The following is a 72,089-nucleotide window of genomic DNA, read 5'->3' on the forward strand; positions in this document are numbered from 1 at the left end:
ACTATGAATGTGAAAAGAGTGTTTCTATATACACAAAAGGGCTTATTATTTTTATTTTACTTTTATATGAAAAGTGAAATAGCAATCTAGACATGACTTTTTCCCCTTACTCTCTATATATGAATTCTGTAATTCTATATCTTTTATTTAAGCATGACAAAGTGACTCATCTTGACTGCCCAGATCTATATCTTTTCTTTGGTATTTCTCAAAGGTAGTGTTTAAATATATAAAGCTTACTATTTATACTTCAGTTATTAACATATTGTTTTCTCTGTTTGCTATCAGGAGCTCTTGTGTTCTTACTTAACTTTTTCTGTCTCTATACTTTATAGAATTAAGAGATATTCAGAAAATCAATTTTAGGAACCAAAGACGTTAAATAATCAAGTCATGAGATTTTAAGGGTGCAGGGAATGAAATGTCATTTACTCAAACTCTCTTCTTTCTGAAAAGATCAAGGCTCAAGTTTTAAGATCATCCATCAGATGATTACCTGACATCATTTGTGTTATTGCCTTAAAATGATGTTAGAAGTTATAGAACAATGTAATTTCCGTTCCACTAGAGGATAAATTTGCATTATTAGCCTGGCTTTTATCTTACTATAAATAAGATGATCTAAACACCAGGGAGAAATGCAGAAATAATGGGGGAAAAACAGTAGAAGCCTTTACGATTGTGGAAGCAACTTAGATAACTTGTCTGATGAAAGAAAACGTTCTTTCATGTAGAAAGAGGAACGAGGTAGCAGGTGTGTGTCAAAAAGAAAAATCACAAGCCCATGATGAACTTACATATAAGAACTTGATTTTGAAAATGCTAACATAGCACTATGAATTGCACTGAATTGATTATGAAATGCAAATGAATTGTTAAAACCTTTATTAAAAATTTCCTAACACTGTTCCCTAGGTGTTCTTTCTACTTTATCATCCAGAGACACTGTTCACTACTCACAGAAAATGTCTGCAATACACCAATATTTTTTAGTCATAGAGATGCTTTTCAGTTATGTAGACTGTTATTTAGGACACATGGATGCAAGTTAATGCTTCTAAAACTGAAGGCATGGAAAGAAGAAAGTGATTGCTTCTGAGTTTGGGAAGGTGGTTGCAAAATAATGAAAGAATCAAACTTAAGTATTTTCTTTTGAGCAAAGCGTGTATGTGTGTTTTGTATTATTTTGTAGAAATTTGCTAATAAAAATATCACTAAAGATGAGAGACATCATCATCTAGAGGAAATGCTGATAATATGGCTCCATGTGTGTGTTCAAAAATCTCTACAGCAGATGCACTTGTGTTAGGGGTAAGTAAGACTTCACTTTGACTAAATTCAGGATCATGCACTACTTCAATTTAATAAGGAATATTCTTGGATCTGGAAAGGGGCAGATTTCATTAAGTCAAAAGGGTAAAATTTGTTTTTTTTTATATTGATTGCATACTATAAATTTTAACTCATCTCATGCCCATCCCCTAGCCAATAGGAATACCTTGTGCAAGCAAGTCTACTTGGGTATTCTTCGTATCTCTGTGTTGGACTGTACCTCACCACAGCATGCTTGTGACAAAGATGCACACCAAGTATGCCTTGAAGAAAAAGTAAATCCAGCCTTTATAAGTTTCAAAAAGTGATTCATCCTTAATAAATTACTAACATACAAGAAAATACTGGATATGTGGCTACCTATATCCAAATATGAGCAGATTAGTAACCACATTTTCTCTCAAGTACCCTCAGTATTCTCCTCTCATGCCATTACTTGATAGGTTGGGAGAATAGCCAGTAGTAGCATCAGATTTTCAACTTTCTTATGGAGAATTGGCCAGAATTATTATTGAGCAGTCTGATGCTCCAAGTATAGTTGACTCCTATTTGGTAAACCTCAGTATTTCCTGGTTAGGGCTTTCTTTTGGGGTAACCCAATCCAGGAAATATATGAGTAAATGTGTTGCTGTTTTACTTTTAGCTTTTATAAAAGTATTAAATGTTTCTTATAGTTAACACTTATTGGAATTATGTTATAAATTACATCGTTTCAGTACTAATAGCATTCTCTTCTTACAGGCTATCCAGATTTTGATTGGCATCTTTCATGTTCTCATGTGGTATTTACTATTGATTTTGTACATCGGACAGAGTAAAGGAAAATTTGGGACATATGAACCCCTAACTTACAAAACAGGATGTGTTTTATGGGGAATTATTGTGAGTAGAATGCATTTGTATGATTTAATTATTCAATAAATAATATGCATGCCCCTAATGGAAGATAGGGAGTAGTTTCTAAACAAAGTTTTCAGGAGAATTATGTAACAAAACCCATGTTGGTAATTCATTCAAAATCAAATTCCTTTTTCAACAAATTATTTTTAGCACTTTTAATTTGCTAGTGCTATTACAAGAGATGTGGATACAGGAGTGAATACACAATGACAACCATAGGTTGGATTGCCCTTAGACATGTGAAAAATTAAGAATCTTAACCATAATGTCTATTAGCATGATTAATTTTCATATCTTAGCTTCCTCACACAATGAGTCTACACTCACACATTTTCTAAATTTGTCATTACCTGCACTTTTCTGTGGTTTCTACATAGCCATAAGATAGTAGGAAAATCTGAAGAGTATAACATCCCAAGTGAACAATAGGGAAAGATTCACTATGTTAAATTATGTTATTTCGTCAAATAAGACAAGGGCTGATTATTGGGTTTAGCAATATGGAGGCCAGTAGTAAACCTGACAAGTAGTTTCAATGGAACGGTGGGGCAAAAGCCTGCCTAGCATTGGTTTAAAAAATAATGGGAGAAGAGGAATTACTGACAGCAAATACAGACAGCTCCTTTAAGGACTTTGGTGTAAGGTGGTATAGAGAAATATGGTGGCAGCTGGAGGGAATTCGGGTCAAGAGAGAGTTTGTTTGTTTCAGTAAGTTGGAAGTATCACATCTTTTGTTGAGGGGACTGAATCAGAAGAGAGAATTGATATGAGCTAAATGGTGGGAGGGAGGGATTAGTAGAATCGTGTACTTGTGTAGATAAGAGATGATAAATTTTAAAACACAGTTCATCTTTACCAATGGGTCTTAACTAGAGGTGATTTTGCAACTCAGAGGACATTTGGTAATGTCTGGAGACAATTTTGGTTTTCACCGCTGGGGGTGGGCATCTAGTGGACAGAGACCACAGATGCTCCTAAACATCCTACAATGCTTAGGGCAACCTCCATAACAAAGAATTATCCACCTTTAATGTAAACCGTGCCAAGGTAGATAACAGGAGGGAAAGGCAGAGGACCAGAGAAGGAGGACAAAGTTTGACCGGTGGGTAGATGGGATGTTGGGAGCTTGTGGAACTTTTCTTCCAATGGCTTCAAATATTTCAGTGAATTAGAAAGCAATGCATAAGCTGAGAGTGTGAATGGGAGAATGAATTGATTGTTTGAGGAGGAGAGAATGTGAAATAATCATCTAGGAAAAGTGGGACAGTGCATGTATTGTGGAAAAGCAGTTTGACTTTCATGCAGCATTAAGTGCTCACTTAAGCTTATAGTGAGATGGGTCAAGATCGTTGTGTATCTTCCTCAGGCCATGATTGGCTGCATGGGCTCAGACATGCAGTAAGAAGAACTGCATTTAATCAGGATTTCGGTTTAACCATGCAACTTTCATCAAACAAGAAAGGTGCAAAGGAGTTGAGAGTGTGTGTAAATGAGTGTTTGTAGTGGTTAACCATGGAATTTAAGCTAGTGAAGGAGAGAATATAACAGAGGTGAGGGGCTCAGATTATAGATCCAGATGGGGTCAAAGGATTGTTAGAGTTGTAATAGTATAGGGCATGAGCCAGAAAGATAGAATGTGGTGGTCAGATGGGATACTTGAAATTGAGATTTGAAAGGTGTTACACTTATTGGCAGAAACAAGGACAAGAGAATGCTTATGAGAGTGAGTGACTGAAATAGGATGGAGTCACAGGGTTGGAGGAGATAAATTCAAAGAACTACAAGCCCAGGGTATTAGGAGGATTATATATAGACATATTGACATTAGGAAGGATTAAGAGATGAGGTGAGGTGAGGTGAGGTGAGGTGAGGTGAGGTGAGGTGAGGTGAGGTGAGGTGAGGTGAGATGAGATGAGATGAGATGAGATGAGATGAGATGAGATGAGATGATGAGACAGAGATGGATGGATGGATGGATGGATGGATGGATGGATGGATGGATGGATGGATAGATAGATAGATAGATAGATAGATAGATAGATAGATAGATAGAATTGAAACCACCTAGGAGGAAAAAAAACACACCTAGAACAAGAACAGCAACCAAGGGGTCCACAGATGATGTCAACCAAGAGGGATAGTGGGTGATAGAATCTGACGACGTTTGATTCAAAGCTGGAGGAGAGAGAAAGGTTGGAAATAACAATAAGGAGAAAGGAAACCACTTACCCCAAGCTGACAACCAATGGTATAAGGGCTAGAGGAGATAAGCTGCTCACCACTGGAGAGGGCTATAGTGAGCGCAGGAGCCCCCAGGAGATACCTGCCTTTATACATTCTCACAAGTGTCAAAGCATTGTGTTGGAAAACTATAGGAGAAAAATAGTGAATTTGTGGACAAAATCCAGATATGTGATTTACATCCTTCAGTGTTTAATTGTTCATATTATAAAAATAGCACATTTAGCTCCAGGAATAAATTATCTAAATTTTCTATTAAGTTTGATCCAATGCAAACCTTCTCATTTAGGTCATAAACTTTGAAAGGTATTTTTTAAAGCCCATGGTTTGGTGAGTTGGTTAGAGAGCATTCTAGTTTAAAATTCACAAGGTATTTTCACTTTATATTCTGAACTAGCTCTTACCTTCACTATGTACCTCTTTGGAAATCTCAGCTTGTTACAGAGTGAAGTGCTAGTATGTAAATTTGAGTTATCCTTGAGGAGTTAGTAAGCTTCAGGTTTGGCTTTTCTATATATTGTGTATAGCATGAATACCATTTTCCCACAAATTAGCCTTTTACTTGCATCTTCCTCAAAGTCACTAAAACAGATAAGACAAAAGGAATATCGCAAGAGACTTGTGCAGCCCACCTTCAAAAAATACGGCATCCCTTTATACTTCTGGGAAATAGACAGAGTAGCCTGGTATTAAATAATGGAACCTCTTTTTAAAAACAAACACATGAACAGCAGCTGGTACCTTAACAGTGCTACAGTCCCAGGTAAGAGGTATATTTTATGCAAACACAACTTGGAATAGATTCATGGACTACTTGTTTTCACATCTGGATACGTATACAGTAGTAATTATAATTAGTGGCATCATTTCATCGGGAAGGACAGCGTTAGAAGTAATAATTGAATGAGTTCAGAAAGCATGCTCAGAGAGAAGCAAACTTGGCCTCCGATTCAGGACAGCTTAAGTCATATACCACAACCTGGGTCCTGCCCACTGTCCCCCATACATTTCTGTTATCAGTGACCCAACTATTACCTTTCAATTCATTACTGTGTGATGGAAACTTGTCCTGACTCCTTCGACTAAAACATTTTTATTTTTTGTTACTCTCAGTATTATAAAAATAATTGACTTAGAAGAGGGAGTTAAAAATACATTCTAATGAATATTTATAAATATATATTTTTATATCCAGTTTATCATTTCAGGAGTCGTCTTAATAAGAGTAACAAAGTTTCCAACTCAACGCCTGGTAAGTTGAAATGTTTAGGGTACCCTAGAAATAACTTGTCACTAAGCTAAATAGTTTTTAATGAAAAAACAGCGAGTATCTAAACAATGAAGAAATCTACCCTACTTGTAAAATAAATGAAGGAATTAAGTGAAAGTCCAGAAGCACATAATTTAATGTAGGCAAACATGCTATATTAGTTAGATTCATGATTATGTAAAGGTTTCTAAATTTAAATACAGGTTTTTGTTTTGTTTAGTTTTTTGGTTTAGTGGTCTACCTTCTTTTAACAGCGTATAAACTTTACTATTAGAAAAAAATGTAATAAAACCTAATGCCTTTATATATAGACATAATACTGCTGTAAAACTTCATTTTCCTAACTATCCACTTTGAGAACAAGATTGTGTCTTGTAACAAAATAGAGGATGTGTCCAGAATAAAGATCCATCTATGGTATAAGAGGAAAGATATTGGGAAGAAAAAAAATCTTAGAATCTTAGAGCTAAATGATATCTCAGAAATTAATTCATCTCATAATTATACAAATAAAAAATTGATATCCAAAGGTATTTATGGATTTTCCCTAGAGAATGAAAACCCAGGATTAAAAACCATTGATTCTTATTTGGCTTATTTCTACGAGAAGTCATTTTCCATCTTTTTTTTCTTTTTGCAGTGGAAATCCTTTTGTTCAAATGATATCTTACACGTATAAGGCTTCCTTCCAACTGACTCAGAAGATTGTAAAATACAATATTTTTGAGCCAAATGGAAGATTTATGCTTAGTGGTGTGATGATGTTTTAGTGTTTTCTCCTGATTGACTGGATTGCACGTAAACCAGAACAATAATGGCAAGCATACCAACACTTCTAAAGCTTCAGAAACTAGATCCAGGTTTTAACTAGATGATTTTTTTCAGCAAGACAAACTGTCTAACTAAAGTGTTCATTCTGAATATAGTAAATGTCCCCTGTATCTTCTTTTCAGGTTATATGTGCTTTGGTCATCAACATTATCTGCATAATTACTACAATTATTGCAACAGTTTTCATAGCAATTGAGTTGTCTAGTTTTCATTCTGTGTCATATAGGAATTATGGACAAGCGGTAAGTGACCAATTCTATAGAGGCATGTTAACTTCAAAATGATTCTTTTCAGAGGTTTCAAAGCCTTGGGAGGTAAAATGGCTTGCATTGGTCCTCACAAAATTCTTTGATTTAAGAGTAAGCTCTTGATTGAAAGTTCTAATTCAACAATAATTCTAACATGATTTTTTGTAAATATTAATAGAATGTTTGAATTCTTGACATGCCCAGTTAAAATAAACAAGTAAATAATTTGAAGGCTTCAGTGGTAAGTTTATCTACATTAGGCATGGGATCACTAATGATTCTCTTAATGAAAGTATAATCTTAGACCTTAAAACCATTCCCAAAATCAACAAAAGGATTCAGCTATTGATGCATATGGTTGAAATTATAAACACCTAGTAATTTCTGGTTTAACGTAGAGCTTTTTATGCACAGCCTATTTTTGTGCCTCACAGGAATTTTTCTTTAAGTCCTCGCATAGTAAATTAATGTGAATATCTTTACTGATATCCCAAGAGATTTATTTCAAGTGTGTTGGCCTTAAATTTAGAGTCACACATTATTAGTGCTGCAAAAGACTCTATCATTACTTACAAAAATCTTCCACTTAAAATGAGAACAGCTTGGAGTGGAACTCCTCTTTGCTACTGAACAACAGAACAAAACAGATAACAATTTGAAAGTTTTAATTCAAATATAATTCTAATGAGTAGAAGAGTCCCTGTAGATGAGGGATAAACTTCCTGCTCCCCCCATATACCCCCGCTCCACACCTGCAAGTATATTGTATATTATAAAGGGGACCATCAGCGGGCTGAATCCAAGCATGTAACACAAAAGCCTAGGGGACAATGAGCTGAGGAAAGAAGATGCACCAACACCCCAAATCCATTGTGCGTAATGAAGTATGTATTGCTTTACATAAGCATGCATCAGATTTTCCCTATAGATCATAAGAAAATTCTCCACTTGCCCTGAAAATTCCATCTAGAAATCTTCAATTCTAATTTTGGGGGCCAAAGATAGGGAGGGAGGAATTAAGTTATTAGAGTTACTTCAAGTTATTTTAGCTTACCACTCTTATTCATAAACTTATAATCATCCATTTAAGATAATATGGCATAACTGCCAAGACCTACATTTTACAAACACTATTACAGACCATTCTAGACTGTATTTATCTGACCTGAACTCAGTATTAACAATCAGTTTCACAATCTCCCAAACACACAGTTTCAGCTTTGTTTGCTGTGATTAATTACACAAAATGAACTTGTATATTACACCTACATCCTTGACCTACTGTCTTTCCTAGAGGCATTATAGAATTATACACCTACATTTACTAAGGCAGCCATGATTCTCCACATGCCAACAGGATTCTCCACATGCCAACCTTTCTATCATAAGCAAGTGGCTTGGCTAAATCCACAAACTCATCAAGTTATCGGTGTTCACAGGTAGATTCAGTTAGCATCCAAAGTGCATGCCTTTGAAATACACTCCTCATACAGCAAAATGGTAAGCAGTATAAATCCAGAACCAGACGCCTTTATTCCAACACTGTCTTCCGCACTCACTGTATGTGAGCCCTGGGAGGAGTTTCTTAATTTCCTTGTTCCTTAGTTTCTTTATGTGTCCATCGAGAAAACGCTAGCACAACCTGTTAGTAGTTAACTGCTTTGCCTGTCTCCCAAACTCCAGGCCTGTTTTTCTAATGGCCAGCTTGACTTTTCTACTTGGATAAGCTTCGGTTGCCATCATCTCAAACTCAACAGATATAAAATGGAAAATATTTACTTTCTCCAAAATACTCGACTGCAAAACTCCCTTATTTCAATCTCATAGGCTCAAAACTGTGATGTATGTAACCCTTCCCCCTTCTCTTTTCACTTCTTCCCAATTACCACATATTGTTTATTATTTACTTAAATTTGTATTAAATAGGACTCTCTTGGTTGTAAGTGACAGGAAATACAACCCTAATTGCCTTAAGCAAAAAAGGGACATTTGCTGATTTGAGCTGGATACAGAGGCTTAACTTATGTGTGGAGAACTCAGTCATACTCTGTTGCTTTCCTATTTGAACTTCTCTGGCAGATGTCTTGCCACTTTCAGAGGGAGAGATTGTCTGAGAATAACACTAACTTATAAATTAAGGAATATGGGCAAAATGATTTTTTACAATCGTGCCAGCTAAGAGGTCACAAGTACTTCCCAGCTAAAATGTTCAAATTGTGTTTCGACCAACAAAATTAAATCAGAATTCTTTGCCTTGCCATTTCAAACCCTCTACAATCTTTTCTTTACCTTGCTGTTATTATAATATCACACATGAATGAACACTATATCTGAGTTAAACTTGTTTTATCATTTTCTCAAACATGTTATGTTCATTCTTGTATTCAGTTTTTTGCTCACATTATCAAACCACAGATCATATGATTTGTATTTTAGCTTTATTGTTGGTTCTATATTGTCTTCATTTCTTAATTATTTTGTCACACTTCTAATTTATGCTAAATTATTTCTGAAACAAGAAAGTGTACAAAGAAACACGTAAATTAAAGCTGCCTAACATGTTGCTTTCCCACTTCACTTTTCTCAGTCCTAGTCTTATTTCAAAGGCTCCACTTCTTTATGAAGCCCTCCTAGATATGAATGGCTTCGGGTAAACCTCCCGTCCCCTATAATTACTGAGCAAGTTTTTATCCATTATGACATATTTAACCTTATCATCTGTTACCTCCTACTATCTTTCTGTCTTTTCTACTTCAACATAAACCTTGTAAAAACAGGATTTATTGTTGTCATTTCATTCTTACCATCTGATTCCTACAACCTCATAGTTTATTTCATATAAAAGATATTAAATAAAGCCAACCAAAAAAAAAGGAAGAGAAGGAATGGAAGGAGAAAGAATTATGATGTTATTCTTTCTAGGTATGAATATCATTCTCTTCCCACACTCAGCACAAAAACTACATTTATCTTCAGGATTAGTACCAATATCATTCACCCTGATATGCAGTTAAAAATATCTTTTAGGTAGCAACAGAAGGGGTCTGCATTATTTACCTCAGAAATCACAGTCACCTTGTACTTCCCAGTGAAATGTTGCCCTTTGAACTCTTTTTTTAATTTACTTATTCTTCCAAGCGATATTACAGCAATTTCTACGTGAGATTTTTATCACCACACATGTATATTTAAGTGAGTTCGTAATTAATCATAGCTGTTTTAATACCTGAGAACTGCTTGATAAAATCTCTTGGTAGCCATTTTATCATTGGAGACAGAAAAGTCAAACCTACTGACTGAAGCATTTGGCTAGAGCTGTGCCAGGGACTCCATAGTAAAGAGAAGGATGGAAGTGAGGAAGTGTAGGAAGTGCAAAAAGAAGGATGAGTGATGAAGAGCCAGGATGGAAGCTGCAGACAATGAACTGAGGGAATGAAGGCTAGGAACAGTGGAGCAGACGGCAAAGGGGTAGAAATGCTTAGGGAAATCAAATGGTGAAAGAAGACTTATTTATTCTTCCTGTTTTCCTTTTCCTTGACTCCCATACTAGGTGCTCCTTCCTTGAACATATTTGCACTTACTAAAGATAATAATGCAAGATTTCTCCCTATTTTCTGTTTCAGAAACTTGGGAGGGAGGTGTCACGTATTTTACTCTTCTCCTACCCCTTGGAATTAGGTATTGCATGTACGTACTCCATCTTCAGCTTTATTGATTTGGTAAGTGTTTCTCTCTCTCTGGCATATCATGAGATTCTGATTTCTAGTAAGCACACTCTATGAGGACATGCAGTGCACTAATACCATGTGCTTAGAATAAAAATGGAATATGTCAACAATATTCCCTTTACTTTTAATTTTTTCTTTATTGTTTATAAAATTACAAAAGTAATACATGCAACTGTAAATAAAAAAGTAAAAAAATATAGAGTAAAAAGGTATTGTCTTCTTAATGTAGTCCTCATCATACCTACACGTGTAAATCTACACAAAAAGACACACATACTCACACAGTTTTCACTTTTACTAATGGTATGATCATACTCGTATTGTTCGGTCACATGCATTTTTCTCAACTATCATACAAATCTCTCCATTATAAAACACATCTAAACAATGCCTTTTATGGCATCATATTTTGTCTTGGAATTTAACATTCCTCTAGCATGGCATAGTTAGCTTTTTTCCAACTTTTTAAAATTATAGACAGCGATGCAGTGAACACCCGGTACATATATATCTTTATATATAAGGCTAGTATTTCTGTAGGTGGAGGATTCTAGAAGTGTACAGTTGGCGCTTGAACAATGCAGGGCTTAGGGTACTGACCCCTCCCCACACACAGTCAAAAATCTGCCTGTAGGTTTTGACTCCCTCAAAACTTTACTTCTGTTCAGCAGAGGCCTTCTTGACAACATACAGTCGATTAACACATATTTTGTATGTCATATGCATTATATACTGTATTCTTACAATAAAGAAAGCCAGAGAAAAGAGAATAGTATTAAGAAAACCAAAGGGAGAGAAAATACATTTACAGTGCTGTACTGTACCGTATCGATACCATAAGTTTGTCATCGATTTACACGATGAATTGCCTGTCTATGAGCACCTGCATCGATCTTGTCTTATATACGTACTAATACATAGATGTTATACATATTACTAACACTAGACATCAAAAATGAAAAGACAATGTGAAAAAGAAAGTCATATTTATTTACAGGTACGAAGACTCATGCACTGATAACAGAGAAGCAGCAATGTGATTGCATTTTGGTGTAATTGATACGATTGCTTCACAGTAGTCTAGCCTATATACTAAGGAATGAATCCTTATAAAATTTTATGGCAGACAGTATTATAGTCATATTCATATTACAGTATTGGAAACACTGTTACATTTTTTAAAAAACCATTTCCCTGTGATGATAGGCTGATATGTAGTTTCTCCAATTATGAGAAAGACAGGCATACTGTACAGTAATGTCATTCTTTGAAAGCAAAGTTGTAAAACAGTAAGAAAACTAACACAGTATTAATGTTATATTAAATATCACTCACCTATGCCTGTGTTAGGATAGGTTATCCACTTCCATCTAAGTCTTGTACACAATGTTCTACATGACAATATTTAGGTGACGATGATGACGACGACACAAAAACGTCACATACAGGTCTTGTCATACAGTTCACAACACACACACTCACACACACACTCACACACACACACAAGTTTACTCAGTGTGTGGCATGATGGGTATTTACTACTCATGAAGCGGAGGTGGGTCGTCAGAAGGGTCTGTTCTTCTCATCTTCACAGTGAGTGGGTTGAGGATGAAGGTGGGGGAGGCTGCTCTCACTGTCTCAGAGGAGGCAGAGGCCCGAGAGGCAGGCACAGACCATGTAAATTTGTGGAAATACACTGCAATTTCTGCCTGACTAGTTTGCTTTTTTATTGTTCTAAAAATGTTTCTATAAGGAGCCAATCCTTCTCCCACCATTTTCTTTAGTTGCAGCGCCCGTGCCATAGAAGGGCCACGTCATAAAGGAAGTCAAAAGCAGCCTTAATTGTCTAAGCCTGCTTCTGCCACATTGTCTAACGTCAGTTTGTTTTCTGGGCTGCTTCTTCTAGATCTTCTTCCTCATCGTCTGGTGCTGGTTTGGAAGCATTTAGCTCTGTCAAGTTATCTTCTGTTCATTCCTCTGGTGTCGTGTCTATTAGCTCATGAATTTCTCCAAGGTCCCCATCTCGAAGCCCTTCACCCCCCACCTGCCATATCACGGTCTATTTCATGATTTCCTTGATTGGCTCTGCTCCTGTAACGTCATGCACAACACCTGCCCACAGTCTTCTCCAGCAGAAGACTTGATGTTTCCGCTTGGTGTCTTTCATGGCTTTTCTCATAACGACGATGGTACCTTCAAAGTGTAATCCTTCCAGACTTTCCTGATGTTTTCTCCATCGGGGTTCTCTTCATAACATTGACAACCCTTTCTGTAGAGTACCGTGTGTAATGATCCTTAACGGTCCCTATGACCCCTGATCTAGAGGCCGAATTAGAGACGTCGTGTTTGGGGGCAAGTAGACTACTTCCACACCTTCAGGGTTGAACTCATGGGGTTCTGGGTGGCCAGGGGCGTTGTGCAAAATTAAAAGAACTTTAAAAGGCCATCGCTTACTGGCAAGGTACTTCCTGACTGCAGGGGAAAGCATTGATGGAATCAATCCAGAGAAAGCATTCTTGTCCAGCGTTCTTGTTGTACAACCAGAAGACTGGCAACTGGGGTGTATCTTTCCCCTTCGAGGCTCCAGCGTTAGATAAGGGGAGGCCTGATCATAAACCTGACTGCGTTTGCACAAAACAGTCGAGTCAGTCTATCCCTTCCTACTTTAAATCCTGGTGCTTGCTTGTCTTCCCTCTTAATAAATGTCCTTTGTGGCTTTCTTGTTTGTTTGTTTTTTAATAGAATAGGGCACTTTTATCTGCATTAAAAACCTGTTCAGGCAGACATCCTTTCTCCTTAATGGCATCTGGGAATTCATCTGCCTCTTGGTCAAAGAAGCTACTTCTTCTGTTATCTTGACATTATTTAAAGCCAAACCACTTTTTAAAATTATCAAACCATCCTTTGTGGGCATTAAATTCTCCAGCTTTAGATTTCTCACCTTCCTTTTGCTTTCATTTGTTATATAACGACTTTGCTTTTTCTTGAATCATATCAGAGTATGCCTTTCTAACAGCAATCCTGCACCCACATAAAAACTACACTTTTAATACAAGATAAAAAGATATTTCACAAAATGTGCAAGTGTTTGCACCTGCCAGCATAGCTGCAGCTATGGCTTCATGAATTTCCTTTCTTTTTCTTACAATGGTCCTTACGCTGAATTCATTTATTTTGAAATGGTGGGCAACTGCAGCTGCAGACCTCAATCTACAGTACACATCAAACAATTCAACTTTTTCTTGTAATGTCGTGACTTTACTCTGCTTCTTGGGAGTACTTCCAGCATCACTGGTGGCTCGTCGTATGGGTCCCATGATGTTATTCAAGATTCATGGTGTTGCATTAAACATGATGAAAAACAGTATGTACTACAGTTAATTTTATGCAGTTAGGATTTAATACTGCATCTTTATGTTTGTTCACACTTTTCTCGACTGTGAATGGTGCCACGTACAATCTATAAGTGTTGGTATGCATAGGTTTTGATACATTTTAATTTTTTATAATATATTTGTGCATATTTTAGGGTAGTAAATGATAAAATAGACTAGTATCTGTATATTTTATGCACTGTGACATGCAGAACTTTTTCTTAATTTTTTTACTATATCTAGTCTATGCAGTTCATCTGTGATTTTTTTTTCAAATTATCACAAATCTCAAAAAAACCTTTCCAATATATTTATTGAAAGCAAATACTTATACAAGTAGGCCATGCAGTACAAACTTGTGTTGGTCAAGGGTCAACTATAATTGCGACTTTCATAACATCCCGAAATGCTGTAATAATTCAAAGTACAAGTTTATGAGAGTGATTATTTTCTCAGAAGCTTAAAATTACCATTCATTCATTCTTTCACAAATATGTATAGAGGGCCTACTATTTACTAGGCATTGCAATAGGCACTAAGGATGCAATGCTTATCAAGACAACATCCCTACCATCAGGGAGCTTGCATTTCAGTGGAGGAGAAAGACAATAAACACACACACACACACACACACACACACACACACACACTAATTTTAGAATATGGAAAAGTATTATGGCATAAACTAAAACAGAGTAAGGAAATAAGCAAACATTATTTCACAGAGGATGGTAAGGGAAAACTAAGAAGGGACTAACTGAAGTGCAAAAGTAACTATGAAACTGCGTGGAAAAAGTTTTCCAAGAATAGGCAATGTGTGGGGCTTCCAGAATGGCTGAGTGAGGGTACGGCAAATCTCTCTAAAAAGAAACGATGAAACTGGACAAAATTGTCAATGAGAAATCTTTTAAATATTCTGGACATTTACAAAAACATACAGAAAATTGAGGACTATTTATTTAAGAAAATTTACTGAACCTCAATAAGAACAGTGGATATCTGTGATATTTTAGCTTGGTTTTGCTCCAATTTTTCCTAGCCTCCCCACCCCACATTGCATCTTGCAGAAGTTTACCTGGGTGGGTCAGACCATGAAGACCAGCAGGCTCACTACACTAGAGAAGGCTGATTTTACTTGGAGCAGAGCACAGAAAGTTCCATGACTGGGGTATTTTTTTTATAACAACAGTGATCTCAGCAGCAAACAATCTGGAAAAGCCAATATAACACCTAGCCTAACTGAGATTGCAATACTTATTGGGGCAAGAAATTGGCAAACACCCAAAAACCTGACAGGGAGATTCTGAGAACAGGAAAGCTTAAGTGGTCCTTGATGATAACCTACTTATTCCTTGTGGTCTGGAAGATTATAAATGTGCACTAAGGAGACCGGAGAGGATCCTAGTGAGCTGCTCACATCTGGCTGAATAAGAGGCCCTGCAAACACAAAGTAAAAGCTGAGGCAGATTTACAAATGGCCTAAACCTTGATTGTATTCCTTATGCTATACCGATTCATTGGCAAAGGTGGAAATCAGAGGCCACACACTGCAAGGCACACAAACTATGCAAAATTAGTACAGGGGAGTCACAAAAGACAGCAATAACAACTATTCCTGGGGGAAGATGAGGCAATGAGAATCCAAAGTTGCTACAATACATTATCTAAAAATATCTATTTTTCAACAACAAAAATATGACATGCAAAAACAGGAAATAGTGACCCATACACTTGAAAAAAATAGTCAATAAATATAGTGCTTTGTGGGGAGGGGAAGACAAATGGTGGACTTCACAAAGAAAGGCTTCAAGGAATTAAAAGAAAGCATGTTTAAAGAATTAACAGATGATAATAATGACACATCAAATAAGAATATCAGTGTCTATACTTTGATTGTGATGATGGTACCACATGTATGTCTAAATTCATCAAATTGTACACATTAAATATGTGCAGTTTTTTGTATACCAATTATGCCTCAATAGAGCTGTTAAATTTTTAAATAAATAAGAATATCGAGGGGCCAGCCCGGTGGCTCAGGCGGTTAGAGCTCCGCGCTCCTAACTCCGAAGGCTGCCGGTTCGATTCCTACATGGGCCAGTGGGCTCTCAACCACAAGGTTGCCAGTTCAATTCCTCGACTCCCGCAAGGGATGGTGGTCAGCGCCCCCTGCAACTAAAAATGAACACGGCACCTTGAGCTGAGCTGCCGCTGAGCTCCCGGATGGCTCAGTTGGTTGGAGCGTGTCCTCTCAACCACAAGGTTGCCGGTTTGATTCCCGCAAGGGATGGTGGGCTGTGCCCCCTGCAACTAGCAACGGCAACTGGACCTGGAGCTGAGCTGCGCCCTCCACAACTAAGACTGAAAGAACAACAACTTGAAGCTGAACAGAACCCTCCACAACTAAGATTGAAAGGACAACAACTTGACTTGGAGAAAAAAAGTCCTGGAAGTGCACACTGTTCCCCAATAAAGTCCTGTTCCCCTTCCCCAATAAAATCTTTAAAAAAAAAAAAAAAAAGAATATCGAAAAAACAAATTATTAAAAGAAACTAAATGGAAATACTGGTTGGAGTTTAAAAATACAGTTATGAAATGAAAAATTCATTAGAGAGATTCAAGAGCAGATATGAGCTGACAGAAGACAAAATCAGCAAACATGCTAGAACATCAGGCTAAAGAACATGAAAATAAAAAAGAAGAAAAATGAACAAAGCTTCAGAAATCTTTGGGATGCCATCTAATGTGCCAATATATGCTTGAGAGTCCAAGACAATAAGAGAACAGGGGGAAAAAATGAAGAAGTAATTTCCCAAATTTAATGAAAAATATTCTATACATATAAGAAACTCAATGATCTTTAATTAGAATAAACACAAACAGATTCACTCCTAGATACTGCAGAGCCAAACAGATAAACAGAAAATCTTGAAAGCAGCAAGAGAAAAATGACTGTGTACAATGCATTCACGCTAAGATTAACAGCTGACTTCTCATCAGAAACAATGGCGGCCTGAAGGTAGTGGATGGCATATTAAAGTGTTGGAGGAAAAAAACTGTCCCTCATGAAGTCTATATACTTTAAAACTATCCTTCAAAAATGAGGGTGATATAAAGACATACATAGATGAAAAACCAGAATGCATGGTTAGCAGAACTGCCTTACAAGAAACATTAAGGGAAGTTGTTTAGACTGAAAGGAAGTGATATCAGCTAGAACTCAAATACACATGAAGAAATAAAGAGCATCAATAAAGGTACTTACGTAGACGACTACAAAAAAAAACAGTATAAATGTATCTTTTGTGTTTACAATGACATAACTGACTTAAATGACAGTTGCGTAAATTGCACTGGGCCCACGTACATAATCCAAGGTCACCTTCTTTAGGGTCATGTTATTATCACCCTTCATTCCATCTGTCACAACTACTCTGCCTTGTAGCATGAAAGCACCCGAGACAATAAATAAATGAACAGATATGGCTTTGTTCCACTAACACTTTACCAAATAAGTGGTGGTCCAGACTAGGCCCAGATGCCATAGTTTGCCAATCCCCTGTTCCATAGATGTATATTTTCTCCTTTTTTAAAAATTTAACAGAGATGAGATTTAAAAAGCAATAATTATAACACGATATTGTTGGTATATAACACATGTAGATGTGATATATATGACAATGATAGCACAAAAGAAGGAGGAAGGAATAAAGCTACATGAGAACAAAGTTTCCATATCTTACTGGAATTAAATCAGCATTCATCTGAAGCATGTTATTATAAAGATGTGTATTGTAATCTTTAAACCAATAACTAAGAAAAATCAAAAAGTTTATTGCAGCACGATTCACAATAGCCAAGAAATGCCCATCAATACACAATTAAGAAACTGTGGTACATTTATACAATGGAGTGTTACTTGGCCATAAAAGAGAATGAAATCTTACCATTTGCAACAACATAAATGGACCTAGAGGGTATTATGCTAAGTGAAATAAGTCAGATGGAGAAAAACAAGTACCATATGATCTCACTTATATGTGGAATCTAAAGAACAGAATAAATGAACAAAACAGAAATAGACTCAGAGATGTAGAGAAAAACTGATGGTTGCTACATGGGAGGGGGTGGGGATGGGGGGGAGATAGTGAGGGGATTAGAAAGTACAAATTGGTAGTCACAAAACAGTCACAGGGATATGATATGCAGTATGGGGAATATAATCAATAATGCTGTAAACATTATGTAGGGTGTCAGATGGGCACTGGACTTATCAGGGGGGTCACTTCATAGGCTGTAGATGCCTGACCACTGTTATATATCTGAAACTGAAGTAAAATTATATTGAATGTCAACTATAATTAAATATATATATTTAGCTACAGGATGTAAAGTACAGCATAGGGAATATAATCAATGGTATTATAACAGCTATATCCAATGTCAGGGTGTAGTAGTTGGGAGGGTTATCACTTTGTGAGGAATGTAAATGTCTAATTGTTACATTGTTTTGTACACATGAAACTAATAAAAAAAATAATACACAAAGTACTTAATTTAAAAAAAACAAAGGGTGAATGTAAAAGACATGAGACATACAGCAAATAAACAGGATCAAATATATGGTGATGGAAGGAGAACTGACTCTGGGTGGTGAACACAGTGTGACATATAGATGATGTAATACAGAATTGTACACCTGAAATCTATGTAATTTTACTAACCATTGTCATCCCAATAAATTTCAACAAAAAAAACTTTTTAAAAGAAAACAAATAGCAAGGTATTAGAATAAATCTAACCATTTCAATAATAACATTAAAATAAAACTACAATGAGATATTAAGTACCTAACAGAATGGCTAAATTTCAAAATATAATTCTAAGTGATGGTAATGACTGTGGATAAAAGAAATTTCTCACATGCTCCAAGTTAGAATATAAATTATTGCAACAACTTTGAAAATCTTTGACATTATTTACTAAAAGTTAAGATGTGCATAACCTATCAGTAATTTTAGTCCTTAGTATATACTCAACAGAAATGTGTGCACATACTACCAAGATATATATAAATATCTGTATTATTCATAATAGTCCCAAAGTAGAAACAATGCAAAGGGTGAATAGTGAATATATTTAGGTATATTACTCTAATAAAATTCTACATAGTAATTCTACTCTTAATTTTTTGAGGAACCTCCACACTGCCTTCCATAGTGGCTGCACTAATCTACATTCCCACCAGCAGTGTCAGAGGGCTCCTTTTTCTCCACAGCCTCTCCAGCACTTGTTATTATTTGTCTTGTTGATGACAGCCATTCTAACAGGTGTGAGGTGATAGCTCATTGTGGTTTTGATTTGCATTTTCCTAATAGCTAGTAAAGTTGGCATTTTTCCATATATCTGTTGGCTGTTTCTACATCATCTTAGGAGATGTTTATGTTCATGTCCTCTGACCATTACCGTATGACCCAGCAAGCCCTCTCCTGGGTATCTACCCAAAAATCTGAAAACATTTATCCATAAAGATGCATGTATTCCAATGCTTATTGGAGCATTATTTACAGTGACCAAGACATGGAAACAACCAAAGTGTCCTTCAATAGATTATTGGATAAAGAAGATGTGGTATATACACACAGTGGAATACTACTCTGCTGTAAGAAAAGATGGAATACTGCCATTTCAAACAACATGGATGGATCTTGCTAGTGATATAAGTCAGAAAAAGTCGAGAACAATATGACTTCACTCATATGTGGGATATAAAACTGAAGGCAACAAAGGAACAAGACAAATAAAAACTCATAGACACAGACAACAGTTTAGTGGTTACCAGAGGGTAAGGGGGGAGGAGGGTGGTGGATGAGGGTAAAGGAGGTCAAATGTATGGTGATAGAAGGAGAACTGATTCTGGGTGGTGAACACACAATGTGATATATAGATAATGTATTACAGAATTGTACACTTGAAACCTATGTAACTTTACTAACCATTGTCACCCCAATAAAGTTTAATTTAAAATATAAATAACTTTCAAACTTGAAAAGAAAGGCTTAATTACCTAAAAGTCAAAATAACTGTTACTTTTGGAGGGAAAGAATAGGTAATAATTGAGAAATGTCATGTCAAGGTGACTTTTAGGGTGCGGGCAACTGTTCATGTTCAAGACCATGAATATTTTTATTATATAAGTCACAAGTGGTCCAATAGGAATTAAGGGAGCGAGTTGTTGCAGAGATAGGACAGAAAGAGAACAAAGGGCACTTTTACATTTTATTCTATAAACATCTATGTTGCTTATATTGTTTTAAAAAACTAAGTTATTTATTACATGTATGACTTTAGGAAACATGATTTATAAGACGTTAATTTTTTTTCAGAACCGTGGTAATGAAGAAACTTTTAGAACTGTTACAGAGGAAGCTGAGAGTGCTCTTTAAAAACCTTAGAAATATGAGATTTTTTCCCAGACCTGATGTGGGCCCTAATGATATCTCTGTATAACAAAGCTGCTACAAAGCCCACACATTTTGTGTAAAAGAAAGTACAAAACAGTTGAATTTTTCTTCTCAGTATTCAAGAAATTTCTCTGCATGTATTTTCATAGGTTCCAAATGGAAAGCTTTTCCCTACTTAAATATGATATTATTACAAGAAAGAATTTATTATCTGGATACTCCGATTAGCGGTCAACTCTCCCTTACGGAGCTTTTATAAGAGACCCTAACAAAGATTTGTGATTTTCTCCAGAGTGCAGGCTATAAAAACTTGGAACATGATATTGTATAGTTCTCAGGAAAACTTTGAAGTTTATGCCTCTACAAGTAAAGTGTCTGAGTTCCACCTGAACTAGCTCCTACTTGAACAAAGCATGAATCAAAAGGCCTCCAATTAATAGTCCCTCCAGTGTTCTTCTGACTTCTCCTCTCCTCATTAAAGTTCCTTTCTGCCCTGAAAGTCTCTGCTGTCTTTCTTCCCTTTCATTCCCTTTGCCTCTTATTTCTTATCATCGCTTGGACCATCTGTTCAATTGCTTTTCAAAGCAAACAGGCTATTTTTCTACAATGAGAATTGCCCAAGAATAAGTTCTGAATTCGGATTCATGCTGTCTTCTAATACGGAACACAACTTCAGAAAGCCTGACTCAGCAGTATTGATCATGCCAGTGAGCCCACGTAGCTCTTTTAAATAAGCTACTGGTTTTCATTTGGTTGTTTTCGACCTTGTCTCTCAAGAAGCTTCATCAATTGTTATCTTAATGTTATAAATTGAGATTTCCTGGTTCAAAAAATTTCAGTGCTTAGCTCATGTCTATCAGTTCAACCCATTAATTGAGTGTCTACTGTGTACCAATGAATACATTAAACTCTGGAGTATTAAAGATTAACGTGGTACCTCGCCGCAAAAAGTTTATTTCAGGGGAGGAAACAAGTAACAAATCAAGACTATGCAGTGTGATACATGCATTAACCGAAGTATAAAAAAGGTGAAGTAGCACAGAAGAGATATGATCCTTCTGTTGGGGAATAAAAGCTTTGTGAAGGATATGGCCTCTGAGCAGAGGATTAATCATTGCTTGTCAAAGAGATTGAAAGGTGGGAGGACATTTCAGATAGAAGGATTAGCTCATGCAAAAACAGAAATATGAAAAAGATCATAGTATAATTTCATTCGCTGAAATTAATATATATCATTAAAACATAATGACAGGGAGGAGTAGGTCAAGAGTAAAAGTTAGAGAGGGACTAAGAGGCCAAATGATAAAGAAGTTAAATCATCAAAGATTGGTGACTAAAGTATTGAACTGCATCTTGCAGACAGTGACAATCCATTGAAGAGTGTTTAGGTAAAGAAATAATAGGCTTGGATTTACATTTGAGGAAAAGGTATTAAATAGAGGGAAACTCATTGTAAAGGATAAATTTGATAGAAACAACGAGAGTTTAGAAGAGAGTAATGGATAACTATTGCAATGATTCAGACAAGCAGTGAAAAAGAGAGGGTAATTTTAGGCTTTGTTGACTGGTTAAACATAAGGCATGAAGGAAAAAGAATCTAAGAAACTCCCCAGTTTCTGATTTGGGTGACACCTGCATTGATACAAAATGTAGAAGACATAGCAGGATTTGATAAAATGATAAAATCTGTTTTAGATAAGTTGAGCTAGAGATAATTCTGAGACATCAAAGTAGAGATAACTATTAGGCAGTTGAAATACATCTGGGGGTTGGAGAAAAGTTCGTTATAGAGAAAGAGATTGATTTTGATAGTAGTTAAAGGGGGTTTCCATTTCCAGCAATTAAGGACCAGTTTCTTGCAGCCCAAGCATCCTACAAAGAACACAATAAAAGCAAGCCAAATTGTTAAAACATCATCTGTTTGAAGGTATTGGAGACCTAGGATTTAAGGAAGCTGGGATTTAAGAAGCCAGGAACCCAGAGTTGAAACCAAGAGATGATTCAGGCTTTTGGCACACCTTTTCCCCCAGGTGCATTTTCTGAATCACAAACAGCAGATAAGAGGTTAAAAAGTTGAGGAGAGCTTCCAGTGTTCACATAGGGTTGTTAAGACAATAATTGGAGCTCAGATTCAACAAACAGTTGAGCTCATAAACACTCGGAACTTTCAGTTGTGATCCCTAGACAGTCTATATCCCAATAGCAAAGGTAAGCAAAAATGGACCATCCCTCTCACAGACTGATGCTCAGACCCAAATCAGCTCAATTACAGATTGCATTAAAATGAGCTCCCCCAAACCCAACATTCTCCCAAAACAAAATAAATCATTTCTAGAGAAACATAACATTATCCTTTGCATCAAGTTATCATTTTTTTATACATAATATCTGGGATTCAATAAAAGTAAAACAAGAATTAACTGAAATCCAAGAAAAACGCAGGCCCACAATAGATTCCAATAACAGAATTATAAAATCTTAAATGACAAGATTTCAGCAGAGAACTGAAAATTATAAAAATCAAATGGACATGAGAAATAACACAGTACCTGAAATTAAAATCTAAACATACAAATGTAACAGCAATTAGGCATAAACAACGAAAAATCAGTGAACTAGGAAAAAGGCAGGAGGAAAAATCAGACTAAAGCACTGAAAAAAAATGATAAAATGTAATGCAGATGGTGGGAAAAGTAAGAAACATGGTACTGATTAAAAGCTCGAATACCATGTATTTGGAATTTCAGGAGAGTAGAGATAAAAGCAAATAAGTAATATTTGAAGAGATTATATCTAGGAATTTTCCCAACTTGATTTAAAAAATGACAAATCATAGATTCAAGAAGGGTTACAATATTAACCTAAGTAAATACAAAGAAACCCACATCTAAGTACATCATAGTAAAACTGTATAAAACCAGCCACAAAGAGAAAAATCCTAAAAGTAGTCAAAGAGAAAAGACATTTTACCTTCAAAGAACAACAATAAAAAGAATGGCAGCTGACTTGTAAAGCAAAACAATAAAAGCCAAGTCATCGACCTTGCATTAAAATTTTAGTAAGTGTTCTTCAGACAAAAAAAGAAATGATCATAGACGGAAACTTGAAGAAGCAGGAAAGAAAAAAGTAAAATGAAAAAGCCTAAATTTCTGAGTAAGTATAAATAAATAGTAACCATATAAACAATAATTCCTAAGCATAATAAAATATATTTAAAAGAAAAGAGAAATAGCACAAGGCAGATGACAAATGAAGTTAAAGTGTTCTAGGGTCCTTCCCTTGTCTGGAAAGCAGTAAAGAACTGATTTATAACAGGACTTTATAAATTTAGGGTGCATGTTGTAATCTCTAAATTTATCACTGAAAGTATAATAAAAGACTATGTAACAACTATTAGTTCATAAATATGAAATAGAACTATGTGAGAATTCCAAAAAAAAGGTGAGAAAGGAAAGAAATGAAACAGAATAGAGATAGACAAACTAGTATTAAATATTACAGCAAGAAAAATTCTTGAGACGAAGAGAAAATTTCATCAAATAAAAGTGTCAATCCCCAAGGAAGAATTAATTCTACATTTGTACATGAATAATGATATATCATTAAAATACATAAGCAAACATTGGAAGAACTAAAATGAGGATTATCCATGATTAGACTGGGAAATTTTATAGTAACTTTTCTCAATAATTGAAGGAACAAGCCAGCCAAAAAAATCAAAGGATCAAAGATCTACACAATCTCTTTCTGAAAATAGAAGAGGAAGAAACACTTCTCTTCTCATTCTAGGAAGCCAGTCTCACCCTGATGGCAAAACAATATGAAGGCAGTACATAAAAAGAAAACTACAGACTATACCTTTGTGAACATAAATGCAAAAATTCTTAACAAAATATTAACAAACACAGTAACTTAAATGGATCTCAAGAACATTATTCTGAATGGAATAAAAACCAATCTCGTAACAGTCACATACTGTATAATTCCTTTTATATAAACATTCTCAAATGATAAACATGTAGAGATGGGAAGCAGATTACAGACTGCCAGTGTTTAAGGATGGTGAGCAGGAGGGGAACCGATGTGGCTACATAGAGGTAGCATGAGGGAGATCTTTGTGGCAATGGAATAGTTCTGTATCTTGATTGTGGTTGAGGTTACAGGCATCAACATATATAGTAAAATAAGACAGAACTATGCACACATAGTACCAACATCAAATTCCTAGTTTGTGTATTGTACTATGTAAGATGTAACCACTGAGAATACTGGGTGAAGGCTACATGCGACTCTCTGTACTATTTTTGTAAGCTTTGTGAATCTATAATTAATGCAAAATAAAAAGTTAAAAATGAATAGGGGTCATGATATCACAGAACAGGGGGAGTGCCTCCCAAGAGATGGTAGGGTTTTCTTAAACTGAGTGGGTGGTCACATGGATTTTCACTTGGGTTAATTCATCTAGCTGTATACTTGATATGTACAGCCTTCTGTATATTTTATTCAACCCAATTATTTTCTTAAATATGAGATTGGATGAAACCAGCTAGGATGAAACTACTGAGTGAGTAGTGAAGAGTCCTGAGGGAAGAACCCTGAAGAAACCTACTTTTAAGATTCATGACATGAAAGAAGATGCAACAGAGTCTAAAGAGTAGTCACAGAAAAAAAAGAAAATTAGGGAGTTATAGTATCATGAAAGCCAAAGGAGAAGTGAGTTTCAAGGTAGAAATTCAAGTGTCAAATAATGTATGCAATGGAAATAGCAAATAATAAATTGTTGGTATTTATACCTTGGGCCAATTTGCAGGAGGTTAAAAGGATTTAACAGACTATGAAAAAATAGAGACAAGAGTATAAACTAATTTATACTATTTATACTCTCAAGAAGGTTCGGAGAAACAAGTTGCATATAGGCCAAGAGAAAGGAGAGAATACAAAGAATTGATAACTTGTAGACTGCACAAATGGTCACAAATTCTTCACATCCCCATATGCATGCTCCATTTTGAAATGTGACTTTGAAGGTCCTAAATAAAACAATTATTAACTGATCTGGAGGCAAAAAATTGACAGCAGTGCAATATTAATAGTAATGAAGGATAGATCATCCAGACAGAAAGTCAATAAGGAAACAATGGACTTGAGCTATACCTTAGAACAAGTGAATGTAATAGACATACACAGACCGTTCCACCCAACAGCAGCAGAATACACATTCTTCTTAAGGCACACGGGACATTTTCCAGGATCATGTATTAAATCACAAAACAAATCTTCACAAATTTAGGAAAACTGAAACCATACCAAGTATCTTTTTCAACCACAATGGTATTAAATAACAAATCAATAACATGAGGATAGCTAGAAAATTCACAAAAATATGAAAATTAAACAGTGCACTTCTGAACAACCAATGGATCAAAGAAGAAATCAAAAAGGCAATCAAAAAATGTCTTGAGACAAATGGAAATGGAAACATAACATATTAAAACTTATGGAATGCAGTAAAAGCAGTCCTAAGAGGGAAGTTTATAGCACTAAATGCCTACTTAAGGAGCAAGAATCATTTCAAACAACCTAACCTTACACCTCAAGGAACTAGAAGAACAAACTAAACCAAAAGTTAGTAGAACATATAATGAAGACTAGAGCAGAAATAAATGAAATCGAGACTAGAAAGACAATAGAAAAGATCACTGAAACTAAGAGTTGGATTTTTGAAAAGATAAACTAAATTGACAAATCTTTAGCTAGACTAAGAAAAAACAGTAGATGACTCATATTAATACCATTATAAAAGAAGAGACATTACTGATACCAAACAATAATGAAGGATCATAACAGACTACTATGAACAACTAATTATATGTGAATGAATCAGATAACTTAGAAGAAATGGATAAATTCCTAGAAACCTACAACTTACTAAGACTGAATCATGAAGTAATAGAAAATCTGAACAGACCAATAACAAGCAGGATATTGAATCAGTAATCAAAAATCTCCCAACAAATAAACTCCCAGGACGAGATGGCTTCATTGGTCAGTTCTCCCAAGCATTTAAAGAAGAATTAAAACCATCCTTCTCAACGTCTTCTAAAAACATGAAGAGAAAGGAACACTTCCAAACTCATTTACAGGGCCAGCATAATTACCCTGATTACAAAACCAGACAAGCACACTAAAAGAAAAAAAATTACAGTCCAATATCCCTGGTGAACATAGATACAAAAATTATCAACAAAATATTAGCAAACAATTCAACAGTACATTACAAGGATCATGAGAATCCCATGATCAAGTGGGATTATCCTTGGGATGCAAGAATGGTTCAACATACACAAATAAATAAGTGTGATACATCACATTAACACAATGAAGGATAAAAATCATATGATCATTCAATAGATGTAGAAAAATCATTTGACAAAATTTAATATCCTTTCATGATAAAAAGTCTCAAAAATTAGGAATAGAAAGACTATACCTCAACTAATTTTCAATAAAGGCACCAAGAACACACAATGGGAAAAGGACAGTCTCTCTAATAAATGGTGTTGGGGAAACTGTATCCACATGCAAAAAATAAAACTGGGCTACAATCTTAGATCACTCACAAAAATTAACTCAAAATGGATCAAAGACTTAAATATAAGACCTAAAACCATGAAACTCCTAGAAGAAAACATAGGGCAAAAGATCCTTGATGTTGGTCTTGGCAATGATTTCTTGAATAAGACTTCAAAAGCACAGTTAACAAAAGCTAAAATAAACAAGTGGGACTACATCAAACTGAAGCACTTCTGCACAGCAAAGGAAACCATCAACAAAATGAGAAGGCAAGCTACAGAATAGGAGAAAATATTTGCAAACCATGTATCTTATAAGGGACTAATATCCAAAATATAAAAGAACTCAGATAAAAAACAAAGAGAAAAAAGAAAGAACTCACATAACTCAATAGCTAAAAAGCAAATAATATGATTTAAAATGGTCAAAGGACCTGAATAGACATTTTTCCAAAGAATATATTCAAATGTCCAATAGGTACATGAAATAGTGCTCAAATCACTAATTATCAGGGAAATGCATAAAAAACCACAATTAGTTATCACCTCACACCTGTTAGAATGGCTGTTATAAAAAAGACAAGCAATAACAAAGTTGGTGGGAATGCTGAGAAAAGGGACCCTTATATATGGTTGGTGCAAATGTAAACTGGTATAGGCATTATGGAAAACAGTATGGAAGTTCCTCAAAAAATTTAAAATAGATATATCTCACTCACCCAAAAGAAATGAAATCAGCACCTCAAAGAGATGTCTGCACACCCATGTTCATTGCAGTATTATTCACAATTGTCAAGATGTGGAAACAACCTCAGTGTCCCTGACAAATAAATGGATAAAGATAACATAATATATAAATATATATGATGGAATACTATTCATCCATAAAAAAGAAAGAAATCCTGCTCTTTGTGACAACATAGATAAACCTGAAGGGCATTATGCTAAGTTAAATAAGCCAAACAGAAAAATACAAATATTGTATGTTCTCATTTATAAGTGGAAATTTTTTTAAAGTTGATTTCATAGAAACAGAGAATAGAATGGTGATTTCCAGTGACTACGGGGAGTAGAAAATGGGAAGATGTAAGTCAAAGTATACAATTTCACCTATAAGAATAAATTCTGAGAATCTAATGCACAGCATGGTTACTATAGTTAATAAAATGGTATTGTATACTTGAAAGTTGCTGAGAATAAATCTTAAGCATTCTCACCACACACATACACATACACAAAAGTTAATTATGGAAGGTGATAGACGTGTTAATTGTCTTGACTTGGTAATTATTCTACAATGTATATGTATATCAAATCATCACTTGTACACTTTAAATGTATACAGTTATATTTAACTGTTATTCCTCAATAAAGTTGAGGGAAATTTTCTTAGAAATAGGAAAAATTCTTTAACATGATAAAGCGTATTTATGAAAAACCAGAGACAACATTTCATGCTCAATGGTGAAAGACTGGAAACTTTCCCCTCAAGATCAGGAAGAAGGCAAGGATGCCCTCTTCCACCTTTGCTACTCCACACTATACTGGAAGTTCTAGCTCAAGCTAATACACAAGAAAAAAAAAAAAAAAAAGACATCCAAATTGGAAAGAAAATGGTAAAACTCTCTCTGTTCTCAGATAGCATAATCCTCTAAATAGAAAATCTAAAAGAATCCACAAGAAAGCTACAAAAACTAATAAATGAATTCAGCAAATTTACAAGGTACAAGATCAACACACACACACAAAAATCAATTATATTTCTATACACCAGCAATGAAAAATCTGAAAAAGAAATTTAAAAAGCAATTCTATTTACAATAGCATCTAAAAAAATTTAATACTTAGGAATAAATTTAATGAAGGAGGTGAAATACTTGTATGCTAACAACTAAAAGCTATTGCTGAAAGAAATTAAAGAAGATCTAAGTAAAAGAAAGACACATGTGTTCATGGACAGGAAGACAACATTAAGATGTCAATACTACCTAAAACAACCTACAGAGTCAATGCAATCTCTATCAAAATTCCAACATTTTTTGCAGAAATGAAAAAGTAGATTTTCAAACTTATATGGAATATAAAATTTATCCTCAAATCCATATGGAATATGGCCCTGAATAGTCAAAAAAAATTTTGAAAAAGAAAACTAAAGTTGGAGGACTCACATTTCCTGACTGAAAATTACTGCAAAGCTACAGTAATTAAACCATGGTCTTTCTCTCATGTTCAAGCCTATAAGGCTATCTTTAGACTTGAACATGAGAGAAAGACCATAAATAAATCCTCACATATATGGTCAATTGATTTTCAACATGGTGTCAAGACTACTCAATGAGGAAAGAACAGTTTTTTCAACAAATGGTACTGGGGAAAAAATGGATATCCACATGCACAAGAATGAATTTGGACTCTTACCTTACACCACATACGAAATTTAACTCAAGATAGACCAAACATCTAAACTTGAGAACTGAAAGTATAAAATTTGTAGAAGAAAACATTGGGAAAAATCTTCATGACATTGGATTTTGCAACAATTTCATGGGTATTATACCAAAAGAACAGGCAACAAAAGAAAAAGTAGAAAAAGTGGATTTCATCAAAATGAAGAACGTTTGTGCATCAAAGGACACTAACCAGAAATTGAAAAGACAACCTACAGAATGGGATAAAATATTTGCATATCATATATATGATGAGATTAACATCTAGAATGTATTAAAGAGCTCCTACAACTCAACAATAACAACAACAAAATTCAAAGATGGGCAAAAGACTTGAATAAACATTTCTCCAAAGAAGGTATACAAATGGCCAATAAACATAGGAAAATATGCTTAACATCACCAATTATTAGAAAAGTGCAAATCAAAACCATAATGGATACCACCTCACACCCATTAGGATGGCTATACATACATATAAAATCAGGGGTGCCAAAAAAATGTATACACGCGGACACTTTGGTCAATGTTGCTCAAGAGTATTTTGCCATAATCAGAAGTGTCTGGACACTGATAGTAACCACTTTGAGCACCTCTTGTTTTTGTTTTTTATTTTTCCTTTTTTTTATATTTAGATTTTTTTTTATTAGTTTCAGGTGAGCACCTCTTGTAATTGAAGAAGTGAAATGTGACTTGTATTCATTTCTGTTATCGGTATATATTATTACAATTTTAATACAGTTTCCTTTCTTAAAATGTGTATACATTTTTTGGTACCTTCTGTATTTTACATATATATATATATATATATGTGGAAAATAACAAGTGCTGGTGAGGATGTAGAGAAATTGAAACCCTTGTGCATTGTTGGTGGAGACATAAAATGTTGCAGCCTCTGTAGCTCTTTTTAAGAGCCATTCCATAAAAAGTTAAACATAAGCATAACCATACTTCCAGCAATTCCACGTCTAAGTGTATACTCCAAGTTGAAAGCAGGGACTCAAACAGATACTCATATACCAGTGTTCATAGCAACATTATTCCCAATAGGCAAAAGATGGAAACAACCCAAATGTCCACAAACAGATGAAGGAATAAACAAAATGTGTTAAATACATACAATAAAATATTATTTGGTCTTACAAAGAATGGAATTCTGATGCAAGCTACAACATGAATGAACCTTAAGAACATTACGTGTTGTTAAATAAGCCAGACACAGAACAAATATTGTATGATTCCATTTCCTTAGGTACCTAGAAAAGTCAAATTCATGAAGACAGAAAGCAGAATAGTGGTTACCAGGAATCAGAGGGAGGGCAGAGGGGAAGTGATTGTTTAATGGGTACAGGGATGAAAAGCTTTGGGTGTACGTAGTGGTGATGGGTCCACAACATTGTGAATGTATTTAACGCCACTGAATTGTACACTTACAAATGGTTTAAGTGATTAATATTATGTCATGTATATTTTAACCACAATTTTATTATAGAAAACTAGGTCCGCAGACCACAGGGAGGCCTCCAGGAACACTTACACCTTACTGTTGAGCCCAAAGACACAATCCGAATCCCTTCCTCCCTGGTAAATTCTCCTGCAAGGGCCTTTCCTGACAGCACACCTAATTTAGGACCATGTCAGTACATCAGGGAAGCTGTAATAAACCGTAACTCAAAGGGCAGGTGGCATCCTTTCAGCCTCTTGCCCTATATGCAAATTATCTCGCCTTATCCTCAACTGTCACCTCTATATTCCAACAAATACTAGGGAAGGCTTTCTTTGTCAAGTCCCCACCATGCCGCCCACCAAAAACTTATTTTACATTTTTCCCTTTGTATATTAGATGCCAATCTCCTTACATTTGTATAGTCACTAATGGGGTCAGGGAAGAATCCAGAAAGATTACGATCCAAAATGTTTTGTATCCACCTACACAAAGAAATGGCAAACAGTTCACTCTGCTGAAAAGCGTTTCAGTTCTGATACATTAACCACTTTGTGACATATTTTTTAGTTTAAATCTCACATAACGTATAGAACCTATTAATAATTAATTTTTTTTATTTTCGTAAAACCCTAGGAAATTATTTTCTGTTTATGAAATATCTCATTAAGAAGATAACATTCAGGTATGGATTTAAATGTCTAACAACTTACATATGCATGGCTTATATTTCAAAAAAGATACCAAGTTTTGTGCACTATCACATAACAATCATTTATTAAAAGCTTACTATTTACCAAGCACTATGCTAAGCACTTTATTAACATTATATCATTTAGTACTCATAAGCAATAGTAAGTATAGGTTGTGTTGTTGCGATTTTTTTTTTTTTACTTTTTTTAAAAGATTTTTATTAAAAAATATACCTAACATACTACATTGTATCAGTTTCAGGTGTACACCATAGTTATTCAACATTTATATACATAAAGAAATGATCACCATGGTAAGTCCAGCAACCATCTGACACGTACTAAGCTATCACAATATTACTGACTATATTCCCTATGCTGTACATTACATCCCCGTGACTTATTTGTTTCATACCTGGAAATTTGGACCTCTTATTCCCCTTCACCTTTCCCCTCTTTTAAAATTCAAGTTGACATTCAATATTATTTTATATTAATTTCAGGTGTACAGCATAGTGGTTAGACATTTATTATAATTTAAGAAGTGATCCCCCTGACTAGTCTAGTACCCACCTGGCACTATACATAGTTATTACCATATTATTATCTATATTCCCTCTGCTTTATTTTACATGCCCATGACTATTTTGTAATTCCCAATTAGTACTTCTTAATCCCTTCACCTTTTTCACCTTGTCCTTCAACCCCCCTCCCATCCATCATCCCAATACATCTAATACCCATCTGACACCATACATAGTTATTACAATATTATTGACTATATTCCTTATGCTCTACCCTACCTCCCCATGACTACTGTATAACAACCAATTTGTACTTCTTAATAATAAATTTTAACTGACCAAGGATATTGACATGAATAATTCATAAAGTAATCATACTATTATGGGTCTTTTATTCATGAAATCATCATACTATTATGGGTCTCTTCTAAACTTCCTGTAATTTTACATTATTGTATATTTAAACATATATAAATTTTCAGACTGCAAAGATATTTTATTCATGTTCAGCATCTTGGAGTGAGCACAGAATCTCACTGGACATAAAAAGTAACATTTCATCAGTAACAATGATCTATTATTGCTAGAGTCAGTATTTTATTTCTCTCTGGTGAATCAGTACATAAACCCATCATGAAGGGCTAGTATATTGTTAAAACTGAAAAATTGAAGATGTTCCCTCTAAAGAGATTTCCTGAGAAGCTGAAAAATTCTTGGGTAAATGTTTGTTTGCTTGTTTAGCTTATAATTGAGTATATTTAAAAACCTCCTATATAAACCTAAGAATAAATTAGAAATTTGTTTTCTATATCTCTACCCTCCAAAGCAAATAGAGATCGAAGGTAGATAGGTATGATTTTCTGTCTCAGATCTGTTCTATTCACTATATATTCCCCTGGGGACCTAAGACATTTGGTGTGTCATCACCAGGCGCAGGACTAAGGACACAGTGAAATCTGTGCTACCAAAAGTCCCCATATATCAATAATCACCTTCAGTGTAAATTAACTGAACTCACCAAACATAAAGTTGTACACCTGAAACGTATGCAATGTAATTAACCAATGTTACCCCAACACATTTAATTTTTAAAAAAATCTGTGGTTCCTATATTTTATAACTCGCTGTATATACATAAAGCTGCAGGATATTCTAATTTCTTCAAAAATCAGATGTTGTAGAGCTAGCGGGTTGAAGCATCAGGTATTACCCCAAGAAAAGTTGGTACAGAAGGTATTCCATAAAGCTGTATATATTTCTACCCTCTCTACATTTACTATTCCAAGTCTGGGAGACAAAATTTATGTTCGACTTGTTTCACCCCTCACTGATTCAAAGAACTCTTGTCAATGACACATCTGCCTCTTCCACTTCCATGCCAACTGTTCTGAAAACTCAGGTCCCAGGCCCAGACTTAAGGAACAATCCAAAGGCGATACTAGGTTCCAATAGGAAGAGCGTTTGTCTGTACCCTGCTTCCAAAACAGTATGGAGAGTCAGGGATTGATGGGAACAGATGCCAGCACCTGGCAGCAGCAGAACTGAAGGAAGATTTGGGGTTGGGGAAGTGCCCCGGGTTGGGACTTTGGGAGGTGGGAGGGGCTGGGAATCAGATGGTAACATCGTCAGATACTGCGTGTATGTCTGAGTAAAATCAGAGATGCCCAGATAATCCTTTTGTTCTAATCCCAGGATCTCATGGGAATAGACTAACAGCAGCTCCAACTTTGAAATTCATTCATATTAAAGTACAAATGATTGATACAAGACAGGATAAAAACAGGAAGTTCAAATTGTGCAAAGGAATTACAAGGAACTTTCAGGTATGAGTGTTAGGCTGGGAGAACAGGAAATCAACAAACTCATTTGTAAAATTAGGCTTAAGACTTTTGAGCTTTATTCATAATGAATGTGTCAGATATTAGGGAATATTCATCAGTATGGTAACTGGAATGTGAAAAAAACTTCCCAAAGGGATAATTCTATGAAAGAAATCAGTAAAGGGGGAAGAAAAATATGGAGATAATTTGACAATACTGTCTCATTCTTATCAATTAGCCAAATTTTCAAGAACCCAAACTATCTGGACTGACATTAATCCGGCACATTTAAAGAAAACAAAATGTTTTCCACCATTAGAAATTAAAAGCCAGACTCTGAGATTGAATGAAAAAGGAAAATAGATTAATGCTACCTACACAGAAAAAGTTATAATGTCTGATAACGGTATCTCCCTACTTACCCAACTTTATCAGATTCATTCAAAGATGGAGATTTAATCAAAATGACTTCATATTGCAAAAGCAACTTGACCTGCTCTGACCTGGGAAAAAAAGCATATGTTTGCAAAATGGCAAGTAGATTGATGGAGATGACCCACAGTGTCTGTGGAGAGGAGGTGGGAAGTGTTGCTGTACAGGTAGACAAGGGAGAGCATGACATCAGCTGAATGACATACTCAGGCATTGGAATTTCAGCCTGTAAGTGAAGGAGTTCCATGAATACACAATAAATAGTTAGTTTTGATTAGTTCCTTGTAGGTGGAATGTGGAGGATGGATCTGAGGCAGTTGTTATACTCAAGGCAGATTATCTAGGTTAGAAGATTCCTAAGATTTTCCAGAGGAGAGGTGATGCATACTTCACCTAGAAGAGTGGGAGACAAAGACAGGAGGAAAACTTTGATCTGTATATGGAAGATAAAATCAAACAGATTTGGAGATTGATTAGATTTGCAAGTGACTCCAATGCTCTGGCAGTTAGCAGGACAGTGATGTTATTAATTGGAATAAAGGAAAAAAGAAAAGCTTTATAGACAAGCGATGAATTAAGATCGGACTATTTTTTATATGAGGTGCTTTTGGATAATCTATGTTAAAACGTTTAGTAAGACGTTAAAAATATGAGACTGGGAATTCAGTAGAGGGTTCTCAGATGGAAATTCAACTTTGGAAATTATTTCTAAGATTGTAGTCAACTCTAGATATGCAAATGGCTTTTCCCATCAAGAAAGCCCAGATCCAGCAATCCTAAGGTCCACAAGAAACCAGGTATAAAACTTTACAAAGCGACCAGATGGGGTCTTAGAGAACCAAAGCCCCACCTAAAGGCCCTCAAAATCAGAGTCAAAAAAATCAAATCACAGAATTAATCAAACAAAACCCCTTAACGTTTGTAAATTAAGTTTAATCCAAAGGTTTTTCTAATTGTGATTTCTGAAGAGAGTGAAAAGGAGCCTAGGGAAAAATATCATGTAAGACCGAAATATAAGGCCATAGAAAGGAATCCACAAGGAGTACACCAAGAACTAGGAGAGAGTCTAATGTTGGAAACTAAGGGAAGAGACAGACGGTGGTGAAAAACAAGTTGTTTTAACCATAATTACTTAATTAACTGTTAATAATTTATTTCTAATTTCTATAATTTACAGTAATACATAAGCATAGTTTCTAATGCTACCCAACCACATTTGTACTGTTCTCACTAAAAAACTAAATATTCTTATGTTATCATATATATAACGCTTGTGCTCATTTAGCATATATTTAGCATATATTTAGGCATCTACCCTTGTTTTAGACGCTAGGCATAAACAAGATATACTAGACCTCTACTATAATGGAGATGAAGGAAAAGATAAGTGAATGATACAAAAGTTTTTTTAAAAATGAGTTAGCAAGAGAATTTTAGGAACCATGGAATTAGGAAATGCTTTTTAGGAACTAAATAGGATGATGGAAAAGAGATGGGGTGGATGGCTGGCACTATTTTAGATAGGAAATAATTGCTTTTCTAAAAAGGTGACATATAGGGTGAAACTAGCAGGAAGAAGTGGAGCCAGGCATTTTCTTTTTTTTTTTTTCTTTTTTTTTTTTTTTTTTTATTAAATTTATTGGGGTGACAATTGTTAGTAAAATTACATAGATTTCAGGTGTACAATTCTGTATTACATCATCTATAAATCCCATTGTGTGTTCATCACCCAGAGTCAGTTCTCCTTCCATCACCATATATTTGATCCCCCTTACCCTCATCTCCCACCCCCCACCCCCCGCCCCCCTTACCCTCTGGCAACCACTAAGCTATTGTCTGTGTCTATGAGTTTCTGTTTCTCATTTGTTTGTCTTGTTCTTTTGTTGTTTTTGGTTTATATACCACATATCAGTGAAATCACATGGTTCTCTGCTTTTTCTGTCTGACTTGTTTCGCTCAGCATTACTCTTTCAAGATCCGTCCATGTTGTCACAAATGTTCCTATATCATCTTTTCTTACTGCCGAATAGTATTCCATTGTGTATATATACCACAACTTCTTTATCCATTCATCTATTGAAGGACATTTTGGTTGTTTCCATGTCTTGGCCACCGTAAACAAAGCTGCAATGAACATTGGAGCACACGTGTCTTTATCTCTAAATGTTTTCAGATTTTTGGGGTAGATACCCAGGAGAGGGATTGCTGGGTCATATGGCAATTCTATTCGTAATTCTTTGAGGAACCTCCACACTGCCTTCCATAACGAGCCAGGCATTTTCAAAGTCAGAAGACAAATGCTCCAAGCAGAGAAAACAGAACAAAATCCTCGGAAGGGAAAGGGATTGGCTAGTTTGAGAGGATGGTATGGCTAGAACTCACTGATCAAAAAGGCAGGTGATTAAGGATGAAGTTGGAAAGACAGGCAGAGTCAGCTCACATAGCGCCTTTTTGGCCTTGTTAAGTTGTTACAATTCTATGTAAATGTGGACAAAATGCATTGAGAAAATGATAAGAGCTAAAAGAGGGAAGCAGTTCATAAGACAGTGAAAAGATTGAGAATAACACTATCCATTAGAAAAATAATATGAGCCACATGTGTAATTTTTAATTTTCTAGTAGTCACAGTAAGAAAGTAAACAGAAACAGCTGAAATTAATTTTAATTATAGATTTCATTAACCCACTATGTCAAAAAATATTTAGATATTTTACTTTCATTTTTATCATGATCAAGTCTTCAAAATTTGTGTGCATTTTACACTTAAAACACGTCAGTTCAGACTAACTACGTCAGATGCTTAACTGCCATATGTGGCTAGTGGTTGCTGTATTGGATAGCATGGGTCTCAAAGTTTCAGCAGAATTCACAGAAAACATATCCCCCATTCTTCCTACCCAAGGACTCTCGGCTCCTAAGAATGAGCAAGCAATTGGAAAAGTATTGCCCTCCAGAAAGCTAGGATTCACGCCAAGGATATGCAGAAAGTTTCCTGTGAAGAGACTGAAGATGGACAAGGGTCTGTGCACAATAAGAGGCAGGTTCCAGGGGATGCAGTCAAAAGACTTCTCACCCCATCCTCATCTCAGCTGATGACTTTTCCCCTCTCTTCTGGGTTACTCCCACCAGCATATAAACATGTTATTATTTCTGCTGTTTAAAAACAAAACCCAAACCTCATGACTACTTTTCCCTCTACCTGTGACTCCATTTCTTTCCTTTCCTTAAAACAAAAATTCAGAAAAACTGCCAATATGGGCTATCCCCAAATTTTCTCCTCTCATTCTCTCTTGAATCCATTCCACTTAGGGGGGTCTGGCATCTACCTCTCCCTAAAACTACTCCTGTCAATGACAACAGTGACCTCCGTATTGCAAAATCTAATGACCAGTGCTCAGATCTCATTTTAACTGACCATCGGGGAGACCTCTGCCATAATTTTGTATTTCCTTTCCTTAGATTCCAGAACTCTTCAGGTACCTTTCTGGCCACTCCTTACCTCCTATGCTGGATACTATTCCTCCTTGATCTTCTGACACTAACAATTATCACATCCCTTCACCCCAACCTTTCCCACAAGGTAATCTCCACAAGATACAAGAATATATATGTATTTTCTTCACTGCTTTATTCCCAATTTGCAGAACAATATCTGAAACATATTAAGACATTTTGTTCAACATATTATACAATATGTGAAAACACCTGACACCTAAAGCCTCAACAAATATTAATTCCAGTCCCTAGCATAACGTTACCTCTAGTTAGCCATCAAAGCAAATCATGTATACTCTTAATCTCAGACTCAGTATAAACTGAGGGAGTTTGAATGGTGACTTTTGATTCATTTATTTCTTTATGTGCCAGACACAGTGCCCTTACAACTGAGTGTTCAGTGGTTTAAAAAAAAAAACAAATAATAAATAAGTTATTCGTGGTAACTGGCCTCGTGGAGAAGGCCCGTAAGTTACGATTCTAATACATTAGTTGTTGGGATCTAATTATAGCAGATTTTAAACTTGTATAACACGATTTTGGTTTTCAGAGTAAATCAGTGTGAATGTGGGCGGTACACAGAATATACATTATCTCACTGTACAGAAAAACAATGTAAGGAACAGAAAAGGTAAGTATTCTGCCCAAGTATCTAATAACAAGGAGATTTAAAGACTAGAGTCCAGGTTTGCTGACCAACATTCTTCCCTCTACACCTTGCAGAGATTAAAGGTAGAAAGATTTTTGCTGACACTGCCCTAGCAGAAAAGTAGATAGGAGGGCATTTGTTGGATGGAGATTCTCTGCAGAGGCAGCCAGGAGATCAGGCGTCGGCCAGATCTGCGGTCCGAGTGTGATGCATCTCATTTCCTATCCTGAGAGCCTGCAGACTCAGCAGAGCTCTGAGGCCCCCACCTCGCAGGTGCCCACGCGGGGCTCCACGTGCAGGGACGCCCCACCCCTTCCCAAGCCGCGCCCTTGGCCACAACCGCAGCGTTGAAACCGCGCGAGAAGGGATGAGAGGCACCACCATCGAGGAAGCAGCAACCCTCACTGGGCAAGTGCTGCTGCCAAGACTCCTGGAGCAGAAAGGTCCGGAACTAAGGGCTCCAGCAGCTAAATGATGCTGTGATCTAACCCTGTGATCATGTGATCCTGTGAATGTAGGGATCCGTGGTGGGTGTGGACCACGCTGCGGGCGGGCGTTCCCAACGCTAGTTTTTCTTGAGTTTCAGTTTTGAACCAGTTTCTCTTATTTGTTCCCCAATACACGCATTCAGGTTTTTTGTTGCTGAGGACACGGCCTTTGACAGCATAACGGATATGGGCAAGGTCACGCAGTAACTGGTAAGGACAAGTTTGAACTCAAGATTGACTTTTTCCCACCACGTCTTTCAATACTTTCTCAGTTTCAAGCATCAATAGGCTATCGCAGGGACAACTCAAACCTTAAGAGTTCGTGGTTTATGTAAATGGAAGGAAAAGTTTACAAGTGAAGAATTTGGGGACAAGGTCTCAGACTTCAAGTACGGCTATGGATAAAAGGTTGAAGAAAAAGAAAAAAAAAAAAAGAAGACGAAGCATCAGACATTGAAGATTCCAGAGAGTAGATTGTTAAAGCCATATGAGACAAGTTAGAAGAGAAGGTGATATTTAGAAACAAAAGCAAAAACAAACAAACAAACTGTTTTGGTAACAAGGAACAGAAACTACCTCTTACTAGTTTTAATGAAATGAAGATATATTATTGTAATATCTGAACAGATATGTTTACATAATGTAAGCGCAAGAAGTCAGCCAGGTTTCCAAAAGAAATTGGAACTGGAAAACTGAAAACCATCAGCAACTCGGGAAGTTCTGCTCCTTCTTGTCTCTGCTTTTCTCTGGGTGTCCTCTCTATTCTTCTGGCTTTCAAAACTCACTTTCTCTACAACTCTGCCCATTAGATTAGAACATGGTAATGTCACTACTCCTAAGGTTTTACATCTTCTTATCGAGAGACCAGCCCAAACAACCTGAGAAAGAGTATTTTATAGGCCCAGCTTGAGTGAGATGCTCACCTTTGTCCCAATCAGCTAGGCTCAAGGAAAAATTCTCATGGATATTAAATATGGAGTCTAGGGAGAACTGATAGGAGTTCTACAGAAATCCCAAAGGTTATTCATAATTGTAATGCTCGCTATCTGTGAGTTTCAATCGTCTTGTCTATTGAATACCTTCCCTACATTTTTATAGGCTCCTAACCTGTGAAGTCCACCTTTCCAAAGGAGAATCTATAAAGTAGCACTTTATTTGTCAGCTTCCTGTGCAGCGGATGTGGGCATGTGATTTGGGTTCTGCCAGTCAGGTGCCTCTGCACCAAACTTTAATTTGGAAGGAAATAACTCGGAGTAAGAGAATAAGCCATAGCAAGCAAACGTTCCATTTTCGTGACTCTGTGAGCGTGGGTAGGGGTCATTTCTGGAGGGATTGATGGATGGGGGCACCCACTACATACTGTTTAATGCAGTCCAATTTAAGTTTGGCAGATGAACAAAACTATTTGAGAAATAATTCTTGGCGGTTTTTTTAAGATAGTAATAGTGATGGTTTGATGAAAAACATCTCTCAAGAGACTATAAAACAGTGCAAACTTAGCACTGTTTTTTTAAGTAGCTTACCCAGGAAAATAATTAATATTAATTTGTCTCCATATTTTCCTACAGAAAAGAAACACATTTATCCTCTCACTTTTCTGTTGTATATTTGTGAAAAATGCCGAGAAATCGTCTGAGGATAAGAATGGAAACAAGAGTGTTGGGGGTAAGAACTAAATGCTACTTGAATAAATAAATGACTATAGTGTTGCAATTTCTAAATAGAAAAAGACTTTAACCCCCTCTTTATGAACTCCCCAACTGGAGGAGAGTTAATGGAAGTGTCCTGAAATGGTTATACAATAGCTGCATTTTCCATGTGCAGCCTGAACATATAAGCTGTATTATCAGGCTAAAGTTAAATAAAGCAGAAATGATAAATCTATCAACTGTATTTAAATAACCCCAAACCATCACAACCTAGTCATACTTCTGAATTTATAAATGGATGGAAAATCCCCCCCTTTATTTGGCATCTATAAATTATTTCAAGCTAAACTGATGATGACATGGTCCCAAAGGAGATGATGAGATTGTGGAAACTATATTTAAGAGAAGGTGCTTTGTGGACAGTGGTGACAATAGTACTATGTTGATATCATCCTCCAGACAGGCCAATGTTTCCCAGTCAACTCCCATCAAATCTAGCAGGTTTGATCCTTTTGCATTATCCATCCATATTGTTTGGTGATGGAACCAGCTTAGAAATTAAATCAGCAGGATTAACGCTTGGTCCAGGAATATTCCCAGCATCTCAAGTCTATTATTGACTTCACTCATCCAGGGAAGCGACAGTCTAGAAAGGCAGAAAACTTTTAGACAACAATTGTCTTACTCTAGCCAAACACCATAGGAAAAAACTATGGCCACCCCCCTACCCCCAATAACAAAGGCCACATGGAAACTTGGACTTCCACCATCACCTACTTATAACAAGGCACCCCACCCTTTCCCAGGTGGTATCAGAGGCAGCTAAGTGGAAGGCTGAGACTTTCCTCATCTCAGCAGAAACGAGCCCACTGCCCCAGCCTCCTGTGTCAGCAGAGGCCATGTGAGGCAGCTGCAACGTGGTGACCCTGTTCCAAACAGCCATGGTGGAGTCAGAAGAGGCCCTCAGGTGTCCCTCCCCTCCCCGCACCCAATGTCAACAGAGGCTGACTGGGGAATTTAACTCCCACCTAACAGTAACAAGGCTGTGCCCCGTGCCCTTGCCAGCAAAATATCGGAGAAGATCTGCTGAAACAGAAGATTAAAGTCATATGTTTTTTAATTGTACTAAAATACACATAACAAAATTTACCATCAAAACCATTTTTAAGTATACGGTTCAGGGACAGTAAGTACATTCACACCAGTATGCTACCATCACCACCATCCGTCCACAGAACTCTTTTCATCTTGCAAAACTAAAACTCTATCCCTATTAAACAATAACTCTCCCATTTCTCCCCCAGCCCCTAACAATAACCATTCTACCTTCTGTCTCTATGAATGTGACTATTCTAGTACCTCAGATAAGTGGAATTATTCAGTACTGCCCATCTGTAATTAGCTTATTTTTCTGAGCATAATGTCTTCAAGATTCATTCATGTTGTTTTATATATATATATATATATATATATATATATATATATATATATGAATTTCCTTCCTTTTCAAGACTGAATAATACCCCACTGTCTATATAACCACATTTTGTTTATTCAGTCATCCATCAAGGGACACTCGGGTTGCTTCCACCTTTTGGCTATTGCAAGATAATGCTTCTATGAACATAAATGTATGAATATGTATTCAAATCCCTGCTTTCAATTCTTTTATATGTATACCTAGGAATGGACTTGCTGGGTCATATGGTAGCTCTGTGTTTAACCTTTGGGAAACTGCTAAGCTGTTTCCATAGCAGCAGCAGCAGCAGCTGACATTCCTGCCAACAGTGCACCCATTTCTCCACATCCTCTCCAACACTTGTCCATTTTCTGCTGTTTTGATAGTAGCCACCCTAATGGGTGTAAAGCGGTATCTCATTGCAGTTTTGATTCGCATTTCCTAACGATTAGTGATGCTGAACATTGTTTCAGGGCCATTTGTGGTATCTTCTTCAGAGAAATGTCACGTCCTGTGCCCAGTTCTTAGCTGGGTTGTATGTATTTTGGTTGTTGTTGAGTGGAAGGAATTCTTTATGTTTTCTGGATATTTACTCCTTGTCAGATAAATGATTCAAAAATTTTTCTACCATTCTGTAGGTTGCCTTTTGCACTCTGTGTGTCCTTTGATGCACAGAAGTTTTAAATTTTGATGTTTTTCATTTTATCTTTTTTTCTTTTGTTGCCTGTGCGTTTAGTCTCATATCAAAAAATCATTGCCAAATCCAACATCATGAAACTTTTCTCCTATATTTTGTCCTAACAGTTTGTTTTGTTGTCCTGGCCTGTGGATAGTGATAGTCTCAGCGAGGAATGCCTGAGGCATTTGCCAGGCCCACACACACCCATAGCAAGCCCCTTGGACATTCCCACCCCCTACCCCACCCCCACCAGGACCCATATGGTGGCCAGGCTGGCGCTCGTGGTTCTTATGACCACAGGGTGCACTTCAGCAAGATAATAAGCATCAGCAATTTATAAGAACAAGATTTATTACTCCTGGGTCCTGGAGGATACATCGCATACCCAAGTGAGGTTGTGAGGAGAGAAAGAGGGAGTGAGCATGGACCTAGGGCTCTATTAGGGCCCAAGGGCAGAGTGTCTGGAGTTTCACAGGTTCACTCTACAAGGATGAATTGAAAGCAAAAGAGCTGATCAGAGTGATAGATGGGAGAGGGTTGGGGAACAGGGTGGAAAAGGTGAAGGGATTAAGTACGAATTGGAAGTTACAAAATAGACACGGGGATATACAGCATAGGGAACATAGTCAATGACACAGCAGTAACTATGCATAGTGCCAGGTGGGTACTAGACTAGTCAGGGGGATCACTTTTAAATTATATAAATGTCTAACCGCTATGTGTATACCTGAAATTAATGTAATATTGAATGTCAAAAGGCCTGAGCCCTAATCTAGTTGTTTTGCTAGTACCTGTGTCATACAGCTGGCAATATATTTATTGAAAGGGATGTCTTGAAATGGATTCCTTGGCAACCAAAGGCTTAATGTCAAGCACTTACACTGCGGAATTTTATAGTTTTATGTTGCACATTTAAGTCTTGGATCCATTTTGAGTTCATTTTTATATATGGTATAAGGTATGAGTCTAACTTCATTGTTCTGCAAGTGAATATCCAGTTTTCTCAACACTATTTATTGAAAAGATTGTCTTTCCCCATTGAATGGTCTTGGCACCGTTGCCAGAAACCATTGGACCATGTACATGAGGGTTTACTTCTGATCTCTCTGTGCTATTCCTTTAGTCTATATGTCTGGTTTGTTTGTTTGTGTTTAGTTTCAGGTGCACAAAACAATGCAATAACCAGATATTTTACTCCCCACAAAGTGACAACCCCCCACCCCCAATCTACTGGCCGCCTGTATACTGCCTTTATACTAGTACCACACTGGGGGTTGTTTGTTTGGTTGGTTTGGTTTGTTGGTTTGCTTTTTATTAAGATTTTATTTTTTTAGAGCAGTTTTAGGTATACAGCAAAATTCAGTGGCAGGTACAGAGAGTTCCCATATGCCCCCTGCGCCCACATATGCACAGCCTCCCCCATTATCAATACCCCCACCAGAGTGGTGCACTTGTTACAACTGATAAACATATACTGACATGTAATCACTCAATGTCCACAGTTTACACTGCAATTTACTCGTGGTGGTGTACATTCTGTAGGTTTTGACAATGTGTAAGGACATTTATTCATCATTATGATATCACACAGAGTATTTTCACAGCTCTGAAAGTTCTCTGTGCATCACCCAGTCACCTACCCCCTAAATAAAATGACTGTGCTTCATATTGTCTTTAACAAGTCTTTGATTACTTAGAAAAATCATCACTTGTGTATGTGTATGTGAACGATCTTTAATCATGGCCATTTTAAAGTCTTTTGTCATTTGCAGACAGTTTATTGTTTTATTTCCATGCTTTTGCAAAAGTGTTCTTGAAAAAAAAAAAGCTTCATCTTCAAAGAGATTCATGGAAAAGACTCTGACAAGTACAGGTTTCTGATAACTAAGATCAGTGTGCCTTCCTGTGGGAGGGACAATGATGATTCTTTCAGTGCTTCCCCAAAGCTAACTGCACAGCTCCATAATATGTCATGCAATGGTAACCCAGGGCTTGTCCCTGTTCTCTTTCCCCACATCAATAAAATGGGCCCATTGCATTGATGACATAATGTTAACATACAAAGACTTGCCTCTGCGTCAGGACACACTACAGGTTTTGCTGGAACATCTCCATGGGAAAAGCTAGATGGTGTCCCAGGTACCACCGTAAGGTTTTGGGAATCATTTGGTTGGGTAAGATGCATGTTGTCCCAGAAGCTGTGTTTGAAAAGATACAAGCTTATCCAACCCCTAAGAATGTGAAAGAGATGTAAGCCTTTGTGGGATTTGGGGGTTCTGCGAAAGACCCTGTTGAGAAGATGAAATGACAAGCTACAGAGGGAGAGAAAATACTTGCAAACCACATAGCTGACAAAGGTTTCAAAGGTTTTATATCTAGAATATATAAAAAATTCTCAAAACTCAACAATAAAAAAACCTAAATGATCCAATTTGACATGGGCAAAAAGACATGAAGGGACATTTCGCTGAAGAGGATATGCAGATGGCAAGTATGCATGTGTAAAAATATTCAACATTATTAGCCACTAGAGAAATGCAAACTAAGACTACACACCTATTAGAACAACTAAAATAAATAGTGACAATACCAATACCAAATGCTGGTGACAATGCAAAGAAATTGGATATCTCTTACATTACTAGTAGGACTATTAAAATGGTACAGTCACTCTGGAAAATAGTTTGGCAATTTCTTTAAATACTAAACATACACTTACCATTAAACCCAGCAAGTGTACTCCTGGCATCTATGCTGGAGAACTGAAATCTGATATCTGTCCAGCTTCTACATGAATGTTCATGGCAGCTTTGTTTGTGATAGCCCCCAAAACTATCTGAAACTACCCGGAAACTATCAGGTAGTCCCTTAACTATGAATAAACCATGGTTACCTATACCACGGAATACTACTCAGAAACAAAAAGGAGTGAACTACACTGATACAGGCAAACTCTTGGGTGGATCTCAAGGGCATTAAATTAAATTTTAAAAAAAAGAGATACATATCGAATTATTAAATGTATACAAAAGCCTCAAAATAACAAAAGTGTAGTGATAGGAAACATATTAGTGACTGCCAGGGTTACAGGGAAGTTGAAGGCAAAGTAACTATAACGATGTAGCATGAGGAATATTTGTGGTGATGGAATGGCTCTGGATCTTGATTATGGTGGTGGGCACACAAATATATACATGTGACAAAAAGGCACAGAACTATATGCACACATTACCAAGGTCAATTTCCTCATTCTGATATTGTACTGTATTTATGTAAGATGTAACAATTTGAGAATCCAGGTTAAGGGAGCACAGGACCTCTCGTCCTGTTTTTGCAAATTCCAATGTATCTATAATTATTTAAAAATAAAAAGTTTTTGCAAGTCCTGCATCCTTCACTGGACTCAGACTTCAGAGAAAGTCAGTGTTTCCCAAGACCATCAAGGAGCTGAAATTGGCAGTAATGGGAAAAGTCCTATCTACCCCAGTGTCCCCATGCCTCCTCCCTCTGCCACAGCCTGTCGGAAGTGCCACTAAACGCATAGTTCTGTGTTGCCTAGAGGTCAGAGTACTCTCTGAGTGAGCGAAGTACACCAGTTACCCACTTCTTGTCTCTCCTCATAAGTTCATACCAGAACAGAAGCCTATTGCAAATTTGTACTTGAGGTAATCCTGTTTAAGAAGATCTGTGAGAAAAAGGATTGTCAGTGTCCCCAGGCATAATGGAAATACAAGTTGAGGTAAGGCAAGAGATGCTAGGTTCTGAACTCCAATATAACTCCTTCAGTTTTTTCAGGCTTAACTCCTATATTGCGAGGGAGGGTAGCTAATCAGCTGTGGCAGAAGGAGGCATGCCTGTAAAACACCTACCTGAAAACCAACTGAAGATCCTACAGTAAGATGTTAGAGGGCTCTACATAGCAAGCTCAGAATTTCCCTCCTCCTATTTAGGCTCAGAAACTATCAGAGCTGACCTGGCTCCTGTGGGCAGAAATCGTCTGCAATCCCCAACCAGCTAATGGTCCCTAGGAAGAACTATAAAAAACCAGGTTGCCCAAGGGGTCGCCATCTTTCTTTAACTCTTATTTATAAAGAGCCCAGGACTCTGATATAAACCATAGATACGGATAGGCATGGGAGTGGGCAGAACTAAAGGAATCAGAGTCCAATTCCCAGTTTTGAGAGGATGAAAGAAGGGCAGGTACAGTCAGAAATACTAAGTCTGCTAGGCTATTGAACACAAAAGCTGTATCTACAGGTAAAAATTGTTGACCATATACTACTGAGGAAGGTCAATTATTTCAGAACTCCCGGTCTCATGCTTTATGACCTCTTAAACCAAGTAGATAAACAGGCTCCTAGTATAATTTAATTGGACAGGTAAACAGTCATTGTTTCTGTAAACTGCTCTGAAATAATAAACCCCCCTCATCTGAATTAAATGTTGAGAATACTCAAATTCTGTTAGGTTGTAACTTTCCTTTTCTACCTTGTTTTTTTCTTTTTATTTGTATTATTTTTTATTACATTTATTGGGGTGACATTGGTTAGTAAAATTATATAGGTTTCAAGTATACAATTCTATAATATATCATCTATATATTACATTGTGTGTACAACAGCCAAAGTCAAATCTCCTTCCATCACCATATATTTGACCCCCCTTTACCTTCTTCTACCATCCCCCCTTCTCCCTTCCCCTCTGGTAACCATTAAACTGTTGCCTGTGTCTATGAGTGTTTATTTGTTTGTTTGTTTCTTGTTTGTTTGTTGTTTTCAGTTTTATATCCCACATATGAGTGACATCATATGGTTCTTGACTTTTTTTGTCTGATTTATTTCCCTTAGCATAATAGTCTCAATGGAAAAATATTCCGTGTTCATGGATTGGAAGAATCAACATAGTTAAAATGGCCACATTACCCAAAGCAACATATAGATTTAATGCAATCCCCATCAAAATCCCAATGGCATTTTTTAAAGAAATAGAACAAAAAATCATCAGATTTGTATGGAATCACAAAAGACCCTGCATAGCCACCTTGGCTTTTTCTTGATGTGTGCTCCTTTCAATGGTTAGACTGCAATAATGGTAAGTAATTAATGGTGTTCTTTTCTCCCAGGCCATACAAATAATGACTGGTCTGATTATTCACTGGCTGGGACTGATCTGGACATATTTATTAGTCACACAAGTTATTGCATTTGGAACAGCATATATTCCTTTGGCAGCAACAATAGGATACCCATTTTGGTCATCTGTGTCTGTGAGTAAATAATCTACCCCCTGGTTGTTATTCATTAATTTACTTATTATAGTTAATGACTATTGTTGAGCCAAGCAGTGCGCCAGAGATAGAACACTAAAAATGCACAATTCCTGTACTCAAGGAACTCATTCTTATAGCCAGTTGATATCTACAACTAGATTCTTACCAGTAATATTTTTTCAGAAGAATCTATTTTTGTTAAAGGTCCACTTTTTATATGTTCCTTAGATATAGTGAAAAATGGGAAGATGCACAAGGGGCATCATGGGAAACATAAAATGGTTGGTGACTATACAGCTACCCATAGGGCATTTATTTTGCCAGTGGGATAAGCGAGGTGAGACAGCATAAATGCTAAGGAATTAGTGGGACATACAGAACTTGTGGGGGTAAAAAAATGAAATATTTTTGTTCTATTGGTCCAAAAAGAATTTCTTAGAATTTAACAGAGACTTCTAAAGTAAATTTTATTATCCGACATAATGGTGGGTGATGTGTCATTGTCCCCACAAAATCCTCAGTGAAACTCAATAATAATATGATGACGATAATGATAATGATGATAATAATAATACATTTGAAATTTGGTCATTCAACCAATAGTTACTGAATGAATACCCCCTATGTGTCATGTGCTTTATTCTAGGTGTCTGAAATATATTAGCAAGCAAAGCAAAGACCCCAGCTCTGGTGGAACTTTATTCTATTAGAGGGCAGTGTATTAGAAGATGATAAGGCTATAGAAGTAAAACATTATAAATAGAGTAGGGTAAGGGGGAATGGAATTTCTTGGCAAGTAGCAAAGGGTATGGGTTATCATTTTAAATTCAATGGTAGAGGTAGGCCTGTACAGGTATTTATTTCTTACTCACACATTTGTAACTAGGCAGAGATTCAGCTGATCTAGGCTGGGACGAGCCAGGCTTGGCTTTAAGCTACAGATCAGGTACAGACTTGCTTCTCTTTAGTCTGGTGGCTCCTCCTTAGTCTGGTGGCTACAGAAAGCACAGTCTTCTCACACTGACAAGGGTCGTTTACTCTTTATCTCGACTAAGAAAGTAGAGGCATTTTTTTTAAGTACTTTTACAAGTTTCTTCACATTTTTTGAATTGGATTGCCTCTCTTTTTCATACTTATTTGCTATAGTTCTTTATATATTCTGGATATAAGCCTTTTGTCAGTGTATGTGTTCTAAACATCTTTTTTATTCGTTGACTTGCCTTTTCTCTCCCTTAAGGGTGTCTTTTGATTAAACAAGTTCTTCGTTTTAGTGTAGCCCTGTGTACTAATTTCCCCTTTACAGGTAGAACTTTTTATAGCCAACTTAAAAAATCTTTTCCTGCTCTAAATTCAGAAAGATATTTTTATGTTATATTCAGAAACTGAATTGTTTTACGTTTGCATTCAGATTTCCAATGTACCTGGAATTTATTTTTGTTTATCATATGAATTAGGGGTCAAATTTCATGTTAAGATATGGATTTTCAAAAGCATAATTTATTGGAAAGCAGATTCTTTTCCCTCTACAAGTCAAGAGTCCAAATAGTTTCGGATCCACTTCTGAACGCTTTATTTTTCCATAATTGTGCAAGTATTACAATATCTTATCTACTGTGGCATTATATGAGTTTTCATATCAGTATAGTGAGTCCTGCCCTTGTTCTTCTTCATCGTTATCTTGACTATTCCTGCATCACTTTACCATATAAATTTTGGAATAAGTGTGGAATTTACATACACACACACACACACACACACACACACACCCTGAAGGGTCATGAGATGCTATTTGTTATGATCTCTATCACCTGGGACCTAGTTGAAGATGATCTCTGATGGAGTGTATCAGAAGACATGGAATCTATTAAAAGGGCTTTTCATGTATTTGTTTAACTTCATTTCTAACATGTATTATGTTGTTTAAATTATATTTTCATTCAGTAAAGAAATATATGAGAGAGTCACTATTTGCAAGAACTGCTCTAGGGACTGTAATAAAACAATGAACAAGACATACATTGAGTGATGACCCCTCATTCTTTATGCTCCATGCACACTGGTCCTTAAACAAATAAAGATTTTTTCCTCTGTAAATGATTGCATTTTCTCTTTCTGGAAAATTCTTGCCTCCAGCCTTCAAGACCTTAGGTCACTCTTGTCATATGAGCTCAGCTGTCATGTTACTCTCTCAATGGACCTCCTTTGATCTACCTATTTAAAATAGCCCCCAAGTATTCTCTTACATATCACCAGCCCTAGCCTGACAAATATAAATGTACTAATGGAGAAAATGGGATATAAATCAGTTATATCCCATAAAAATCAAGGTTTTTCCTGTCACCAATACTGCATCCCTTTAACTCATGGCCATGTCCTAAGCCCTCCTTCAGAGTCCTACATAAATTGCGGATTAACACCTTTGAAACCGTTGATGATCTAACTATAAATCATTTGGAATTCTCTGTTGCTCATACACCCCTTTGATGTCTTTAATGGATTACCAGCCAGAAATAGAGCTGCAAGAGAGAATGAAGGAATGTGCCTCAGCCTCTGCACTTCGTGAAGAAGACTCTGCAACATGCAGTAAATAACGACAGTACTTTTGTTTTTGACCATGATTTTGCCTGAGATCAAAGAGAAAACATGGTCCTGGTGGTAGTTTTCTTTTTGATGATTTTGTTTTATGTTTTGATTTTCTGGAAGAATTTTTCTAGAATAAGAACCTCAAGTGGAAGAAGTCCTGGATGCTGAGAAGGAACAGCCTTCTCTGGCTATATGTAGACTGTCTAAGATAAGTAGCTGGAAGACAAAAGAAGCACGCATTTCAAAAGTTCAGGAAGAATCCCAAGTAAGTTATGTGGAAGTACAAAATATAGTAGAAAGTAACAAAAATAATATTTGCCATTTGTCTACATTTTGGGCTCTCTGGTAAGTGCTTATTTCAGTATAGGGTTTTGTAAAGATAACAGGACAATTACAAGATTTATAGGAACAGAGAAACTCGTATGACGCTTGGAGCCTTCATGAATGTGGGAGTTCCTAGAGATGAGAAGATGTAGACAGAAGAGTTAGAGTCATAGAGAGAGACACTAACTGCTCCTGCCTAAGACTCGAGAATGAATGGACAAGTTGAAGTTGTAATTAAATCTAGGAGGCCCTGGCCTCCTGACCACCAGACCACTCTGCAAAGGGAAGGTCGTGGAGAAGACTGGAGACGGCTAACTTTGGAAGACAAAATGGTAATATAACAAATGAGAGAGAGAAAAAAAAAAGGAGGCCACAGTTGCCATGCCTGATCACTGTGGCTCTCTACAAGTAATAGTTTCTGCTTCCCTTCTCCCTTCCAAATATTGCTTGAGATTTTCTCTTGACTAGTTGTAACCAGGAACCATACAAGAAAAGAAATCTGGAAAACATAGTACTAAGCCTCAGGAGGAAGCTGTAGGACTAAACTGACTGTAAATAATTCACCAAATTGCTTTATATGTAACTATTACAACAACAGCACAATAACACAACATAGAAAATACTAATCCCCACTTTACCAATGAACAAAGAAAAACTTAATGAGAGGTTAAGTAATTTCTCTTGAGTTATATAAAAAGCAATGTGCAAAAAATTCAAATTCAGTCAACTTTGACCCCCAAATACTATTTAGTATTAACATGTTAGTAGCCCCATTTTTCTGGGGAAAGAACATTCCTTCTCTCTGCTGCTAACTGAATAGTTTATTTTTTAATGCTGTGGGAAATTTCTATGCATGTATAAAAGTTGCAGCCATGAAAAAATACATTTATGGTATACCATAACTGCCAGCTTTCTAGCAAGTTTTAGGAAATGATGGAAGGTCTCAGAACAAGCTACTCATGGAAGACATTATATGATCTTTATATTTAAATATGCAAAATGAAGCTTAAATGTTTTCTGAATGATGTTTTTTATTAATAAACTATTTTAACATTATATTTAATGTACTCACATGTGAAATCACCAGAATATAATATTGTCTAGCAGTAAATTCATTAACTGGATATATTTTCTTAGAATTCACCTTATGGGCTAAATAAATTATGATTGACAAAAACTAAGTAAAATTTGACACTCTTTTGCCCCCACAAAGTCACCTCAAAGTGCCCCTCGATTCCATTTCCGATACATGTGTTACATTAGTGACCAGAGATTTCATGCCTTCTCTCATCTCTCTAATAGAGAACCCTTGAATTATTTCCTGGATGATTTCCTCAATGGTCCATTAAGATGATATTAAGATGATATTCTTCATGTTACAACATTCCTGAATTCTCTTTCTCTTTAAGTATATCTACAAACATAATGGCTGGGTATTAATAAATGTCATTTTTGTTTCTAGTTTATCGTCTCAGGAATCTTTGCAGTATTATTAGAGAGGAGGCGTTCAAGGTTATTGGTAAGTCAGAATGTTTATAGCAACTCTAGAGATAACAGTATTATTTACCAAAAGAAGGAGAGTTAGTAAATTTGGATATCTTGAAATGACCCAGTATCTGTTATTACCTGCTTTCTTTTTTCCTTCTTCATATGTCTAGGAACTTTTGCTTATGTAGTCAACAATGTGTGGACAATGAGTATGAGATATTGTAGAGTCTAGATTATGCTGATTTCCTTTAGAGAGTGCTGCGTTTTATGTTGACAGGTAGCAACATGGAAGAATGAGTAATTAGAGTAATTTTGAATGTTAGTTCTTGGAGATTGACTCTGGAATGGCAGAGTAGGCAACTCCATGAGCTCATTCTTTGACGAAAACAAGGAAAATGCCCAGCAAAACAATTAGAATTCCTAATTTCAGAACACTAGAAATTAACCCAAGTCACAGTAAAGACTAAAAATTGTCTACACAAGGGATAACTAGTAAACATCAAAATCAGAGGGATCTGCAATGTTTTAACTTGGAGCTATTCCCATTACCCCTAAACCCCAGCTCATTGGCATGGTAGCCATGAAATGCCTGTAGTTTTACAGCCAGCTGAGAGTGTTGATATTCTTTGAAGTTCTCTTAAAATCACCATCCTCGGAGCACAGTCAATATTTTATTTGAACTTGCAGCAACCTGAAATATCTCTATCCCCCAGGTGTTATAGCTAGTTATGTGGGTATAGATCTCATCTCAGTGAAAACAAAACCCTACTACCAGGGAATTACTGAAACTATATCAATGAGCAGGCAACAGTCTTTCTGGATACAGCGGTGATTTCAGTTGGGGTGAACAAAGGCATGGCCAGAAATTTAAAAGAAAATCTTAGGTAACTAGAAAACCATGGGAGCTTTGAGAAGCTCCAACATGTTCTTAGAGATCAAAAATGCTGTGCGGAAGGTTGTATGCATGACCAGGAAAGACCTGGAAAAGGATGAGGACCCACTCATTCGGCCTGGCTGACTGTGAGGCCCTGCTCAAGCAAGAAATGAAAGCTAAGCCTGTATTGTAAACTGACTGGAGTTTAAAGGCGTGTATTCTCATAAAGATTCCCCTTGGCAAATGATTATTGACTAGCATTAAATTATACTGATCCAAGGGTAACCTCTAGAAAGCCAGTGTTTAAAAAAAGGGAGGAGGGAAGGAAGGTGAAAAGAAAAAGAACTTTTAAAAAAGAGATCTAAATATTTAAAAATTATAAATCAAGCTGTTAAATTGAATTTGTCTTCTCTACATTGACAAATATGGCTTTATAATGGCAAAATTATTTTAAAATTGAAAAACTATAGTTTTTCAACTGAAGGTTGGCAAAATATCAGACAACTGAATTTAATTATTATTGTGCATGTGCTATTGATGGCCCAGAAATATTTGAATGAGTGATAAAATAAATGCATATTTTATGAATTATCATATATTTCATATAATTTATTTTTTTACATTCATGCCAGAAAAAAATATCACTAGTTATGTAATTATAATAAAAATATACACATAATTTATGTGCCACTGACAATAAGCATCTAAAGGATTAAAATTAACATGTAATTATAGTCAAAGAGCATCAAATTTGAATATATTTCCATCAAAAATATAAATGAAAATAAATGCAAAAAAAAGAAAAAAAGGGTATCAGACGGCCATGAGAGGCACAGTGGACTTTGGATTTTATTCTAAGTATGATGGGAAGCTTCATTAGAGGAGGAAAGTGATATGATCAGCTTTCTGCTTTAAAAGGATTACTTTTAAAATGATTACTCTGTGGAAAATAAAGTGAAGGGAACCAAGAGGAGAAACAGGAAGACCAGTGAAAGAGCAATTACAGAAGGCCTGAGAAGTAGCCTCATGGAAACAATTTGACCAAATGTAATTTTTTTTGAGGTCCTAAAAATTTTAATACCTAAAAGTTATTATGTAAGGGGAAAGAATATAGACTTTGAAATTATACAGAACTGTTTTTATATCCCTGGGATTTATGTGATGTCATACAACCTACTCCATGTTTCTGAGATTTAGATTCTTTGTAATTCATTGAGTTATAAGGATTAAATGCATAATGCATATTATATGCCAAACTGAGAGCTTGAAATATTGTATACACTCATAAGTGGTAGCTACACTTATTAACCATAAATATGTGATTAACTATTTACTTAGTTTTAAAGTAAAGGATCCAAAACAAGCAAACAAAAAAACACCAAAAATCCCATGACAGATGAAAAGATAGAGCAAATAAATTCAATATGGTGAGAATGTTGAACTCTAATTCTCTGACACTTCAATAAATGTTAGTACCATAAAAATGATAGCAGAAAACTCAGGCACCCCACATGGAGGAATATAATATTTACAGAATAATTCCAGGAAAGTCACTAAACAAATAAGCGGGAACAAGAAAAACAACCAAAAGTACAGCAAACATCATGAATTCTGAAGGGGAGGGAGCAATCTTATACCAAATTTGTTTACAATATATTATGTAAAATGTCCATTAAAAAACAAAGCTTGCAAACACACTGAAACATATTTCACATACTCAGGGGGAAAAAGTAACCAACAGCAAATGTCCCTAATGGGGCACAGATTTTGGACTTAATAGTCAATGACATTAACTCATCTGTTATAAATATGTTCAAGGAACTAAATAAAACAGTGTTTAAAAAATAAAACTATAAAAGTGATGTCTCACCAAATAGATAATATCAACAATGAAACAGAAATCATAAAAAAAAGAACCAAATAAATATTCTGAAGCTGAAAATCACAAACGCTGAATGAAGAATCTGCTAGAGGAGATAAATAGATAAGAGCTGGCAGAAGAAAGAATCAGAAAACTTGAAAATAGGTCAACAGAGATGATCTAATATGAGGGCAGAAAGAGAAAAAAAATGAAGAAACATGAACACATGCTCAGCAACCTGTAGGACACCATCAAGCATACCAATGTACACATAATAGAACTCCCCAAAAGAGAAAAAAAAAGGGGACAGAAAACATATTTGAAGTTAGCAGAAAACTTTGCAACTTGATGAAAAATAATAATCTAAATATTCGGTTCTCAATAAACTCCAAGTAGAATAATCTCAAAAAGGTCCACACATAGGCTCACCATAGTTGAACTGATTAAATTCAGAAACAAGGAGAAAATCCTGAAACCAGCCATATAAAAAGATTTATGATATACAAGAGATTCTCAATAAGATTAATAGCTAACTTCTCATTAGCAATCCTAGAGGGTTAAGGCATTGGATGACATTTTCAATGTTTTGAAGAAAATATCAAAAAAGAATTTATGTAGCCAAACTATCCTTCAAAAGTAAAGGAGAAATTAAAACATTATAAGGTTTTTTAAAAACTAAGAGCATTTATCACCAGTTTACCTGCACTATAAAATAATATTAAAGGCTGAAATGAATGGACCCTAGATAGATCTTGAATTTGCCTGCAGAAATCAGGAATATTGGTAAAGCAACCACATAAGTAAATATAAAAGACAGTATAAATGCATTTTTGTTTAACTTTTTTCTTCTAATTTTTAAAAACAATTAAATGAAGCAATAATTATAACCTGTGTTGATGGGCTCATAATGTATAAAGATATAACCTGTAACAGAAAATAGGGGGAGAAAGCAGAAGTATATTGGAGCAGTTTGATATACTATACAAATTAAGTTAGTATTAATCCAAAATTGATTATTTTAAGTTAATATGGTAACGTCAATCCCCAGGAAAACTACTAAAAACATATAGCAAAGGAAACAAGGGAACTAGTATGATACACTGGAAAATACATGTTTAAGAAAAATGAAGGCAGTAATGGAAGAATAGAGGAACAAAACAGATATAAGACATATAGAATACTAATAGCAAAATGACAGACACAAATCCTACCTTATTAATAATTACATTAAATACAAATGGGTTAAATACTTCAATAAAAAGCAAACTGACAGAACTAATAACAAAAAAACATCCAACTATATCTCTGAGACAGATATATTTTAGATTCAAAGATGCAAATAAGTTTAAAGTGAAAAGGTAGAAGGGATATGCCATGTAAACTAACCAAAAGAGAGGTGGATTGTCTATATTCATATTAGACAAAATACATTATAAGACAAAAATTGTTAGTAGACAAAAGAAGGGCACTGTATAAGGACATCGTATCAGGAGGAGATGCACCTGAAAAAAATGCCCTACAATAAATGAAGAAAATGGACTTAATTGAAGTGAGAAATGGACAATTCGTCAATAATGTTTGTAGACTCAAATACCCCGCTATCAATCATGATTAGAAAAACTAGGCAGAAGATCAATGAGGATATAAAAGAATTAAACAACACTATAAGCCAATCATATTTTATGAATGTCAATATAACACTCTACCCAGCAACAGCAAAATGCAATTTTTTCAAGTGCACATGCTACTCTCTCTAGGATAAATCACATGGTTGACCATAACACAAGCCTCAAGTCTCGATAAATAAAAGCATTGGACATCAGCATGATGGCACCATATTCCTCCTTTTTGTCTCCTCCTTTAACAATTAAAATTCTGCATCCATCTATGAACAAAAGTGCCGCGTGGGAGTTGCGGGATGCAAAATCATATGCCAAGTGACCCTGGAGTGGTCTCACCCATCTGTGCATCAAGTAATAAGCAGACAGACCTCAGTATGGGCTATAGAATCAGCAGGACTCGGTGAACTCACTGGCCAAAGCCCCCCTGCTGTGTTTGGGGAACACGTGTAGGCACTGTCTTGGGCATATACCCAAGGACAAGAGAGCGTTCATAGAAGTCCAGTTATCCTGAGGAAAGATTCCAGCATTCCACTGAAGGAAACAAAAATACATATATATGAGTTTGGACACATTGGAGAGGCTAAGAGGAACTTTGCCATCACCACCCGTCCTACAGAGCAGCACAGCATGGGGCTGAACTAGCCACTGACAACTTCTCCTTCAAGATAAAAGGAGAGCAGTTAGTGAATGCCTGGCTTCCCCAGCAGTGTGGGATGCTGCAGGAGAAACCTGTTTTTCTCTCTTAGCACCCAGAGTATTGAGGCTGGACCTCCATGACTGGGGGAGGAGATTAGGAAAGAAGTGGATAAGAATGTCAGTCAAATGGGTCAGTTGGTTAGAGCGTGAGCTCTGAACAATAGGGTTGCTGGTTCAATTCCTACATGGGCCAGCAAGCTGTGCCCTCCACAACTAGATTGAAGACAATGAGCTGCCGCTCAGCTTTTGGAGGGGCAGCTGAATGGCTCAGTTGATTAGAGCGTGAGCTCTCAATAACAAGGTTGCCAGTTCAATTCCCATGGTGGGGTGCACCCCCTGCAACTAAAGATTGAAAACAGCAACTAGACTTGGAGCTGAGCTGCGCCCTCCATACTAGATTGAAGGACAATGACTTGGAGCTGATGGGTCCTGGAGAAACACACTGTTCCCCAATAAAATTAAAAATTAAATTAAAACAAAAAGAATATCAGATGGCAGTAAATGAATGTAGTTCCTGCTGACTGCATTCTGAACTCCAGCCAGAAGCTGCCCAGGAGCTACTGGGAAAACTTCACCAGAGGATCCCCCAACCTGGCCCGCAGGTACCCCAGCACCTGAAGTGCTAAACCCACACTTATCCCACTCTGAGGCCTGTTCCTTGTGTGCCCAAGGGTAGTGAGAGATTGAGCTCCAGCAGACAGGAAATGCCAACAGAAAACAGGCCAGGATTTACAGCAAGGGAGAAACCACAAACCTGAGATGTAGTTTTGGTAAAACAAGTTTCCAGCAGCTGACCTGGTGAGTTGTAAGACCAAGAGAAGACATATAAGCTAAAGAATTCTGCTACAAGAGAGAGCAAAAAGTATGGAATAACTGTATCCATACAAGGTAGGAGAAAACCCCAATGAAAAGAACCAATTAAATGTAAGCAGGACCAATGAAAAGGATCTCCCACCTGAAGAAAACTAAAGATTGGAGAGGTGACTACTATTTCAAATGTGAAAACAGCAACAAAAAACTTCAAGGAACATGAAGAATCAAGGAAATATGACATCATTAAAAGATCACAATAACCTTCCAGCAACCTAACCAGAAGACATGGAATTCTGTGATTTACCTGATAAACAATTCAAAATAGTTGTTTTAAGGAAACTTAATAAGCTACAAGAAAAAACAGAAAGACAATTCAACAAAATCAGGAATATAATACTTGAACAAGATGAGAAATTTAACAAATAAATAGAAATCAAATTAATTCAAAATGGATCAAAGACTTAAGCATAAGACCTGAAACAATAAACTGCATAGAAGGAAATATAGGTACTAAACTTATGGACCTTGGGTTCAAAGAGCATTTTATGAATTTGACTCCAAAGGCAAGGGAAGTAAAAGCTGAAATAAATTATTGGGACTATATGAAACATAAAAGCTTCTGCACAGCAAAAGAAACCATCAACAAAATAAAGAAGCAATCAACTGAATGGGAGAAGATTTTTGCGAACAGTGCCTCCGATAAGGGGCTAATATCCAAAATATATAAGGAACTCATGAAACTCAACAACAAAAAAACAAACAACCCAATTGAAAAATGGGCAGATGACCTGAAGAGATATTTCTCCAAAGAGGACATACAAATGGGAAATAGGCATATGAAAAAATGCTCAACATCACTAATCATCAAAGAAATGCAAATAAAAACCACAATGAGATATCCCCTCACACCAGTTAGAATGGCTATCATCAACAAGACAAATAGTAACAAGTGTTGGAGAGGCTGTGGAGAAAAAGGAACCCTCATACACTGTTGGTGGGAATGCAGACTGGTGCAGCCGCTATGGAAGGCAGTGTGGAGTTTCCTCAAAAAATTACAAATAGAATTATCATACGACCCAGCAATCCCTATCCTGGGTATCTACCTACAAAATCTGAAAACATTTATCCATAAAGACACGTGTGCTCCAATGTTCATTGCAGCTTTATTTACAGTGGCCAAGACATGGAAACAACAAAAATGTCCTTCGATAGATCAATGGATAAAGAAGTAGTGGTATATATACACAATGGAATACTATTTGGCAGTAAGAAAAGATGAAATAGGAGCATTTGTGACAACATGGATGGATCTTGAGATTATAATGCTAAGCGAAATAAGTCAGACAGAAAAAGCAGAGAATCATATGATTTCATTGATATGTGGTATACAAACCAAAAACAACAAAAGAACAAGACAAACAATTGAGAAACAAAAACTCATAGACACAGACAACAGTTTAGTGGTTACCAGAGGGTAAGGGGGGAGAAGAGTGGTAGATGAGGGTAAGGGGGATCAAATATATGGTGATGAAAGGAGAACTGACTCTGGGTGGTGAACACACAATGAGATTTACAGATGATGTAATACCGAATTGTACACCTGAAATCTATGTAATTTTACTAACAATTGTCACCCCAGTAAACTTTAATTTTAAAAAATAATAAAAATAAAATGTAATAGAAGAGTTATTGGGAGGACGAAATGAGCTAATGTAATCAAAACACTTAGTACAATGTCTGGCAAGTCAATTTTCAATAAACAATAGCTATTGTTACTATTTTTAAAAAAGTCTGGAGCTGAAGAATTCACACAATGAAATGAAAAATACAATAGAGAGCATCAACAGCAGAATATACAAAACAGAAGATAGAATCAGTGAGTTAGATGATAGGAATTTTGAAATACCCAAGTCAGAAGAGAAAAAAGAAGAAAAGAATTAAAAAGAGCAAATTAAACCTATGTGATCAATGGGACATTATCAAAGAACAATATCAGAATTACTGGAATTTCAAAAGGAGAAGGGAAGGAGGAGACAGAAAGTTTAAAGGAGTAATAGCTGACAACTTCCCAAACCTGGGGACAAACTTGGACAGCCACGTTCACACAACTTCCTAAACCTGGGGACAAACTTGGACAGCCATGTTCACAAAGCTAATACATTTTCTCAGTTCAAAATGGTCTTCTCCAAAATTCATTATAATGAAACTGTCAAAAATCAAAGACACAGAGAGAATCCTAAACACATATTATATAGAGCCTACAAAGTAGTCCCCATTCATCTACTAGCAGATTTCTCAGTAAAAATCTTACAGGCAGAAGAGAGTTCAATGATATATTCAAAGTATTGATAGAAAAAATGCCAGCCAAAAATACCCTATCCAGCAAAATTATCCTTCAGAAATGAAGGAGAAATAATTTCTCAGACAAAAGCTGAGGGAATTCATCAGCACTAGACCTGCCTTACAAGAAATGCTGAAAGGAAATCTGTGGGCCAAAATAAAAAAGCACTAATTAGTGACCTGAGAACATATGAAAAGTTACAGTACACAGGTTAAGGTAAATATACGGTCAGACTTGGAAAACTAATTCTGTAATACAATGTTGAGTTTATCACTTAACTATAGTATAAAGGTTAAAGGAAAAGAATGTTAAAAATAACTACAGCTACTACAATTTGTTAACAAACAATATAAAAAGAGGTAAATTGTGACATCAAAAACATAAAAAGGTAAAGCTTTTACATGTGATTGAAGTTATTATCAGCTTAAAATGGACTATTTTATTTATAATATATTTTATGTTAGCCTACTGGTGAGCATAAAGCAAAACCTATAGCAGATTCAAAAAAGATAAAGAGAAGGGAATCAGAGTATGCCACCAAGAAAAATCACCAATTCACAAAGGTAAGCAGAAACAGATAAAAAGGAACAATGGAACTACAAAACAGCCAGGAAGCAGTTAATAAGATGGTATTGATAAGTCCTTACGTTTCAATAATTACTCTAAATATAAATGTATTGAATTCTCCAATAAACAGTTACACAGTGGCTGAATGGATTTAAAAAACAAAAACAGAACAAACAAACAAAAGAAAAACAAGAACCAACTCTATATTACCAACAAGAAACTCGCTTCAGCTTTAAGGACACACACAGGTTCAAAGTAAAAGGATGGAAAAAGATATCCCATGCAAGTGGAAACCAATCAATGTAATTCAACATATTAGAGTAATTAAAGAGATTAAGAAAAAGCTCTTGAAATTCAAAAAAAGACTCTCATCAAATTAGTAGTAAAATGGAACTTCCCCAATACAATAGTAAGTAAGCCAAGATTTATTGCATACAGTATGAATAGTTAGAATACCTGTGTCACTCAGGGTGTCATGCAGGGTCTCTGGTCCCTCTCCCCACATAAGAACGCAGGATATGGTGAGGCCGAAAAGGAACACCAACGGAGTCATAGATAGGGGAGTCATATTATTATAGTCTCACTGGCGGCTGGGTTGGAGACACCAGAAGCAGGAGCCACACGATCCGCAACCCACCGTCCACTTGTCTCTGCCAACCAACCTCACTTGCTAATTGCAATCTGCTCTTGCTAGCTTAGCCACCATCTTCTTGCTAGCCCCCATTTTCTGCTAGCGTAGCCACAGCAGTTATATTAGTGGCCAATGGCTCACTGGTTACAGCTGACAGCCAACTAGCCACAGCTGATGGCCATTTACTACCTGAGCCAGCACCTTTCCACGTGAGGCCGAGAGCCTGGAAACTGCTCTCCTGGCTCTGTCCCCACACTTGCTTTATTCACAAGCATTCTAAGACATCCTAAAACATCCTAAGTCTACTAAAAAAATCTTCAACTAATAATTTCTCACCATTGCAGAATACAAGTCACTATGTAAAAATTTTAGTTGTATTTCTGTGTTTTGGAGATGAAATTTTTTAAAACACCAATTACAATTGCACTAAAAAATAAAACACTTAGAAAATATTTCCCCTAAGTATTTTACCCTAAGTTTTCTCTACATAGAAAACTACAAAATGTTGCAGAGAGAAATTGAACAATATCTAAATAAACAGATATGTTCACAGTGGAAAGACAAACATTTTTAAGATGTCAGTTTTCCCTCAAATCACTTTATCACTTTAAACTCAATATGATCCCAATCAAAATACTGAAGGTATTTTTTTTCTAGACGTTGATAAATATTCATTTCAAAATCTATATGGAAATAACCCAAAATAAAAATGTATAGAACTAACACTACTTGATTTCACATGTAGCTACCACAGTCAACACACATTAGGCAGAGAGATCCAAGAGGATGGAGCAAACAGGCCCCTCACATTGCTGTTGGAAGTGCAAAATTATACAACCACTTTTTAAAAATATGTAGTCGTTCCTTGTAAATTTAAATATACACCTGCCATATGAATCAACAAATCATTCCTAGGTAATTACTGTAGAGGCATAAAAACCTATGTCAATTAAATTTATTGGGGTGACAATTGTTAGTAAAATTACATAGATTTCAGGTGTACAATTCTGTATTACATCATCTATAAATCCCATTGTGAGTTCGATTCCAACATGGGCCAGTGAGCTCACAACCACAAGGTTGCTGGTTCGATTCCTCGACTCCCGCAAGGGATGGTGGGCTGCGTACGCCCCCTGCAACTAACAATGGCAACTGGACCTAGAGCTGAGCTGCGCCCTCCACAACTAAGACTGAAAGGACAATTTGACTTGGAAAAAAGTCCTGGAAGTACACACTGTTCCCCAATAAAGTCCTGTTCCCCTTCTCCAATAAAATCTTTTTTAAAAAAGTCATTTGCCAAAACCCCATGTCTATTTGTCTATTTCTAATAAAAACCTTCAGTAAATTGAAAAAAAAAACAAAACCCTATGTCAAAAACAAAACTTCCACCTAAATGTTTACAGCAGTTTTATTCATAATAGCCAAAACGTGAAACTGGACTAAATGTCAGGAACCCTCATTTTAAATGTTTTAGTTCTCTTAGAAAAAAAGCCTGGAACTTTTAAATAAAGATTAATAGTTTATTATATAATTTTCAGTGGATTTAATAAAAATATAAAAGTGTTTCTTAAAATATTATTTATGTATTCCCTATTTTTAAACATTACTAAAAAAACAAACAAATAAAAACCACTTTGTAGTAAATGGCAGGGTCCCAGGGAGTAGCTGATCCCGTGCCTCACACTTTTTTACCACCATATCTGGAATTCACATAGTGCCCTTCATTTTTTTTCTTTTCTTTTTTTTTAATGGCCTTACGGCCTTATTGAAGTATAATTGATATACAATAAACAACAAACTTCACAAATTTCAAGTATACAATTTGCTAAGTCATTAATACAATCAAGTGAACATAACTGTCACCAGCAGTGAGATAACCATCACTCTCAAAAGTCTCCTTGTGTCCTCCCAACCCCTCCCCCCACACTTCCTCTTCTCCAGGCGACAACTGATCTGCATCTGGTCACGTTAGATTAGTTTGCATTTTTTAGAATTTTAAAGAAATGGAAGCATATTTTTCCTGGAGTTTTATATCAATGGAATCATACAGTACATACTCTTTCTTATCTGGCTTCTTTTACTCAGTATCATTATTTTTAGATTCATCCATGTATACCAACAAGTAATTCCTGCTTCTTTCTGAATCATATCCCAGTACATGGATATACCACAATTTGTTAATCCAGTCAGCTGTTGATTGAATTTGCGCTGTTTCCAGTTTGGGGTTCTTATAAATAAAGCTACTATGAACATTCCTGTACAAGTCTTTGTATAGGCATATGCTTTCATCTTTCTTAGGTAAATACCTGAATCATATGGTCTATGTAAATGTTTCACTTTTTCAGAAACTGCCACTGTTTTCCAAAGTGGTTGTATCGTATTACTTTCCCACCCACAGGCTCTGAGTGTTCCAGGTCCTCCAAACCTTTGCTCTCTCACATTGCACGCCAACACCACCCCAACCTATACCACAACCAAAGCATGTGCTCTGCTTGTCTTATTCTAACAAGCCTTTGCCAGTAAAACTCCACGCTGCACAGAACACCTGTTCTGACTGGTCTTATCGATGCATTTCCTCAACAAAGGTGGCTCTTTTTCTAAATAAGAATTTATTATTGTGGCATAATCATTTGTTCATATAATTGAAAATTCATCAATACTTCATTTTAAAGATTGCGTTCCATTTATATACTACAATTTACTAAACAATAATGTTGGATGTTTAAGTTATATAAATTAATGAACATTTTTTAAAATGTGATTGTTTTCCTTTAAGGGAGATTTGTTCCAAAAGAATAAACTGTACAACAATGAATAGCAATTTAGATAAATATGATGTATCCAGTGAAATCGATTTCAGAATTCAGCAGTTGAAGTTTTCATATTTATTATCTAGTTCATATAAGATAGAAAGAATTCTACCAGTGCAAATGAGAACAAGGAAAAAGACAGAAGGATCTGTCCTATAGCAATCTCATATGGCTTATTACCTCTCTGACCTCCTATATGGTCAAAATGTAATTATGCAGCAACATTATACATATGCATTGTCTGGAGTATATATACTGATAAGAGTGTGGTCTGAAAACAGAGTAGGCACCTCCAGCAATGTAATTCACCATTGTCTCCAATGTAAACTCCTACATATATTCTCTAGGTAGTGTCTGTCTCTCCAACAAAGCACCCCACAACTCCCCTGCTTGCACTCTGAAATGAACCACAGCAAACTCCTGGAATCTTAGCTCTCTGGTAATCTAATCCTATATGGCACCTTGAATTTGCCTATTTGTTAACATATTTTTACATTCTATTTACATTTAATATTCATGTGTTTATCTTCCTCAATAATCTGAAAGCTCCTTGAGTGCAGAAGCCATTTCTTTTCGGCCTCTTTATCTACTAACACTGAGCCTAGTTTGCATCGTACAGAATAAATATTCAATAATTCTTTGTCATTGAAGGAATAGAGACATGCATGCTACATCAAACGTTATATTTTCTCCAAAACTGTTCAGTCATATTGGGCTCCTGACAAGTTTGAAGATCTGACAGTCCTTTTAAGGATTTTACTGTTCTGAAAAGATCAGAATTTATATAAATTTTCTATGTGAATATACTTGCCAGTGATACATGTCGATAACTTTCGGTAACCAGGTGATTCTTTTTATCTATTTCAGCTGACCTGCACTATACTTGTGAATATCATAAGTGCCTGCATTTCAGTGATTGGTCTGATTGTAATATTACTTGAGTTTTTAGTATTTCGTTTAAGTTCTAAAGTTCCTATTTGGCCACAGGTAAATACCAGGTTTCTACGAGAATTTCATCCTAAATTTAGAATTGCATTTTAAATTCTTTGGTGAGTGATCAAAGTATTTAAGTACTATGCAAGATACGGCAGCAACCTTCATCATTAGTTTATTCTTTGGCACCTACTACAAATGTGGTACAAACTACAGGTTATATTCCTAAACCTAGGATCACCCAAAACCTTAAGTAACAACATAGAATGCATTATAAATGTTAATAGATGTGTTTTGAGTGATTTAGCATTATATTCAATTCTGGCCCCACCTGGTAGCCAAAATATTTTTATGCTAGCTCCATTATTTCCAGGCACCTGCATCTCTGAGGTCAGTTTTCCCAGGCCTTAAAAGACCAAGTTCATTTAGCAGGATTTGATCTTCAAAGAAGTATTTGTGATACCCAGGGATTTATGTTCAATGTCAGGGCTGTAGTCTCCAGTCTCTGCACATGTATGTAATGTGGAATACCCGGGTATTCAGTTCTCTATGCACATGACTGTGTGGACGTTTTTGCACGCCCTGCTTTGTGTCGGTCCACAGGTAAGTCTGTGTAAATGTGTTTGTGCGTCAGCATCTGTGTATATCTGTGTTTCTATGCATGTGGGACTATGGACATATATGCACTTACCTATATAAGTTTGTTGGTATGGAGAAGAGGAGCTAGGAGGCCAAGGAGATGGGAGTCAGTGCTAAGCAAGCTGGGTAGGAACTGAAGCCATAGGTTCCAAAGCCTTCTCTATGGATTCCTCTTCTTATATCCCATCTACCTAGGGTTTGACCATGGTCAGAATAGGTAGGCCTTTGACAAGACCTAGAAACCAACTTTTCTGAATTGATCCCATTGGATGTTGCCTGTCTTTAAATTCCTAGGCTAAGTTAGTAAGCTCTCCTTACTTCAACATCCCAAACTATTGGTTAATTAGCTAGTTCCAAAGCATATGTTGGTTTGCATTTTGCTGAATTGTTCTTATTTCTACATAGCTTTGAAAGGGATTCTACAGCAAGTGGGATTACAAATTTCCTTAGGCAATGATTTATATCTCTGATTCAATTAAAGAAATAGGCTTAGAAACGTTAAGCTACTTGCTAAGGTCACAGGGATATTCACTTGCAGAACATTTATTCTAATCGAGGATGGTCTAAATTTCAAGTTATTTCACTACACAAAATTGAAACCTAACAGAAATCAATTAAATGGCACATCAAAGAACCATTTTATTGTTATAGGGGATGCTAATATTTTATGGTACCATGAAGGATACCTTTAACTGAAATCTTAAATAAATATGAACCTCCAGATATTACTACTTAAGATTATATTTGCATAATATGAATGTCTGATTTTACTGGACTGAAGTACAATTGTAGACTTAACTCTTTCATTTGTTCAATTCATCTCTTGAACCACCAATGTTCATATTAGCAAGAAATCCAAGATCTTCCTCTTAAGGCTGCTTCCAAGTTGACCCCCTCAAGTTATTCGGGAATGTTGGGAATCAAAGGTTCAATATTGATTCCAAACCTCTAGTTAACAGAACCCTGAAGCATCTCAGCATTCCACCAACATGCCCATAATTTCTACTGCCATGGCTTTAGTTACTATTAAATGATATCACTATTGAAAACTGATCCAAATAGCCCACGGTAGCCTTGTCACAAAAGTGGTTTGAGTCCTTCAAGCTTGGGTTTCCAATGTTACAGATTCTGTATTGTCATACCCAGCCCAACTAACCTGCAAGGATATTGGGGCTTACACTTAGAGGCACAATCCCAGCAGGAAACCACCTACCCCCAGAACACATAATCCCTTGTATTTAGCCTAGATCACAAATCCAAACCTCCTCTTCCTTCTCTGTGAGTTCCTCTTTGGGCTCTTTCCTAACAACAGGTCTAATTTTAAACATCTTTCTATTAAATAAGTTCTACAACACTGAACTTCAAGAGTGTCCCAATTCCATCTTCTCCAGAGGTTCAGTGGCTTCAAAGAAAAATTTGCTGACCTTATCCTCAACAACAAACAGGAAAACACAATCAATGATTCTCATTATCCATTTGGCAGAAATGCCTCAGCTTATAATCATCTTTAATAATTATCAGTTATCATTATGATCAAGAAAAATACATATAAATAACCATAGTTGTTTAGGGTGGGGGAGATATTGAGTAGTTTTTCTCTTCTATTTTTCATCTTTCTGAAATTTTATATACCTTTTTTTTTAAGTGTTAACATATAAAGATCTGTAAGGAATGTACATTTTCTTTTTGGAAACAGAAAAGTGGTAAACTCCTTTCACAATATTTGTTCCTGTTCAACTTCTTGGAGTTGTCTGTGACATGTACAGTGGTCCACTGGGCCTGCAAAGCAAAATATAGAAGATAATAAAGATGTGGTGAGTATCTAATTTCTCCCTTGGTAAATCAGAAAGATGTTGGCTTCTGTTATGAACCCTATTTGAAGAACTAAGATTTTAATAAGAATGAAGTGTAAATAGTGTCTTCCATAAGCTGTAATTATAGGCAGCTGAAAACACTGCATTAACTATTGTGCATTACGTGGGTTTCTATACAACTGAAGGCAAATAACTTGCCCTAGACAAAGGTGTTTCTTATTACAGGAAATTTTTATGCTCATACCTTGTGAAAGAATAAGATGGAAGATATATGATTTTCTGGCTCAGGTCTGTTTAATTCAACACATACTCCCCCAGAAACAAACAAACAAACAAAAAACTGTGGGAGTTGTTACCAGGCACAAGAATAAGAAAATACTGAATTCCCATGCCTTTAATTCTCAAAATTTGCCAAAAAAAAAAGGTGAATATCAAATTGTAGGACATTTTGTATTTTCAGAAACCAAGTTAGAGTAAGTAGTTGGGAAAGTTGGTAAAAACCATTTTCACAAAAAGCTATTTTCCCTTCCTCCATACCTACTACTTCATGTCTAAAGAAACTTGATCTCCAATTGATCTCAACATCACTGAATCAGAGAACTTTGGTGATAGATACATCTGCCCTTTCCTCCCCAGCACCCATATGACAGGCCCAGCCTTACAGATCAATGTAATCATAAGAAGAACTTAGAGGGAGCAGAAAGTTAACATGAAAGAGAGAATGATTTGTCCATATATCCTAGACCAGATACACAGGGAGATTTAGGAAATAACAAGAAAAAGTCAGAATACCTAGGGCCTGGGAGTCTTAGAGCAAAAGAAGGAAAAGGAGAGTTGAGAGAAAAGAGGGAAGGAGATGTCAACAGATCCTGTTCTCTAATACTCCTGGTTCTAGGATTTCATGTGTAATTGAATGAAGCCATCGACACCTAGATGTTTTCCTGTACTTCAAGCATCTTGAAACTCATTCATACTAAAGTACAAATGACTGAGATGAAGTCTAGCATTGCTCTGAGAGGAGAATGGGAATGAGAGCAAAATGCCCAAATAATGTGAAGAAATGGAAGAAGTCCAAGGAAACTTTGGGTATAAGCAAAGAGATGGTGTAGGAATGATGTGGGTAAATCCCAGCATCTAAAAGTTACACCCAAGACTATTGGGTTTTATTTCTAGCAAAAGTGTCATTGTGTAGAATGTATGATGAAAGAAACTGTAAAATACCAGGACATGGGAAATTTTCCTCAAGTGACATGTTTCTTGGGATCTCAAAAACTAGCAATGGGGAGGAAAAACTTACAGAAAAATTGTTGAAAGGCAATCAGTGATCCAGATATCAGGCTTTTAATACCCTAATTTCTCTGGAGTGACATCTAAGGCACATATTTTTAATAGGAAAATGCCTTTTGTAGTACAAATGGAGATGCAGTCTCTGAGTATTAAGAGAAACTGCAAAATCTAAAGGAAACAAATTTTTGTGATAATTCCCTCTTATTCTTAATTTTATCAGATCAATTCAAAATAGAGATTATTTAAGCAAAGCAATCTGCAGATTAAGATGGTAAATTAAACAAGGCATATTTATGGAATAGTAAGGAAATTAATGAGGATGGAGCACATCCTCATTCTTTGTAGGGGTGAGTGGTGGGAAATGGGGGTCAGGCAACTAGATCGGGGCTAAATTATTACAGAAATGAATGTTATGCTGTCAGGCTGTCATGCTGTATACTGCCTATCTAAGCTTTAATTGTGGGAGATAACAAAAATGAGTACGTAATTTAAATATATTTAGATCATATCAAAAGGAAGGTCAGATTTTTTTCCATTTAAGAGTGCTTCTCAGCTCCCTGGCCAGCTTTCAGGTAATGATGGTGCTCTTAAATGGAAAAAATAAAAATAAAAAAGACAAGGAAATGATGTCATGTGTCAGATGGAGTTCAGTTTGAGATATATTTAATTTGAGGTGTGGTGGGATCATCTGAGTTGAAACCTCTTGTAAGAAGTTGGGAATGTGAGTCTAGAGCTAGAGAAGTCTAGGATAAAATTCAGCATTAGGATGGTTGTAAATTTACATGTGGTTAACCAAGCTGTTGATATAAGTGGTATTGCCCATGGAGAGACTATAGATCTATAGTTGGAAGAGTCAAGGGACAGAATAGCAGCCTAAAGAGATTAAGGCCCACATAAAGATCCGGGTTAAAAGGTCAATTTGTGAGGTTTGTGAGATTAGAAAATGATGACCAAGTAGTAAAATGGAGAGCTGCAGTTCCATCTGAAGGCGTTTAAACTCAGAATTTAAAGAAGAAATGGCTTTAGCCAAAAGGAAACAGACACACACACACACACACACACACACACACACACAGTCTAATTCTTAATTCTCCTCTGAATAAAGTGAAAAGAGGGAAAAAAACATGAATTCAATATATAATATTGTGCAGTTTTCTATTCAGCTAGATATAATTTAAACAGATAGGTATTTAACATCATACAATATAATAATGCAATTCAGTTTAAGTAGAAAACTATATGTTCTTATATGGTCAATCTGTGTTTGGGGATCTGTTTATTCACATAGCATTGTCTTTGGCTGTCAACACAAAGAAACAAAAAGGAAGAAGGAAAGAAAAGGAAGGGAAGGAAAAAGGAAGGAAGGAAAGGAGAGGAAGAAGGGAAAAAACATCAAAAGCACGTGATTTAATTTAAAAATCTCAATATGAGAATATTCCTATTAGCATTCTTTCCAAAACTCCACCCAAAATCCTGTAGCTCCTTATTTTAGAGTGTATTAATGATCAATTTACTAACACCCAACTTACCTCAGGTACATGGCAGAATGGGACCCTTTTCCTACATATTAAAGAACCAGCAGGACCTCAATCAAGGAGGAAAGTTTAGTGGCGAAAAAGAACTTCACTTTGTTCAACAAACTTCTTCAAAAATGCATTTTAATTAAGTCCTTCTTAGTATTTCCTTTTCTCCATTTCATGAATAAAAATTTAAATTGATAAATATGATTATTATGTTTGTGTGTAGAGGTGATCGTAAATTTATCTCAAGTTAAATCTGGTCAGCCTAAGTTAAGGGATTCTTCCATACAAAAGAAATTCTAAGGATGGGTACATGTTTCCTGAGTAGGATTTAGATCTAACATTGATAGGGTAATATACTAAATGCTAACTCAAGGAAATCATTTCATTGTGAAAAGGAATATTAACAGAAGTTATAAACAGTCCCCTTGCCTGTGAAGGCCTCTGAGCAGATTAGCTCTAAACACAATTTCTAATATTTCTTTCTTACTGCATATTGCTACTGGTATTGCTTCATCAGGTAGCTGGCAGCTGCAATTTTTAAAAACTCACCTATCAGATTCCACAAACACCCTGGCATAGGGCTTTTCTCATTGACTGAGCTCTGAGTCAGGTCAATAAGTCTTTTCCAAGGAGCTACCATATTGGTCAAATAGTGACAGTTCTCTGGAAAGAGGACTTTTGGGGGAGTTCTAAATCTGTCAGACCTTGCCAGCTAGTCTGCTGTTTTTCAGTTTCTATCATTCTGAGGCTGTGGTTTCAGAGGCTACCAGGAAGATGGAGGGGGGTGTGGAAAAAGGGCAAGTTAAAACACCACAGAGCGTGTTGCCAAAAAAGTCAGCCATGTTTCTTGAATAAGCACTTCTCAGATTGTTGCAAGCCTTTGGTTAATTTCCAGAATTCTGAAAAGTTGACTTTCACAATGTTTTCCAATGTCCTCATTGCTTTCATTGGAGGTCCTTACTGTACTGTTCCAGAATGCCTTTGCCTTTTGCCTTTCCTATGCAAACTATTTTTGGAGAATTAAATTCCTTGGGGGAAATTATTCTTTTCAGAAGAATATCAGACAATAAATTAAGAAGAAATAACAGCACTAAGAAAACCACAATTGTGGAATCCCCAGTGGTATGGATCTAAGTAAAGAGCACCAACAGATTCTAAAATTCATTAGAAGGAAAGGTCATGAGAAAATATGTAATGATAGCTCGAGACAAAACCTAAATGCACCATTCAATTTTAGTATCACTAAAATAGGCAAATCATTCATCAAGTGCCTCCA

The 72,089-nt window shown here is 36.1% G+C and overlaps 1 protein-coding gene across 1 annotated transcript; it reads left to right on the forward strand.

Annotated features, from left to right (window-relative positions):
* Positions 1 to 1,257: 1,257 nt before the first annotated feature.
* Positions 1,258 to 10,604, forward strand: MS4A13 (membrane spanning 4-domains A13). Its single transcript, XM_088789907.1, has 5 exons — positions 1,258 to 1,311; positions 2,074 to 2,214; positions 5,669 to 5,725; positions 6,697 to 6,816; positions 10,446 to 10,604. Exons 1-5 carry the CDS (start codon positions 1,258 to 1,260, stop codon positions 10,602 to 10,604), a joined length of 531 nt encoding a protein of 176 aa, XP_088646033.1.
* Positions 10,605 to 72,089: the final 61,485 nt, after the last annotated feature.

This window comes from Rhinolophus sinicus, chromosome 14 (genome assembly GCF_057876585.1).
Source record: "Rhinolophus sinicus isolate RSI-liver-muscle chromosome 14, RSI-T2T, whole genome shotgun sequence".
NCBI lineage: Eukaryota > Metazoa > Chordata > Mammalia > Chiroptera > Rhinolophidae > Rhinolophus > Rhinolophus sinicus.

Coding starts and splice junctions, on each gene's coding strand:
- MS4A13 (XM_088789907.1), top strand. CDS start 1,258: ATGGCTCCATGTGTGTGTTCAAAAATCTCTACAGCAGATGCACTTGTG. Junction 1,312..2,073: donor CAGATGCACTTGTGTTAGGG/GTAAGTAAGACT, acceptor CTCTTCTTACAG/GCTATCCAGATTTTGATTGG. Junction 6,817..10,445: donor ATAGGAATTATGGACAAGCG/GTAAGTGACCAA, acceptor TTTCTGTTTCAG/AAACTTGGGAGGGAGGTGTC.